This window comes from Rhinichthys klamathensis, unplaced genomic scaffold (assembly GCF_029890125.1).
Source record: "Rhinichthys klamathensis goyatoka isolate OS25496 unplaced genomic scaffold, OSU_Roscu_1.1 h1tg000077l_1, whole genome shotgun sequence".
Classification (NCBI taxonomy): Eukaryota; Metazoa; Chordata; class Actinopteri; order Cypriniformes; family Leuciscidae; genus Rhinichthys; species Rhinichthys klamathensis.
The window spans coordinates 48999-116454 of record NW_026606619.1 but is presented as its reverse complement, the minus strand read 5'-3'; the positions used below and the strand labels follow the sequence as shown (position 1 = coordinate 116454).

Sequence of the window (67456 nt, the reverse complement as noted above, 5' to 3'; positions counted from 1 at the left end):
TTATCATGATTTTGACAGTTTTTCAGTATGCTGCCCTGACTTGTAGTAAACATAAGTTTTTTTTTTTATATATATAAATGGCTTTGCTATTTTTACTATGTATAAATCAGTAGTGAATTCATTTTTTCACAAATCTGCATTACTAGTTGCCTTTTCTGCTCTCACCAGACTGACAATACAGCTGAAATTTTCGCTGTTTGATGCCCAAATATAGCCCCTCGATGGTCCTCTGCAGGTCATTTTGGATTGTTGCTTCTTTGTATGACAAAAAACAAATGAATGCCCATTTTAGTTTACAATCAGCCTCTTTAGATCCTCTGTACAAGAGCAGAGCCAATGATTCTTTAAAATATGCCATTAAATAATTTTTTCAAATTACCTGAGGTCCACCCCTGAACATCAGACACCCACTGCTGGACTGTGTCTTGCTGTAGAGATAACTCAGCTGTGAGTTTCTCTAGGTCCTTTGTTGCCTCTGCAATCCTTTGTACAGTCTGTCCAAAAGAAATGTCCATGTTGACAAATGCTGAGACAATTGGCTTTATGCACAGCTGCACTACTTCCTGAACTTAAGCCAGCTACTTGTTTCCTGCCTGCCATTATTGGACAAAATGATTGGTTCAGGTGTGCCTGACCTCAGTAGTCACGGCAACAATAATCAGACACACCTGAATTAATCAAGCTTGGCCAATAATGTCAGACAGGAAACAAGGAGCTGGCTTAAGTTCAGGAAGTAGTGCAGCTGTGCATAAAGCCAATTTAAAAAAAAAAAATGTTGTTATGCATATTTGCCTAGTAAGTACCTTGACGTATCTTTTGGCCAATGTCCGGTCAAGGTTTTCTGCCTTTCGCTTGTTCCAGCCACTTGCCTGGATTGTCAGCATGTCTGTGCGAACTTGACACACAATGAATGTGCAGTAATTTAGGTTCACAGTGAGGACCAAAGATCAGATACTACATTGATCATTCTCTAATATTGTCACATAAACCTGGAAATAATCATACACTTAATTGACGAATCAGAAGATAAATTATTATAAAGAGAATCCTGATCAGTGTCTGTAAGCTGACTAGACTTATTTTCTTGTTTTCACTTATGCATTTCACCTATGCATGGAACTCTAAAATGCAAAGGCCGAGCATCAGTGTTCAAACCCCTTGGTCTCAATTTGGACACAACTATACATGAAAAATGCTTACCGGCTTTTGACATGTACTTGGAACATATGGCTGCTCGGGAGAGGAAGCTGTTAACCTGTTCAACCTCCTCCCCGATTGTTGTTCCAGCTCCTTCTTGATTGCGTCCCCCCCATTTTAACTGTAACACATTTACATGAATGTAATCATTTGGAAAACAACAAGTAGGGGCAGAGTACAGACAATCATAACGTGTGGTACAAATGGTAAGAAATACATCTAATTGTCATGATTACCTCACACATCCATGAATGCGCTTTTGCATGCATGATGGAGAGAAATGGGCGCATATCCAGCAAGTCCTCCAACTCTGGACAGTGGTCCACAACTCTCTCCAGATATGGCCAATATTTGCAGACCACATCAGAGCAAAAGAACTGGACGTTCTGTGAAGCTAGCTGTTTCTGGAGATAAAATGGGTATGCAAAAATTTCTCCACGGAACATATTCAGTCCCTTCAGCAAAACCCCATGACGGCAGACAGCCAATTCAACACCTTCCTCATCTAGTTTGCTTGCAGACTTGTTGGCGGACTCTCGTGCTGCGGTCCACTGACCCGCACCACATCTCCCTTTTCCTGGATTCTTAAACAGATGAGGGCAAATACAGACATTTACACAGTTACATTTTATTCAGTAAGCTGTAAATCATGGTATTATGGCATTTGATGGAGTAATGCCGCTCTATCACTTAATTAAACTAAATATTGTTTAAATTTAGGGGGGGGGGGGGGGGGTAGCATTCATAAAAATGTGAAATTGTGGTGTTACACATGAAGAAATATAAATTTAGCTTACATGTCCAGTTTTTCCATGGATGTAATCAACAAAGGAGGACACCTCAGCATCACTGGCCAAAAAGACTCCATCAAAAAACCCATCAGGTCTTGGTCTATAGATGTAGATGTGGGTAAAATTTATTGTATAAAAGTAATTTGTACTTGATTTGTACTTTTGATTTTGATCCTTTTAATTTGTACTTGAATGTTACACACCCTGGTTGGCTTTTGAAACGATATAATTTGCGGTTCCCATCCACTGCAACTGCCAACATGGAGGGTGTGCATGCAGGGCACTGAAAATGCTGGACCTGAGACAGCTTGTCAACCTCAAATTTGGCATAGGCCCATTCGAGGAAGGCCCTCTGCATTGTGTCCCCACATATCTTACCACTCTGAGAACAAAAGTGGAAAAAAAAAGGTTGGCTTCCGACTATGGTCATGACGAAGAAAGGGCTCCATCAAGAAATATGTACTGAAACTTTGGGGATTGTAAGAACAAGTCCTAACAATGAATCAGTTATTTAAAACGTAATCCAAATAAGAAATGATGAGTCCACTCACTCGCCCAAAGAGTTTTGTACGACACTCGAGCATGCTGACAAAAGCTTGTCTTGACATCCCTGGGGCAGTGATTTTAAGATCTTCATACGTGGTGAACAAGTCCACCATGTACAAGGTCTCAAAATTGACAGTGGCTGGCCAGTAACCACTTTCAACCAGATCACTCATGGTTACTGGCAAGGTTTTTCCACAGGAGCAGTTTACTGATGGAAGGAAAAGGTTGTATCTTCCTGAAATTTCAAAGAAAAACAATTATCTATTGTTCACAAGAAACAAAAAACACAATATGAAGAAATAAAAAAGGTTACCGTTCATTCCAACTAAAATAACTGGCTTTCCCCTGGAAAAGCTTGTTTGCCCAGTGGAGCAGTCGCAGCAGGGAGGAACGATTGGTAACATGCAATCTAAAAAGCAGAATTAGTTTACATATTAGTGTAAATGAAACAGTAAGGGTGTTGTTTCTATCAAACAAAACTTCATCCAGCATGTTTGTTGGAGTAAACCAGGGTTCGTGTAAGATGTAAAATAGCCTACACTCACCTAAAGGATTATTAGGAACACCATACTAATACTGTGTTTGACCCCCTTTTGCCTTCAGAACTGCCTTAATTCTACGTGGCATTGATTCAACAAGGTGCTGAAAGCATTCTTTAGAAATGTTGGTCCATATTGATAGGATAACATCTTGCAGTTGATGGAGATTTGTGGGATGCAAATCCAGGGCACGAAGCTCCCGTTCCACCACATCCCAAAGATGCTCTATTGGGTTGAGATCTGGTGACTATGGGGGCCATTTTAGTACAGTGAACTCATTGTCATGTTCAAGAAAACAATTTGTAATGATTCGAGCTTTGTGACGTTGCATTATCCTGCTGGAAGTAGCCATCAGAGGATGGACATGGTGGCCATAAAGGGATGGATATGGTCAGAACTAATGCTCAGGTAGGCCGTGGCATTTAGACAATGCCCAATTGGCACTAAGGGGCCTAAAGTGTGCCAAGAAAACATCCCCCACACCATTACACCACCACCACCAGCCTGCACAGTGGTAACAAGGCATGATGGATCCATGTTCTCATTCTGTTTACGCCAAATTCTGACTCTACCATCTGAATGTCTCAACAGAAATCGAGACTCATCAGACCAGGCAACATTTTTCCAGTCTTCAACTGTCCAATTTTGGTGAGCTCTTGCAAATTGTAGCCTCTTTTTCCTATTTGTAGTGGAGATGAGTGGTACCCGGTTCTCCTCTGACCTCTATCATCAACAAGGCATTTTCGCCCACAGGACTGCCGCATACTGGATGTTTTCCCCTTTTCACACCATTCTTTGTAAACCCTAGAAATGGTTGTGTGTGAAAATCCCAGTAACTGAGCAGATTGTGAAATTCTCAGACCGGCCCATCTGGCACCAACAACCATGCCACGCTCAAAATTGCTTTTGGAGTTCAGGAGATTGTCTTGACCAGGACCACACCCCTAAATGCATTGAAGCAACTGCCATGTGATTGGTTGATTAGATAATTGCATTAAAGAGAAATTGAAGTGGTGTTTCTAATAATCCTTTAGGTGAGTGTATATAACCTGAGAATTAAAAAATACCTTTTTCATAATAGGAGAATTTCCCTCCTTCATCCTGCTGAACAAAAGTGGATGGCGGCAGGTGTCTGAAAAACCCCTCCACCATGGATGCTCTGTTATGAAGCACCAGGGCCTCATGTGTGGAAAGGTCACAGGCTGTGCAGTAGAGTGATCGTGGCAAACAGTCTCTACACATCACTACTGCAGCCTTGTGTCCACAATGATGGCAAACCCCCTCCTTCGGCTTCTCAGATGCTAACATATTGTTCACCATGAGGGGCCTTATTACTGTCCAGTTCTCCAGAGAGGAAGTTTGCCTGTCCCTCCAATGTGAGGGGAGAGGTTTTTCAGCACCACTTCCCAAGAGGTCTCTGACATCTTGAATGAGGGAGTCTGAAAATGAAAAGGGAAGAAGGCAATGGTAAATCTGGGCAATTAACACATAACAAATGAGGAAACAAGTATAAAGGGAAAAAAACCTAAATTTTTGATGGTCACAGTGTCTTGTAGTGTCTCAGTTGTGCTGGTAGATGGAGCACAGGAGGGAACGCTTGCTGAAGAAACTGAAAAAATATGAATATCAATTTAGAACTTGCTCAATGAATAATGAATGCAACTACTGATGAAAAAAAAACAAAAAACAACCAGTAACGTTAGCCGAATTTCGCTTTCGTCTCTCCCCAGCTCTACATCTTTTTGGCAGAGGTTGACCATTGTCCTCATCAAGCCAAACGCACAGCTTTGTGGATTGCTTTGACCCTCCTTCAGTGTGTCCATGCTGATCCACCTAAATAAACAATTGAGCCACAGAATAAACCTCCACCCACTAAGGTTATCGCTACCTACAATCCCATTATAAAACCAATGTTATAATAAATATTACATTGTAAAAATTCAGTCTAACGGTTGTGGTCCTGTACTGTACAGACAGATCTAGAAAACTTTTTCTACATAAAAAAAGAAGAAAAAAAGAAAGTGAAACGTTTTTACATAATATTTAATTAAACTCTCACTGGCTCTAACGTAGGAAATCAGCTCAGCACTATAGCTTGCATTTGAATAAAGACAATGAACCTGTATAGTTGCACTTTGCTTGGAGTGCTTTTTAATTTTGCACCTTCCCTGCAATACCTCAGTCAGAGTCTATTATGGTCTTAGACCTTGCAATTAGCATTAATTAGTATGCTTTTTCCACCACTGAGATAATGTTATTTACCTTGCACTCGTCCAGGAACGCATCAGCCAGGAATATGGCATCTTCTGGGTCAAGGTTATTCATTTTTTCAGCTTGGTCAAGTTATCCACGCTTCCTTTTCCTCCTTGTTAACGTTTACCTTTTCCTGCCTTCTTCTTCTTCTTCTTCTTCTTCTTCTTCTTCGCGGTTCGCATCGATTTCGCGCATTACCGCCACCTACTGTGAACTTGAACCAGAAACGTTTCAGTTTCACATTATTCTGGCGAGATCTTAAAAGTATTCGCAACAACGAGCAAGCGAGTGATTATGTACATTGACTGAGTGAATATTATGAAAATAAAATATATAGGCTATTTCTCGCTAGAAATGTAATCAAAACTTGTTTTATGCAGAAACTAAGTCAAAATATGCAGCGTCGATGTAATAGCAACCAAAACGTAACAGTTTCACTATTCTGGCGAGATCTGAAAAATATTCTCAATATAACGAGCAAACAGGTGATTATGTACACTCACTGAGTGGATATTATGAAAATAAAATATATATTTCTCGCTAGAAATGTAATCAAAACTTATTTTTATGCAGAAACTTAAGTCAAATAGCAGCGTCGATGTAATAGCAACCAAAACGTAACAGTTTCACATTATTCTGGCGAGATCTGAAAAATATTCTCAATAACGAGCAAACAGGTGATTATGTACACTCACTGAGTGGATATTATGAAAATAAAATATATATTTCTCGCTAGAAATGTAACCAAAACTTATTTTTATGCAGAAACTAAGTCAAAATATGCCAATAGTCCATGTTATAGCAACCAAACGTAACAGTTTCACATTATTCTGGCGAGATCTGAAAAATATTCTCAATAACGAGCAAACAGGTGATTATGTACACTCACTGAGTGGATATTATGAAAATTAAATTAAATTTCTCGCTAGAAATGTAATCAAAACTTATTTTTATGCAGAAACTTAAGTCAAATAGCAGCGTCGATGTAATAGCAACCAAAACGTAACAGTTTCACATTATTCTGGCGAGATCTGAAAAATATTCTCAATAACGAGCAAACAGGTGATTAAGTACACTCACTGAGTGGATATTATGAAAATAAAATATATATTTCTCGCTAGAAATGTAACCAAAACTTATTTTTATGCAGAAACTAACTCAAAATACAGTTTTTTTCACTAAACATGAAAGAAATGTCCGCCATGTTTTTGGTTCTCACAGCAGGAATCTTGAAAGTCACGTGACTCTGACGGAAAACAATAGGAGAAGACTAAGCCAAAAAAATGTAACAGTCATACAATTTAAGGGCCATTATTGTAACCCCTCTACATTTTGCACTTTGGACCAACGTAGTCAGGGTACATTTTTATATGAGACTGGGTTGAAATATGGTATAATGAGTGATTTATAAGCTATTTTTTATAGGCCGGTCATTTTTGACCGGGAACACCACAAGTGTGACTATGTGCCATATTTTTTACAAAACAAAAGTTTCAAAACAAAATTCCTGGTGAAACATTAGAGTAGACTAGTGTGATCAACAGTGTCCATTTTTTTCATTTTTTTTTTTTCATATTTCCAAATTTCCTCATAAATTATTTGTTTTTTACTCAAAAAATGAGATGCCCACTCACAGATAAATGAGGCCCCCGATTAATCAGATGCAAACAGAAATATAAAACCAGTCCTAATTGAAAGAGAACAAGTTGACAAAAAGATTGAATCCAAGATTGGGTGAAAATATGGTATAATGAGTGACTTATAAGCTATTTTTTATAGGCCGGTCATTTTTGACCGGGAACACCACAAGTGTAACAAGGTAACAAAACTCCCACAAAAAAATAAGAAAATTTTCAAAAAAACCCTGAGATTTAGTTAAACCGTTTGGGAACAAAGTCACTAAGTTGCAGTCCAAAGCGATAACATTAACTAGTATTTTCGGGAAAAAGAAAATCTTCTCCGGGTCAAATTGACCCGAACACCACATGAGGGTTAAATGTCCCCAACTAAGCAAGCCAAAATCCAAGGCAACAGTGGCAAGGAACCAAAACTCCATCAGGTGACAGAATGGAGAAAAAAACCTTGGGAGAAACCAGACTCAGTCGGGGGGCCAGTTCTCCTCTGGCCAACGGAAGAACAGTGCATGATTCGGGCAGCATTACAAGTCAGATTGGATCGGAACATTTAGAGTATTTTTTGGAAGTCCAAGTATGCACGCCGGTCTTAAGACGAGTTGTTGAGGATCAGTGCCGTCCACCATAGAGAGTCCATATCGCCCGTGTTGAGTCGTCACTTCATAGGCTTTGTGATTGGAGCATCTGAAGTCTCCGTGAGAGGCTGGATACAAACTGGAGCTGACGAACGCCATTTTCTCGGGACTCGCGTCCCGAGATAACAGCAGAAAAGCAAAGGGAAAATAATTAGCGTAGCTGCTGTTCATAATGATGATTTCCATAACACAGGCGTAAAAGACAAAACATGAAGACAGTGACTCTTGCGTCCCAAAATCACCCCCCTCCGTCCCCCACTCAACTCTGCCCAGCTTACTGACCTCTACATCCCTCCTGCTGCTGAGACCTAACCACAATCTCACAATCTCTCCGCAACCCAACCATACGCGCCAACCCGTTGACTAAGGCTGTCGAGCCCCACTGGTGCGTGAATAGGCAGTTTCAGTGGACAACGGTTCCGTATGGCATACTACCTACCGCAACACAATATCTGCCCAACCACCCGTCATTCACGCAATATACACAGGAACGTAATAACTGCAAATACTATGCAACCTATACAGATAACCTACAGTCTCTTCAAGTTTTATAGTATTAAATGCATTTGATCTGATTCAGCAGTATAATAAAAGGTAAGCATTATGTAAATGCTTGGCTAAAAAGATGCGTCTTTAATCTAGTTTTAAACTGGGACAGCGAGTCTGAGCCTCGAACAATATCAGGAAGGCTATTCCAGAGTTTAGGAGCTAAATGTGAGAACGCCCTCCCTCCTTTAGTGGACTTAGATATCCTAGGAATGACTAGAAGCCTCGAATTTAGTGATCTTAAAGAACGCGATGGATTGTAGGGCGATAGAAGGTCCATTAAATACACAGGAGCTAAACCATTTAGGGCTTTATAGGTCAGTAATAGTACTTTGTAATTGATACGGAACTTGATAGGTAACCAGTGCAGAGATGATAGAATCGGTGTTATATGATCATATTTTCTTGACCTAGTAAGAACTCTAGCGGCTGCATTTTGCACTAACTGTAGCTTGTTTATTGAGGATGCAGGACAACCGGCTAATAAAGCATTACAGTAATCTAGTCTCGAGGTCATGAATGCATGAACTAACTTTTCTGCATCGGAAACAGATAGCATGTTACGTAATTTAGCAATGTTTCTAAGATGGAAAAAGGCCGTTCTTGTAACATATGAAATATGATTTTCGAAAGACAAGTTGTGGTCTAGTATAACTCCCAGGTCTTTTACCGTAGAGGATAAAGTAACAGGACATCCTTCTATATTAAAGTTGTATTGTAAGTGGTTTTGTGGATAGTTTTTTGGACCAACAAGTAATACCTCGGTTTTATCTGGATTTAGTAGCAGGAAATTATGCGTCATCCAGCATTTTATATCTTTAAGACACTCTGTCAATTTTGATGAGTTAGTGTTTTCATCTGGCCGTGATGAAATATATAATTGAGTGTCATCAGCATAACAGTGGAAATTAATTCCATGTTTTCTTATAATATTACCAAGTGGCAGCATATATATTGAGAATAGCAGAGGGCCTAACACCGATCCTTGCGGCACTCCATAGTCTACTGACGTTATCTTCGATTTTTCCCCATTTAAACAAACAAAATGGTAACGGTCTGATAAATACGATCTGAACCAGCTTAATGCCTGTCCCTGAACACCAGTGTAGTTTTGTAGTCGATCCAAGAGTATTTTATGATCGATAGTGTCAAACGCAGCACTAAGATCGAGTAGAACTAGTATTGAGATACAGCCTTGGTCAGAAGCTAAAAGTAAATCATTTGTAATTTTAACTAGCGCAGTTTCTGTGCTATGATGCGGTCTGAATCCTGACTGAAATTTTTCATATATCTCATTTTCTTGCATGAAAGAGCACAATTGAGCGGACACAGTCTTTTCTAGTATTTTAGACATAAATGGAAGATTTGAAATCGGTCTGTAATTTGCTAAGTTATTTGGATCTAATTGCGGTTTCTTAATGAGAGGTTTTATTACTGCCAGCTTGAATATTTTTGGAACATGACCTAAAGATAAAGACGAGTTAATAATATTAAGAAGAGGCTCTTCCACTACAGGTAACACTTCTTTCAGAAATTTAGTTGGTATTGGATCTAATAAACATGTTGTTGGTTTAGATGCAATGATAAGTTTATTTAGCTCTTCCTGTCCTATAGTTGTAAAGCGGTGTAGTTGTTCTTGAGGGGCGATAATTGAGGCTGAATCATAAGACACCATAGAGGATTGTACATTTACAATTGTGTTTCGGATGCTTTTTATTTTCTCATTGAAGTAGTTCATAAAATCATTACAGCTATACTGTAACGGAATAATTTGCTCGGGTGATGTCTGTTTATTTGTTAGTCTAGCCACGGTGTTAAATAAAAACCTTGGATTATTTTGGTGATTTTCTATTAGTTTGCGGAGATGCTCAGCCCTGGCTGCTTTTAGAGCTTTTTTATAACGTGACATACTGTCTTTCCACGCGATTCTAAAGACCTCTAAATTAGTTTGTTTCCATTTACGCTCTAGGTTACGAGTTTCTCTCTTGATAGCATGCGTAGCACTGTTGTACCATGGTGCTTTAGTTTTCTCTCTAACCTTTTTTGATCTAATTGGTGCAACAATATCTAATGTACTAGAGAAAATGGTGCACAAACTGCTAGTCATTTCCTCTAGTTCATCTGTTTGTTTGGGTTCACTGAGCAGCTGAGATAGATCAGGTAAGCTATTTGAGAATCTATCTATAGTGGTCGGAAGGATTGTTCTGCCTGGTCTATAACGTGGCGCAACATGACAAATTTCAGCAGTGCGTATTATAGAAGTTACCATGTGATGATCAGTGAGATCGTCACTTTGCGGTATAATATCTATATCGGTTGGATCGGTTCCATATGATATAATTAAATCTAGTGTATGATTTAGACGATGAGTGGGACCACTGACATTCTGCTTGACCCCAAAGGAGTTTAATAAATCTGTAAACGCAGTCCCTAACGCATCGTTTGTGTTATCTACGTGTATGTTAAAATCTCCAACAATTATTGCTTTATCGGCATTGACCAATAGATCTGAGAGAAAGTCTGCAAACTCTTTTAGGAAATCAGCATATGGCCCTGGAGGTCTATATACAGTAGCCAAGGCTAGAGATAATAGGGATTTATTTCTTACATCTAAGAGCGCAACGTTTAGCACCAGTACTTCAAACGAATTAAACCTGTGACCTGTTTTCTGAGTTACATTAAGAATATCTCTATAGATTGTTGCAACACCGCCGCCACGACCGATCAGACGGGGCTCATGCTTATAACAGTATCCTGGCGGGGTAGACTCATTTAGACCGAAATACTCGTTTGGTTTAAGCCAGGTTTCAGTAAGGCAAAGTACATCGAAGCTATTATCTGTGACCATTTCATTTACAATAACCGCCTTAGGTGTGAGCGATCTAATGTTTAGAAGACCTAGTTTTAGAAATTGTTTTTGTTCACTGATATTTAGATTTTCAGGTTTAATTACAATAAGATTTTTCCTAGATCCTACAGTGGATTTATTATTTGGCCTCACTAAACGAGGAATAGACACAGTTTCTATATAATGTTCTACACTACTTATATCAATTAAATTGGCACAGCAAAGACTGTGATTTGGAATTTGATTTTCTAGTCATACGGTGTGTAACGTCTTGGAGATGTTGTCCGACAGAACAGCCGCTCCGATTCTGCTGGGGTGCAGAGCCTAGGTCGCTCCCAGAACAGATTCCAATTATTTACAAAGAGCAGTTTTTGTTCATTACACAATGACATTAACCATTCATTAAGTGCAAATAATCTACTGAACCTTTCCTGTCCTTGTCGGTACGTGGGAAGCGGTCCAGACACGATGATCGTTGCCTCAGGCGCTGTGCTGCGTACCGCCTCGATCAGGCTCCTGTAGTCCTTCTTCAGAACCTCCGTCTGCCGTAGCCTGATATCGTTTGTTCCAGCGTGCAGCACCACAGCTCCGACGCGCTCTTCACCGTTCAGGATCTGGGGAACCTGTGCGGCGACATCAAGAACACGAGCACCAGGAAGGCAGTGAGTGCGCACCTTACCCTTACCTGAGGTAGCACGGACATGACGGACCATGGAAGTGCCGATGATCACGGCGTCGTCGCGTTCCGACTCGCGAAGAGGGGAGAAGCGGTTCCGGGTGGAGATCTCGAAGACCGGGAGGGGCGGAGAGGTTCTTGCTCTGGTCCTGGCTCGTGTCTTCCGCTGTGGGATCACCCAGGGTCCATGGTGTTGGGTTGGTGCCGGAGTGAATGATGCCAGAGATGATCGCGTCCTCCTGGGCAGAGAAACGCACGGAGTGGACGAAGTCGGAGTCAAAAAGTTACTAACCACTGACTTGTGTGCATCGGCGCGTGACGTTTCAAGCGCTGATCGCCGATCCCGCAGCTCGGCTTGCCTCTCTAGCAGACCACGGATCTGTTTCTCCACCGATTCAAGCTCCAATCGTACCGAAATGAGTTCGAATGTGTCCTCACCTGCACTCAGAGGTAACGTTAGACACACATCTGATATGTTCGCCATAACAGATGAACAACAGTAGATTAGTAGTGATACTACCAATATCACTAGTAATTTAGGACTGAAATGCTGGATATAACCTGTATCCTTTCAGTGAAACGGGTGTAAAATCAGACGGTCAATAGGCGCGAGGCCACGCGTGAAATGCTAGCGGACTAAAGGCTAGTAGCCGAGATTCGCAAAGTTGGGTCTAAGTAGCGATATCAAAGCAATCCGATTGTTTTTTATAAGGAATAGTATCGAGGATAAGTTCCCATGATATAAAAATAGAAAGTGCTTGTTTATAAATGAGTGGTAAAAAAGAAAATCAAGGATTAATGAATTGATTCGACGGAGCTTTCAAACACAAACACAAACAACGTCCACTAACATACGGGCTGGGCAGCCACGAGAGGGGATTAACCGACCGTAGGTGGGAGACCCTGTTAGTTAACGTTACTCCCAATGGTCGAACAACAGGCAGGCCGCTTGCGTTCGGGACCGCCTTCCTAGGAAGGCATAAATTGAAAACCTCAACACGTAATCGTAACAAATCAAGGCCCGTGAGACCGTGTTAACAGTCTAGCGGGACGCTCCAGCCGTTCAGACTGGGCGGTGGTCCCAGCGTTTACCCGTCGTACATATTCCTATCCTGGTCGGTGGCGCTCTGTGGAGCTGGCCACACAATGTTGAGACGAACGGCCGCTCGCTCACAAACTTCCAGGAGGATGGACGGAGGCAAAGCCGCGTGAACGCTAGCCTAGGGAACGCTAAAAGGACCGCGTCATCCCCGTCGCCGGAACCGACCGGTTCGTCAACGAGAGTGAGGTTTTCCCGCGAAGATGTCCTCTTCAGGGAATGCGGATTGGGCTGATGTCAGCTCAAATATTTTAGAGAGGTGGCGCTCCGGGAGTCCCCCGGTAGCGCGTCATCATCACCCTGTCTCTCCTCCGAGTCAGAAAGGCCGAGCACGGCGCGCTGTGTCGTGCAACTAAAAGCCGGCTTAGTAAAAGCTACATGGGCAGCAATTACAATGACCGCAATTCCCCGGGTTCTCCAAAGCTTGAGCGTGTTAAGCCCAAGCAGACCGCGCAGAACGAGAGGGTCCTTATAGCGGTGATGAGAGCACCACACGCGGCCGGGCAGGCTCGTCGTGATAGGCTGTTCCCCGGGGGAAGCGGCTGTTTAGACGGTCACATAGCCATGGGTGGGCCAGCGGTGAAGAACTCGGAAAAATCCGTGGCGGGCAGCCATGTAAAGGAGGAGCAGGTGAAGGACAGCGAGAGCTCGGGCGGCTCCGGATGCAAAAAACACAGCGGATAGGCTGAAGAAACGACTGTCACTCACGTCTGGCGGAGGCTGATCTGGCGATATGTCCTCCTGAAGACTCGAAAGTGAGCAGCGTAACGTTAATCCAACCGAACTGTGTCAATACAGAGATCGCGAGAAGCGAATGTCAACTGAGGAATAGCAGCGCGTCCAGCTGTGATATGCCCGTAGGTAAGGGGGTGTGGCCTCACCTGGCATTGGCTGCGCGCTTCTGTCTGTTAGCCAGACTTGGTGCAATTGGATGCTTCTGCAGAGGTCAGGTACGGATGCCCTTCCAATAGGTGGATCTCGAAACGAGATGATGAAAGAGAACTCCTTTATTGTTCTACTGAAGAAAAAAGTCCCCTACATCTTGGATGGCCTGAGGGTAAATTAAATTAACAGCATTTTTTTTTTTTTAAGTGAACTATCACTTTTAAATTGTCCATTTTGATTGGGTGGTGATGACAATTTCAAATTTCTATGCTATTAAACAAGTATTTAACAATTAAATGTTACTGTTAAACAACAAACCGCTGGGTCGATACGTTCCACCTACGTCGCATGACCTTTCCAAAGTGATTACATAATGTGCATCGCAGAGCTAGTGCAAGACGAGCCTTTGTGGTTAAAAAGTATATACATTTTAATTTTCACTTTTTTTTTTTTAAAGACAGATTGTTTCACTAGACAGTTTAAAGTAGGCCTATAAATGACACTACATCCCTCGCTAAAGTAACAACGGCAAACATTGTTGTGGCAATGTTCAGGGAAGAAGGAGGCGGGAACCGGAGAACAATCAAATAAAACTTTATATAAATGAAATAAACAAACAAGTTCCCTCACGGAACTGCTGGCTACCGAAAATAAAATATAAATACCTGCCAGCAGCCCCTCACGGACGACTGCTGGCTACCAAAATAAAATATAACAAAATACAAACAAAAGCAGGCCTGTTCCTCTCTCCCTCATCCACTCCGTCGCTCCCCCTTTATGCTTCCGCTCCTCCGTGAGAGATGCAAGACCGGTGTGCTTCACAGGTGCTGCTCATTAGCAATCGCACCACCGGCCTCGCGACGTTCTCTCACGTCCCTCGGCCGTCCTGCTCACCACATACCCCCATCACCCCTCACAGGCCGGGGGGTACAGCCGAGACTGTGCCTACTCCCCCCCCTGTGCCTTGTATGTATATATAGGCTAATAACTTCTATCTGTGTATTGTATTAACCTATGTATTTATGTACATACATACATAGCATACACAGATAAAAGTTATTAGCCTATATATACACACACACACACACACATTATTGCAAATAACATGCAAAGATAAAGAACTTTGTGTGTGTATATATATATATATATATATAGGCTAATAACGTTTATCTGTGTATGGTATTAACATATGTATGTATATATGTACATACATAGGTTAATAACATACACAGATAAAAGTTATTAGCCTATATATATATATATATATATATACAAACATTTATATACACATCTGGGTCATCTTCATAGGGCTTGCATAATGCCTGAAATTAGGGCAGCCAGTCTGTCTCTTGTAGCATTCCCAGATGTTTCGTTGAATGCCATGGCTTCACAGGGAGGTTGAAAGTCGAAATGTTCCCTTGAAATGTCGTCATCTGGCTCGAGCATGTCCCCGTTGTCCAAACACACATTGTGCAAAAAGGCACAGGAAGCAATGACCTGGGGTGCAAATGTTGGTTTGACTTCCAAGGCTCTGAAAAGTGTAGACCTCCACCTTGTTTTCATGATACCAAAAGCCCTTTCAATTATGCTGCGGGCCCTGGATTGGTAGTAATTAAAGCGCCCCTGGACTTCTCCAATCACTGGCTCTTTGTAGGGTGTGATCAAGCAGAGTGGGGTATCTAAACAGGGATAGCCCCCATCACCTAGAATAATGTACCCTGTAGGGGGATAACGTTGTGCCCTATAAAATGAACTGTTTTTCAGTATGCGTGTGTCGTGAACTGACCCTGGATAGCCAATAAATACATCTAGGAATCGTCCACTGGAATCACATATTGCTTGCATGTAGATGGAATAAAAGCCCTTGTAGTTTAAATAATCTATTTGGTGCTGCCGCGGGGGTTTGATCCTGATGTGGGTGCCATCTATTGCACCAATAACGTTGGTAAATGCAGGAGTTCTGGATAGTTGGACAAATCCTTGCCCCACTGCCTGCAGCTCCTCTGCTTGTGGGAAAGAGATAGCTTTCTTCAGGTTTACCCATATGTTGTGTGCCACTCTGTGGATTACACGATGGACTGTTGCTTTTGGCACATTGAAAACACTGGACACTACTCGATATGATAGTCCATGAGCCAGCCAGTAAACATATATTAAAGTTTCCAGCTGATGACCCCAGCCATGGTCCTGTTCTCTTTGCAAGATCCTCTGCAAAGCATTCATTGCTCTTCTGCTCAGGCGGAAATCCTGCTTCAGCTCCAGCTCCACATCAAACCACAACCGCAAGATGGGCACATTATGGTTTAACCTGCAGTACGTTACTGGACGACCAGCCTGAAAAAAGAATTCACATCATCATTCTGCATTGGAAACACTTTCACTACATTGTACGTCTCCTCTTCCCCGAACAAAGCACACAAGCTATTGGTGCGTTCAAGTCATCTCCTAAAGATCGTATTTACGAGCTGAAGGCACATGAACGCCACACAATACAGTAAATACGAGTGGGAAGCTCAGGATTTTCTTTAAGAATTAAATTAAACTCAGACGAAAGTGACTTGAACACACCGGCCGTCCTAAACACAACAAATACAGCAATAGGCTATCACGTACGATTGAGTGGTTATCGAGTCGTATAAACCCTGTAAACATTTAACACAGTAAATAAATAAATAAATGGATAACATGGTGTTTATACAACACCATTTTACATGTAGCAACTTAGAGCTTCTAACGTTACAGAATTGTGGTTAACTAACTTTTCGTTAAAATTGCAACTAAACATCTGCAGTAATCATACATACCATAAACTGATCGACCAGCAAACTTAGGCGTCGAAGATATCGTCGTCTCCGTTGTTTTCGGCGAACTTCACAAGTCAAATTCAAGAAAATAGCTGTAACCCACGCGACTGAGATGACTGCAGCTGTCGACGGCATCTTGGAAGTTGTGATAAGAATCGGCGCATCTCCTGTGACGTAGGCGCTAGCGACGACTTATAATGACGTCTAACGGAGGCGTAGTGGTGTCCCATTTCTTAGGGGAATATTTTCACCCCTACGCCTTGCCACTCTGTTTCAAGGGTCAAGGGGAAGGCGAAGGGTTAGGGGTAGGGTAAGGGGTAGAATTGGGATTGGGCCTTAGAAAGCATTCAATATTGTTCACTCAAGTCAGCACAGCTTCAGCTCAGTTAGCACACAATTACCCAGGTGAAAACACTAAGAGTCAAAATTGAACACACGTCAGTCAGATCCTTCAATAGATGGATAAAAGGTTATACAATCTTTTATAAAAGATAAAAATCAGTTTACTGAGTTTTGGAACAATGGATCCACAAAGAAATTAAGCAATAGGTCGAGGAGGAGGAGGGAGAGGAAGAGGAGGAGGAAGAGGAATAGGAGGAGGAGGAGGAAGAGGAAAGGAGGAGGAGGAGGAGGAAGGGCAAGGGCAAGAAGACAAGCAGTCTCGGATGAAATTCAAGCCACTTTAGTTGGCCATGTCCTTGTCCATGGTATGACTATGAGGGAGGCTGGGCAACGAGTACAGCCACATTTGAGTCGCTTCACCATCGCCTCCATCATCAGAACCTTCAGGGAGGTGTGGTGGCAGACAGATTTCTATCACTGAATAAGAGACAAACATTTCCAATTGTCTTTGATGAGGTTTATGTTCTTGCAAGAAAAGGCCAGCAGTCGTACAGTCACACAGAGTGGCTGCAGAGTATGACAGTGAAGGGAGGGCATTCTTTCTCCTTTATAGTCTTGACTCCCAGAATGTTATCTTTCTAGGCCAATGATGGTATTTCAACCATATGTGGAACATTCTTAGACTTGTTCATCATATTGTATCCTTGAGTGGAGGCATGTACCAACACTCTTTACCATTCCAATACAATTCCATATTTGAATAAGGTTTGTGTGTGCTCTTTTACTGTCATATGATGCTCACACACATCTTACGTAAGAGTAGGAGAGAGTAAAAAAAAAAGATGGGGGGGGGGGGTGGTCTAAGGGGGACCACAAGCAACATGACTTACCAGTTTTGCAAATGTTGTTTTGAATTTATAGCACCAGTGTGTAAGACTATGTTGTAGTGTGTGTATTTTTGAGGGCTTGTGTGTCCTGTCTGAGGGCAAAGTTTGGTTTTTCAGCAAGAGTGAATGGTTTTGAGTGTAGAGCTTCATTTTGACCTGAAAATAGGATGTTTGGGGAATTGGGTGAGACGTTATGGATTTGTGTTTACTGTTTTGAGAATACGAGGCATAGTTTCAAGAAATGTGTTTAAGCAATCGAGAAAAACTGTAAAACAGGGTGCAAAATTATGTAGAATCAACATCAGAGTTCGATGTTGATTCAATGATTTAATGTTAACAACAGAATGTTGATTTAACAAAGTTTTACTTAATTTAATTTAATAAATAATTTAACTGTTATTTATTTATGGTATTTTACTCTTTTATCTTCTCAATGTGTTATTATCAGAAATTAACTCCAGCAGTTAAATATGTGTGAAATGTCAGAAAATGTTTTAAAATAGTTAGTAAGAAAATTATTTATTATATTGTAGTTAGTTGTTATATCATGTCTGACATAAACTATCTTTCGGTTTTTAGATCTACACCCTTTGTTTACATTTTACATTAAACACTCAACACATAATCTTTACGCGTTGTCATGTGAATAACTATGCTAGCAATGCAAGTTGTAAGATTTCTCATAGTAAATGTACTCACTCACAGTCGGATAAGATCTAGCGTTTAACTCCACTTTTATACCTGCTTGACACAGACATAAACCAGGGTTCTCACGCATTGGCCGTGAGACACACGCAATTCAACCAGTTCACACGCTCACACGCCACATCGTGTATTTCTCACGCTGAAAAGGCAATGCCAACCAAGTTGTCCTGCAAGCTTTATATAACGTTGTATACGAGGCGCAGGCACACAAAGTGAAGTTTCCTACCGCCAGCACGTATCTCTCGGCCAGATTGCGTTCGTTAGGCAACATAGACGCGCGCCCACACAGAAGTTGACGGAACATTCTCGGCCACCGTACGTTCGTTACTAGGTAACCAACTGAAGTTTCCTACCGCCAGCACGTATCTCTCGGCCAGATTGCGTTCGTTAGGCAACATAGACGCGCGCAAACACACAGAAGTTGACGGAACATTCTCGGCCACCGTACGTTCGTTACTAGGTAACCAACAACATCGCGCAAACGCGTCGTGAAAGAAAGCTCGTCTAACATTTTTAGGCTAGAACATTTAATATATAGCCCATCGTATACATTATTATTGATGCAGTCAAAAACTCTACAACTACTTTGCAACCAGGCCAGAAGCTTTGGCTCAGTTTGGCTAGCTTACATTACCTGAAACTATAAGGGAAATGTTAGTGGGTATGGGAAGGAATGAAAATGTATTTCTTCATTTTATTTTAAATTATATATTATACTGTATTAATACTAGGGGTGTAACGATATTTGAACCGAACCGAAAAACCGCGATACACCACCCACGATACGTATCGCGATACTCTCATGGCGAACCGAACACGCCCCGCCCCCTGCTGCCCCGCCCAGCCCCGGCTCATTACACCTCATGTGTTATGTGTACACAACGAATACAGGGCTGTTGCCTAACCACCATTAACCACATATAATCGCAATAAGCTCAGTGTTTTGTTACTTTTGATAATAAGCAAGGTGTATTCTTTCAAATTATGTCTATTTGATCACGAAATGCAAACAATAAATGCCGTTTTGGCGCTCTTAGATGTGGCGTGACGGATATCACTGTATGCATGCGGCAGCGCGGAGCGCGATCATCTCTTCCTCAGTTACAGAATAAACATGAATGGACACCCGAAGGTATGTTGAAAGAGACAGTATACTTACTGAAAGCCATCATAACTCGTGTAAACAGTGTTTCAACAGCGGAAATACGTCAATAACACGCTTAGTTTTTCACTTAGCTTTTATATTTACCTCAGGCAAGTCATTCAGTGTCCACAGCTTGCTGGTTTGCTAACTCTTTCACTAAATAAATGCTATATGTTAGCCTATATATTATATTTTACTTAACCTGTTTATGATATCTTGATTATTTAATGTATGTTTAAAATAGTAGTCATGAAAATAACAGCAACTGTGTAAATTATTATATAAAAATAACAAATTAGAGTAAAAACATGTTGCAAAAATTGCCTTATGTGCTGTTTTATATGTTTTCATACAATTTGTTATTTGAGTGTTGATTATTATTATATCATTTAGGCTAAAAGTAAGCTCTGTTGTTAAGCTTTAATGTTATAGTAATGTGCAAGTAAGGGCTGTAGTTTACAGCATTAGCAGATAATTTTGTTATCCTTGAGAAACGTTTACTTGTAATTGAATTAATTTAAAGACAAGGACACAATTTGTTCATTAAAGCACTGTTTAATAAAAAATAAAAGCAATTTTAGCTTTCTAACCCCCCCCACCCCACCGAAATGAACCGAACCGAACCGAACCGAGACCTCAAAACCGTGGGACGAACCGAACCGTCAGGTTTGTGTATCGTTACACCCCTAATTAATACCGTAAAACTTCAAATAATAGCCGAGTCCCAAATACACGCCTGGTGTGGCTGCAGGTTTGGGTAAATAAAGGCCGGTCTCAAATAGAGGCCGGGTCTGTTTTTTAGTTTCGGGTTGTATTTAATCCTCTAAAACCGCCAGATCGCCCGCTTTTTGGCGGCCGACAAAGCACATTTTTGTCCCTCCAAAGCCTTTTTTTGATCGATGAGTGATGTAGAATAGAATGACTGCTGCGCTTCACAGGGCGCGTTACGAGCAGAGATAGAGCGCGCCCCGACCGCGCGCACTCTCCCGTCTTCAAACAACGAGCGCTGTCTTGCTCTCTCTTCCTCGCGCATATTAATCAAAATCAATTGACGCGATAATAAAAGGTCGGAAGACTGCAGTTTAACGTGGAGCATTTGGAGATTTTTAGAGATTGGAGACAGGCCTATACACTCAATGAACGACATCTCAACACTAAATTATAAAGGCCTGTCTCATATAGACACCTGTCTCAAATACAAGCCGGTGCAGTTCGACGATTTGGGTAAATAAAAGCCCGGGCTACTATTTGAAGTTTTACGGTAGTCTTTCTAGTTACATTAAGGCTACATGTATTAAAGCAGAGTGCTCTGGGTAATATTTTATATCCTGTCAAAACATACATTAATCATTGCCATTGCATTTGTATTTTTCAAAGATGTCAGGGAAAAAGCAAAAAGATATTTGTGTACACACACACACACACACACACAAACACCTTAATACTCTAATATGTCCATTTGTTCACAATGTCCCACCACACAAATAAATCATTATACCATTTCGACACATTCAAAATGCAAAAAGATTTGTTTTTCCAAACTGTTTGGAGCAATTTGTTATATTTTTGTAATTTTTGTATATTTGTAATTTTGAAATATAACATTAAAGAGTAGGCTATATTTGATGTGACGAATTGCTCTGTCATTTATCAGATTTACCAATTGTTATAATTTCAATTTGTGCTGGTTAATTATGAACAATGGGTAAAATTCAAGCGGCAACATTCTAATCTGAAAAATGAAGCCTACCCGGAAGTGCGAAAAACTGCAATACATCGAAAATCCGCTAGAGGGAGGTCCCAAAAGGGAGCAAATATCCATAGACCGCATGTTAAAATGTCCGTTTTCACAGCATAAATGTATATGGTTACATGTTGGTCCCATGGACTTTTATTATATTTTTGGATAGGTCCCGAGTGCCTGACAACTGTGAGGGGGGTGAATTTTTTTCTAACTCGTTAGTTTAGATCGTATTTAGATATAAAATGTATGCCAAATAAGGCCGTGGTTAACTTTGATTGACAGCTTGATTGACAGCTGATAACGGGCTGCACCGAGTAGACAACACAACACATCATACCACCTCTGTATCCTTTTTGAATATTTGTATTGAAATATCGTACATAAAATGGGTTGCTCTGCTATAAACTGCACTAACCGACACTGTAGGGGAGGAGTTCACTCCATTTTTTTCCGGTAAGTGACTTTCCACTACTATTTCACGTAGTTAGCATTATTTAGCATCAATGTTTGTGGCCAGTGGCACTGTAACAGTTAGCATTAAATCGCCTCAGATAAGTTAGCGTCCGAGGTACTAGGGTTGCCAACCGTTCCGTATAATACAGTAACTTTTATAGTCATGCTGCTGACAAGGCACGTATAACACCTTCTTTGATTCATTATTTGGGTAGATGATAAGGAGTGTGCACATTTTTTGGTTCTTTAAACTAAAGGACAATTTCGTTATTTTACACTTAAAGCCCTGTTTTAAGATCGTTTCTGATGAAATAGAATGGTTAAGATTAAAATTTGGACACATGATACGTATAATACGGAATCGTCGCGTATTTGACACATACAAGTCTTGCTCCGTATTGAACTGATACGGAACGCACTTGGCAAAATGATCATGATAGCCTTTATATATCTATGTGGTTGTTCAGTCTTGTATATTGATTAGGCTAACTTTGCTATTCTATAAATATATAGGCCTAATACGTTGTATTATAATATGCTATAATGTATGATAGAATACAAAATTCCCCAAAAGTCATCATTTCAGGGGTTATTTTTAAGAACCCCTTTTGCGCACAGACATGGTTAACTTTCTACTAAACTAGGCCATAACATTTGCATTGTATTTATCAGTGTTTCTGTTTTCAGATCAGCCTAAGGTGTGGAACAGTTTGAAATTCTAACAGATTATTTTCAACATGACTTTTCATTAGATCAGTGCCATTCAGACACTCAGCAATGTTATTTAACTGGGACTGGGTAAACTCCATAAAGATCAGTGCCATTCCACAATACTGACTATTTACTTGCTTACAACATTTTGTGTTATTTACCTGTAATGCTCAAGACATATAAATAAAAATGCAAATTTACTTCCGCATCTTGGTCTTCACTTCAATCTTCAACTACTGATTGTTTTTGTTCCTGTACTGCAATTTAATTGTAAATGTTTGACAGCATAGACAAAACTGGTTTGATACAAGTTTTAATTAGTTAAATGTCCGTCACAGCTGATCAAAAAGTTCCATAAACATTTGTAAGTGTTTTAATTTTCAAGTTCAGTGCCATCAACAGTAAGGTAACGTAACAGACATTGGTTTGGCATAAGTAAAGGGAAGGGTGTAACATTCCATCAGTCCTAGACAAAAAAAGTGACATTTACAGTTTCAATGGGTTCAATATCATCATCATTTTTTAGAAAAGTTTTAGAGGTTAGAGCCCAGGGACCTCCTTGCCACCTCCTCTCCACGGCGAACATAGCTGTCCCCCATGATCCACACAGTGGGAACTGCAAAAATAGAAAGGTAAACATTTCAATACAGTGTAATGCAATACAACAGGATAGTGCCAATTAACAACACTTGTAAATCACCAGTAGTCACGATTGTGATTTTAACAGTAAAAATACATAGTGCAAACCATTACTCTAAAATGCTATTTAGTTTTACTCATTGCATAATCCATAACAAAACATCCCTTGTATGTAGATAATATACGTCCCTCATAACGAAAACTGCAGAAAAACAAAATGAATATTAACATTAAACAATTGGAAATGGTGACCAAGTATATCAAGATACTGCCGGCTCTTTAGTTAAAGTTAGACTGCCACTGACCACTCGAGCAAAATAGCGACAATGCTATTTGAAATGGGTCTTTATTTTTTACAGTCTATGGTCTTTAGTGACAAAGTATACCAACAGGCTATATAAAATAAAATGTCACAACCCTGTCTCTTTTTGTGAGACCAAAGATCGCCCGTTAGATATACACAAGACAAATTATATCTCATGATTGACAACTAGACTAGACATCAGAGCAAGCGGCAAACGTTAGCCGAGGTAAGCCTATTCCAGGCGGGGTACATGATCGCTCAGCGTCCGGTGAAAACATCAGATCAAATTTTTAAATAGGTGCGATCTTAATAAATAAACCACAGATTTGAGCTTTAAACAACTACATTGTCGACTGAAAAACTACATTTCGTGACATAATAACTAGTATTTTTAAATTTTGCGGCTTTTCAGTTAGCTGCTAACATTAGCTTATTTTACCTAGAAGTTGCAAACACAACTTGTAGAACTAACTTGTCACATGAGTTTACCCGGATAGTACCTTGCAGGATACATAACTATAAGGTGTCTGAAAATGCCTTTAAGAGACTTACATGACCTTCACGTTACAACTTACCAGCAAATTCAGATGGGTTGTAGGCTACACTTCAGCAGCTGAGGCTGCTTGGCTGAAGAGGCGCGTCCACCGGCCGGCTCAGTCTCACACAAAGCCCGCCCTTTTACCCATATATGGATTGGCCAGACGATGGGCGGGGCTAGGATTTCCCAAGATTTTCCAAGATGGCGCCGCCCATACCCCCCATAAACGGCTTCAAAACCGTTCTTCAGAGAGTCTATGGGTGACGTCACAGACGCTTTGTCCATATTTTTTACAGTCTATGGTAAAATTGGGGGGGGGGCAGGGATGGGCGGGGGCGGGGTTCCATTGGGGCTCCTCCCCTAACCGCATGTGATCTCACTCCAAGCTTTTGATAAAACTTGAGAACCCTGCATAAACAGAGAGAAGTAGCTCCAGTGTGGTCTTTTGGCCTTTGTGATTCCCTCCAGGAATCGGGTCTCCTTTGGGATCGTTTATCGTTTAAAATGCGTTAATGACTATTAATGTCTTTTAAATTACATGGTTCTTATAACTGAAGCTAGGTTGTGAAATTAAGCATTTCTCGTTCTTAGGCCTACTGGTTTTTAGTTAGCTTATGTTGCATAGCATACATCTACCTGATAGTCTGCTAGCTTAGCTTATATTATATTAGGTATGTTTTTTGGTTCCAAATATAATTCCCAATTGCATGTTCAAATTAATGTTGTTTGTGTGTACTTACTTTTAGCATGACAATAATTGTTTTTAAATGTATTATTATATTATATACCACATTACTATTAATGTAAATTTTACACAATAAATTACTTTTACAGAACATAGTTTGTTGCTACAATCCTTATCCTTATTAAAAAAAATACATGACTAGGAATGGTTGTTTGTTTTATTATGCAATAATTAAGCATTCATTTTATATTTCAAGCATGTGTTTTGTGCACTTAATTTAATAAACATCATACAATAGTTAAATAGGTTATACTTAGGCAAGACATTGCAAATAACTTTTTATCAGGCATTAGCCTAATTAGGAGACCCAATTCCTTCACTCAGTTTATCAGCCTGTAAGGACTGTGATTTAATTTTTATTGGGAGAAATCTAAATCAGGCAACTTGAATTAAGCTGCTTGGACAGAACTGATGTAAATCTTCATATCTCTTAACTAACTCTCACATTTTGCATTATAAAAATACTTGCCATCTAACTTAATTAAGTCAAAGTTTATATTAAAGTCAACATCAGTTCATGCTACAGTTTGGAGGAGTTCAGAAGACATACATTAGCAAACTCTGTAGCAGATATTTAAAGTTTCAATCTTTATCCGAAATCGAACATTTTTGGGAAGATAAATAGAGTTTGTATAATCTCATCCAAGATACAGATCTTATATTAGTTGTCTCTATCAATGAAGGTTATTTATGGAATTGGTTTCCGCAACGCAAGTAGAGGGCGCTCGTGCAAGCAATGAGACACATGCCGAGTGTAGGAGAAGAAGAGAAGTGATCGAGGAACAGCCCTTCATCCTTCTGTATAATCTGCTGTATTTTTCAGACTGTGAGTAGGCTACATTTATTTATTTTTACCATTTATTAGGAAAAATCTAAATCTAAACGAGTAAGTTAATTTAGCGAATCATTCAGAAATTAATCGAAATTAATCGACTGATGTTGGATTGTGAAACGTAAACTCGTTTCTGATCGACTGGTTTTTCACATTAAATTTGTAAAGATTATGAGTTGTGTTTTCATTTTATTTAATGAACAAAGGAAACGTGGTAAACAGTTAATGCATGTAAATAATATATCTAATGAAAGAGCAACATAAAAATCAGTAAGAGGAGTTGAATTGTTTCTAAACAATGAGAGTTTAAATGCTGGGAAATATTCACATCTTGACACAGGAGAAGAAGAAGCAAGCAGGAGAAACCTCTGACATACTATTGTAAAGATGGAGTTTGAGGAAGAACCCTGCAGAATAAAATATGAAGATACAGAGGAACAAATAGGTTGGTGTTTTCCTTCATTTTCTTTAATGACTGATGGGGAATATTAAGGGTGTACTCACACTGGGAACAATTGCACAATCCATGAAGTAAAATAATATATCAAATCATTGTATTAGCCTATAACTTTCTCAACATAGTTGAGAATCATTCATCTTTATACACAGTTTGGTTAAAATACACTGAAACCTAAAAATGTATTGGTAAATGAGGGAAAAAAACATAGTTTTTACCTAAACATGTCTTATCGTGCCATTTTATTTTCTTAAAGGGGAAATGAAGCAGTCAGTCAAGTTTACATAATTTACAAGATGGATTACCACTCTAATCAAAAATTATAAAAGAAACATGACAAATGTTAACATATAAAAGAAAAAAGAAACACTGTTATATCTTTCGAGCGGCAAGGGCGCCGCCATTGTGCAGTATTATAACTGGTGACGTCACGGGGTTGGTTGGCTCTGTGCTGAGTTCAGTAAAATACAGTGAAAGATGCATGTAAGCTGGTCGATCCAGCGAACAACTAACGTTAGGTACAGTCATTGTTAGCTAACAGCTGTAAGCATGAACTAGCCAATGATAACTTAGTGTTTAGCTAGTGAACTTTATTAGTACCAGACAAAAAGACGACGTCTAACGTTAACAAACTGCACATGGAAACATTGTTCGTGATGTCTGCAATCATATTCCTGTCTCTTGTCAACACCATGGTCAAGATCAGCGTCTTGACAGCAGATGGATCGTGCTATCGTGGCGTAATAATCTGTTTGGTTGTAAAATGTATTACCTGAATGAAATAAAATCGAATGTGTCGTCCTGTGGAATCATTCATTAATATAACGAGATTTGGGCCATTTGGGCTGTATCTTTTTTATGGGCACGAGCGATGCTCAATTTGCAAATGAATCACTCTTTTTTTTGGTCGATTCTGTTCAAAGACTTCATCAAACAAGTTGGCAGATCTGTCTAAATCGGTTCGCGAATCTGTTTGATCTGTTCAGTTTTCTGCACGCACTGAATCACTTAAGCGCTTTCAATTCACACTCGACTCGGAGTTGTAAGAGGAAGATTTAAGAACATCAAGAGCGTTGGATGAAGTGGCCGTGGACCTACAGTACAGTCTAGTGAAAGCAAATCGGCAAATCTATCATATTGTTTGCCAGCGATGAAGAAGTTATTAGTTGAACATCTTCGTATGCTGTCTGTGAATGAATGATTCCACAGGACGACACATTCGATTTCATTTCATTCAGGTAATACATTTTACAACCAAACAGATTATTACGCCACGATAGCACGATCCATCTGCTGTCAAGACGCTGATCTTGACCATGGTGTTGACAAGAGACAGGAATATGATTGCAGACATCACGAACAATGTTTCCATGTGCAGTTTGTTAACGTTAGACGACGTCTTTTTGTCTGGTACTAATAAAGTTCACTAGCTAAACACTAAGTTATCATTGGCTAGTTTATGCTTACAGCTGTTAGCTAACAATGACTGTACCTAACGTTAGTTGTTCGCTGGATCGACCAGCTTACATGCATCTTTCACTGTATTTTACTGAACTCAGCACAGAGCCAACCAACCCCGTGACGTCACCAGTTATAATACTGCACAATGGCGGCGCCCTTGCCGCTCGAAAGATATAACGGTGTTTCTTTTTTCTTTTATATGTTAACATTTGTCATGTTTCTTATATAATTTTTGATTATAGTGGTAATCCATCTTGTAAATTATGTAAACTTGACTGACTGCTTCATTTCCCCTTTAATAACTAGCCTAAGTCCTAGTGTCCTATACAGAGGACATAGCATAAAATATTAACATTTTTTGTTTTTTGTTTCTTATGCTCCAAATAATGTAATGACATTTAACATAAACTAGTTCTGGTTCTCAGGAGAATAAACAATACATCTCAAACTAGATACTAGTAGACTCAGTTGTCAACTAGAATTGTGCTAAATTTAGAATGAACTTTATTTCTTTGTTTCTCATTTGTCCTTTTTTAATTGAATTTTGGGAATTGCATATGTTGATTTTAGACCTGATGGAAGTGAATGAAGGCATACACCATTATTTCACAAATGAAGATGTAAAACTGACATATAAAAATGAAGACAAACTACATCTGTTTCAAAAACCTCATCATTTCAAAAATGAAGACGAAAATACAGCTGTTTTAAAGAACGAAGAGGATTTCACACAAAATCAAGCTGGACAATCTGGAGTCAAAGCATCTTTCACCTGCTCTGAGTGTGGAAAGAGTTACAGACATAAAGGACACCTAAAGGATCATGTGAGAATTCACAATGGAGGAAAACCGTTCATATGCACTCAGTGTGGAAAGAGTTTCATACATAAAGGACACTTAAAGGATCATATGAGAATTCACAATGGAGAAAAACCGTTCACATGCACTCAGTGTGGAAAGAGTTTCACATCCAAAAGTTCTCTCAACACTCATCTGCGCCGTCACTCTGGAGTGAGATCATTCAGCTGTGATCAGTGTGACAAAACATTTGTTGTAGCATCAAATTTAAGAGAACACCTTAAAGTTCATACTGGTGTGAAGCCTCACTTTTGTTCTTCATGTGGAAAGAGATTTACACATCTGCACTCTTTAAAAGAGCATGAGCGTTTGCATACTGGTGTGAGCCCTCATATGTGCTTTGACTGTGGGAAGAGTTTTACTACATCAGGCAACTTAAAAACACACCAGATAATTCATACTGGAGAGAAACCGTACAAGTGCTCACACTGTGGAAAGAGTTTTTCTTACTCAACATCCTTGAAAAGACACAAGAGAGTTCATACTGGAGAGAAGCCGCACCAGTGCTCTTCATGTGGGAAGAGTTTCACCCAATTATCTAATCTACGGACTCATGAGAAAAAGTGTTGCCCGAAGTTGCCTAACATAAGCAAAGTTCATGCTCAGATCCATCACTTTCAAATTAATAGTTTGATATTCTTATAAATCAAAAGATGGGATTTCTTGTGACCCCATCTGAGAGAATTCTAGGGAGAATGTTAAGGAGTAAGTATAGTGAACCTAATTGTCTTCATACATATTCTTTACAAATTAATTTTGTTACCCTGGCTGTTGTTGTCATTCATTATATATATATATATATATATAGTGTGCAAGTATGCATTGCATGTAGAATGTGTTACAAGAATAAAGGAACAACTTTTTGAACAAAGTCATGAAAAAAAGGTTCAACATTGTATTAAATCATTCTTTTAAAATAACAGATATGCCAGTTGTTTCATGTCAAGTCAAGTCATCTTCATTTATATAGCGCTTTTAACAATGGAGATTGTTTCAAAGCAGCTTTACAGAGATAAACATACAATTTACGGTAACAGAGATTGTTTTGGCTTTATAGCGATTTTGAATAATGTTATTTCCGGCTAAAGTTGGTTTTGATTGATTCACTTCCAGCAAAATTATCATTTGTTATTACATTAGGGGCCACTAAGACGACGGCGTTCTCTCTAAACAGACTTTAAACGCGAACCTGTGACTGGATGGCGTTCACATGCGCATTAAAAATTGATTCTATAGTTATATTCGTTTGAATATGTGTGTGCAGGTTTGTAATTTCCCTACCAACCATGCCTAAACAAACTACTTGTCTTGCCTATAAATTTGATACAGAATTTTATTTTATCACTTCGGGGTACGCGAACCGGATTTTCAACAACGCTTTATCTGTAGAGTGGGAAAGGGATCCTCCATAGGGAAAGCCTGCAGGAAAACCTCGGGATAAACGAAGACACTAAAGTTAGCGTAGATGCCATTCTTCTTATAATGTAACGAGTACATCTGGATTTAAGGGAAGTGTTCCTAGTTCCGGCTGACCTAATCTATGCAGCCTAACATTGAATTATAGAAGTCTATAGTGTGTTATGTGTATGCTAGGCCAAAGAGATGTGTTTTTAGTCTAGCTTTGAACTGACAGAGTGTGTCTGCTTCCCGGACAATGGTAGGAAGACTGTTCCAAAGTTTTGGTGCTAAATAGGAAAAGGATCTCCCGCCAGCAGTCGATTTTGATATTCTAGGTATTATCAACTGGCCGGAATTTTGAGATCGCAATAGACGTGAAGGACTATAATGCTTTAAAAGCTCGCTCAAGTACTGCGGAGCTAAACCATTTATTGCTTTGTAAGTAATCAACAATATTTTAAAATTTATAGGGATGCACGATATAGGATTTTGGCCGATATTCGATATGCCGATATTTTCAAACTAATTTTGCCCGATGCCGATGCCGATACCGATATATTTGTATTTTTTTTTTAAGCGCAAAAAAAGCTTATTAAAGCTTCTATTAATGTTCTCAGTCAAGAGCAGTGAGTGATTTCCTCTGTGTTTTGTTGTTTTATTAACATTAACGGGATAGTTCTCCCAAAAATTTTAATTGTCATAATTTACTCTCTCAAGTTTCTTTCTTCTGTTGAAATTATAAAAGTTATTTGGAAGAATCTGGCTAACCAAACAGTTGCTGTACTCCAGTGACTTCCATAGTATATTTAAGCACAAGAAAGAAATGAATCTAGGTTTGAAACAACATTAGATAGACAGAATTTTTATTTCTGGGTGCAGTATCTCTTTAAAGACAAGCGGCAGAATATTATTGCCGCTTGTAAGAACTGCACGCGAGTAACGCGACGCGTCTAATATACACGCATTTGACAAGCAGATTTTCTCTGTTTGCTTTCACTTTAGACATAACCAACTTTGTTTATGTAAACCTTGTGTGTATTTGACAGTATCAGCGCAATAAGACTCGAAAGATTAGTCTAGTATGCAGGCGCTGTGACAGGCTTTTAGTTCCTGTGAGCGTCGGGTGTAACGCGCTCAGAAAAGCGGATGTTAGAACAGCGCATCAGCACGTGAATGACATGTTTACCTAGCAAGACTTTGACGCACATGCAAACAATGAACTTTTGTGAATTGCGGTGTCCCGTGAGTGTAACTCTACCTCTGCGTTTACATGTGATGTGAATGTGCGTCGCGTTGTACAGTATGTTGAGATGAAGGCGCCAGAATTGAACTGATAGAATGCACTATACTATGATTTTTCTTCAAAAGCAGATCGTGGAGACATTTAAATCATCCACGATCCAAAACCGTGAGACGCACGGCACACCCCTAGTTGGAAGTTTAAGTTGTGGGCGCTCATGCTTCGTTCACGGTCGTCACGTGCGCATAGGAAACACGCCACCCTATCGGCAAGACTCATCGGCAGAAATATTCATATCGGCCGATGCCGATGATGGTCATTTTAAGCTTTTATCGGCCGATACCGATGTTGTCCCGATATCATCGTGCATCCCTAAAAATGTATACGATGTTTAATAGGCAGCCAATGCAGTGTTGACAGAACCGGGCTAATATGGTCATATTTCCTGGTTCTGGTAAGAACTCGAGCTGCTGCGTTTTGAACTAGCTGTAGTTTATTTATTAAGCGTGCAGGGCAACCACCCAGTAGAGCATTACAATAATCTAGCCTTGATGTCATGAACGCATGAACTAATTGTTCTGCATTTTGTTAGTGAGAGCATATGGCGTGATTTAGATATGTTTTTAAGATGGAAAAATGCGGTTTTACAGATACTAACCACGTGACTTTCAAATGAGAGATTGGTATCAAAGAGCACACCCAGGTTCCTACCCGACGACGAGGACTTAACAGAGCAGCCATCAAGTGTTAGACAGTATTCTAGGTTATTACGTGTGGAAGTTTTTTGTCCAATTATTACAATCTCTGTTTTTTCAGAATTTTGTAGTAGGAAATTTCTAGTCATCCAATTTTTTATATCGGCTATGCATTCCGTTAATTTTGTGAATTGGTAAGTTTCGTCGGGGCGTGAAGAAATATACAGCTGGATATCATCGGCATAACAGTGAAAACTAATTCCATGTTCCCTAATGATATCTCCTAATGGTAGCATGTACAGAGTGAACAGCAGCGGTCCTAGTACTGAGCCTTGTGGTACGCCATACTGAACTTGTGATCGATAAGACATCTCTTCATTTATTGCTACAAACTGATAACGGTCAGTTAAGTATGATTTAAACCATGCTAGTGCAACTCCACTAATGCCAACATAATTTTCGAGTCTATTTAAAAGAATGTTGTGGTCAATAGTATCAAATGCAGCATTAAGATCAAGTAACACTAATAGAGAGATACAACCACGATCGGATGATAAGAGCAAATCATTTGTGACTCTGATGAGAGCTGTCTCGGTACTATGGTACGGTCTGAATCCTGACTGAAAATCCTCGCAGATATCATTTCTTTCTAGAAAGGAACACAGTTGTGAGGATACTGCTTTTTCTAATATCTTTGATAGAAAAGGCAGATTCGAGATCGGCCTGTAATTGACTAATTTTGTATGATCAAGTTGCGGTTTTTTAACAAGCGGTTTTATCATAGCCAGCTTAAAGGTTTTTGGTACGTATTCTAGAGACAAAGACGAATTAATGATAGTAAGAAGAGGATCTATGACCTCTGGAAGCATCTCTTTCAGTAGTTTAGTCGGTATAGGGTCTAACATACATGTTGTCGATTTAGATGATTGAACAAGTTTAGAAAATTCGTCCTCTCCTATGGCAATAAATTAATCAAATTTTTCCTCATGGAGACTACAATACACTGCCTGATGCGATACTGTGGTAGACGGTTGCATAGTTATAATTTTGTCCCTAATATTATCGATCTTATAAGTGAAGAAGTTCATAAAGTCATTACTGCTGTGTTGCTTGGACACTTCTGAGCTTGAAGCTTTCTTTTTCGTTAGTTTAGCTACTGTTTCAAATAAATACCTAGGATTATGTTTATTTTCTTCTAATAGGGTTGAAAAATAAGCAGATCTAGCAGCTTTTAAAGCCTCTCTGTAAGCAATCGAGCTCTCTTTCCATGAAATCCGAAATACCTCTAGTTTTGTTTTCTTCCAGTTGCGCTCCATTTTTCTGGCTGCTCTCTTAAGGGCCTGGGTGTGCTCGTTGTACCACGGAGTTGGACTATTTTCTTTAATCTTCTTTAAGCGCAATGGAGCAACTGCGTCTAAAGTGCTGGAAAAGAGAGAGTTAAAAGTTTCTGTTGCAATATCGAGTTCACACTACATGAGTTCACACTACATGATTTTAAGCCCGATTTAAGCCCGATTTGCAAATCGTTGAGCTCGCCGACAGGTCAGGGTGTTATCGCGTGCAAATCGCGGGGGATTAGCGGGCGATGAACGATCGCCAATCTGTTAGTATGAAAGAGCCAACAACGCATCAAAGACGCTCGCAGACGCGTCGCCGAGCCCAGGAAAATATCTAGCATGCTAGATATCCAGAGCTGTCGCACGACTCAAGCTCACGTGATGTCATGAGCTACACCCAATCAGAGCAAGGCATGGGTTGAGGTCATGATGTCATGAGCTACAGCCAATCAGAGCAACGCATGGGTTGAGGTCACCGGGTAAAGACGCGGGTAAATACGCGATTTTCAAAGAAACACGGAAGACGAGTTTACAGAAAGATTAGCAACATGTCGTCAAGAAAGCAATGGACTCAGGATTTGGAGCAAAATTTAATCGAACTGTGGCAGGAGCATGAATGCCTTTATGATGTTGGACATGAGATGTACCACAACCGCTCCGAGAAAGAGAAAAGGTGGACGGAAATTACAAACGCTCTCAAACAGCCAGGTGAGCAAAATGTTATTTTTACATTATCTAAATGTTGTATGTTGAAATGTAAATTACATCTTTTTACTGTAATTCTGTTTATTGTGATATATATTATTGTGTAGTAAGAGGATATTCAGTTTAAGTTTAATACCAATCTGCCTTTTGTACCAGTCGAGAGACACTTTAAACCAGGGAAGGATTAAATTGTCATTTTTAGTTTGAAACAGACAAATAAAATAAATGAATTTGTGGTGGTGCATAACTGAGAATAATGCATTTTCTTTATTAATTGTAGAGTTTACTGTTGAGGACATTAAGATCAGGGTAGTATCCCTGCGAACGCAGTACTGTCGTTTGCAGAAACCCAAACCAAGTGGGAGTGGCTGCAAACCCTTGACTCCTAGGCAAAGGTGGCTTCTCAGAGTGATGGATTTCATCAAAACATATATTGTCCACCGGCCATGCGAAACAACAGTAAGTTAAACGGTCAACAGAAGCAAGACATGTATTTGTAATAGCATCCATTTGTAACACTCATACACCAACACATACATATTAAAATGAACAAGGCCCGTTAGCGGTCTTGACGCGTTTTTGTTTACAAACTATTAAAAAATTACAAACTATTAAAAGTTTACAATTGTTCTGCACACACACACACCCTGCACACACACACACATGCCACACACGCACGCCACACACACGCACACCCCACACACGCACGCCACACACCCCACACACACGCATGCCACACACCCACACACCCCACTCACACGCATCCCACACACCCACACACACGCATGCCACACACCCACACACGCACGCCACACACCCCACACACGCACGCCACACACACCCCACACATGCACTCCACACACATGTTTGGATATTTTTGGGATTAAATGGGTTAATAGTGCCAGATTTGGCATATACAAAAACATGCACACTCGCTCAGTCACTGACTGAAAAAATCACTGAAAAATACAATACCACACACATACACACGCTGTCTCACACATGCTACAGTAAACAGTAATACTTTATTCTGCTCTCTTGACTCAAATCTTACACTGTGCTGAACTGGGTAATGTAAGTGCATGTTGTTGAAGCAGCTCTTTCTTAATCCTATCACCGTCTTCTCTGTTCCAGCTTGGTGCATCATTCAGTGGGCAGAGTGATGCAGAGGATATGGACCTCTCAGACCTAAGGCCTGATACACCATCTGTGGACAGCTCCCCACGTACTGCGTCCACCCCAATTTCGTCAAATCAAGAAGCCTTTACATTGTCGGAGGAAACTGCTTCAACTGCCTCAAGTGATAGCGGTAAACAGCCACGTTTGAGCAACAATCCCCAAAAAAGAAAGAGGGTGTCCGAGGATGTTGTAGAGCTGCAGAAGCTGGATTTGTTGAAACAGATGGTTGCTCAAGTGGACTCACAAACACCTCGGGATACATTAACTTCTTTTGGGAACCAGGTGGCTTTGGAATTGAGGGATATTCAAGACCCAGTTCTGTTATCACGAGTAAAAAGAAGCATAATGATTATGATATACAACGCCCAGGAGAATGACAGAAGCGGGTCATTGTCGTCACCTGGACAACCTACCCCATATCAACCTGTCAATTCAGGTCTACCAACGGCCCAGTCTCATTCCCAGCAGCCTTATTATGCCTCAGGTCATGGGTTTCATAGATCACTTTTGGAGACACAACCCGAACATGCCTATGACTAGACATTCTAATGAACCTGTGGATTGTGAATTGTGGATTTTTACTATCTTAAACAATATTGTTCTATTACATTTTGTTTTATTATAGTAGTGCACTACTTGCCGTTTAAACTTGTTTGTATAGTGTTACTTTTTTCTTTAATGTAAACATACTTTAATAAATAAAAACAAATTCTAAAACAGGCTGTCTGTCCAGTTCTCAAAGCTTTTACATTCTAAAGTGAAGTGACCTAATTGACTGTTCAATGCTCAAATTGTTGATGATTGAATTACAGAGTATCCTTCACATCGTTCACATTATAATATATTTAAATTAAAACCTTACAAGTAATAAAAGGAATAACTATTTACAACGTGAAGACCAATTGTTTTTTATTATGTACACTCTTATGGGGAACGGTATATATATATATTTAACGTATATGTATATTTTAGCTTATTGTTACAACACATATTGCTGTGCACCACAAACACAATCATTGAGAAGCTGCCTATTTAGAGTGCTGGGCGATACACAAAGTATCATAATATAATAGTGTGGGATTGGCTGTTAGATCAATCCATATCGAGTAAAAATGCCCAGTGCTTATCGTAATCGACAATTATCACGATCAGCTATGTTATTATTTATCACCCCAGCCCTAGTATAGGCATATTAATAATGTTCTGTGAATAATGAATGTGGATTAATAAATAAAGGTAGTATAAGGTACTTAATTGCAACATATAGATTGCCTTTAATTGTTACATACCTGCACCGTTGGATTTGTATGCAATTGAAATAACAAATTGAATAACAACACTACAAACTGATAATCACAAAACAATATTCTTTATTAATACTGGATTTTTGAACACACAAGAAAATAAAATTTCCTAAACTGACTTTAACCTGCTGTTTGCTGGGATAACTCTACATCAGTTCCTTTTTAAATGTGTTGATCCTGCCAAGAAACACTTCCTGCTGGTGAGACAAAGTAGTCCCGCATCAGATTGCGTTGCATTTTGGCTGTCGCTGTATAATTGCGATGTGAGGTGTTCTCCATCGGTTGGAAAGCACCCATGCCATCATTCCTCCATTGCCCATCAACCATGTTGTGGTCAGCAGTCTCCCAGTCTGCAAAAACTGGAGGGGCTTATGCTTCTGACCTGCGCTCGCAGAGGAAGTTGTGGATGCACAGGGAAGCCATTGTTATTTTCACCACCTTGTCTGGCTCCAAGCAAATGGTCGACCTGAACACTCTCAACCGGTTGGCAAGAATGCCAAATGCATTCTCTACCACCCTTCGTGCCCTAGACAAACGATAGTTAAAAACCCTCTGACTGTGCTCCATCTGCCTGAATGGATATGGCTTCATTAGGTCATGCCTTAATGGATATGCATCATCTCCCACAAACATGTAGGGCATCACTGTGTCAGAATCGGGCAAGAGCTCAGTCTGCCCTCGTCCATTGCTTTGCGCAGGTCAGAGTGAGCAAACAGTCCGGCATCTGAAACTCGACCTTGGGTACCCACACTTGCGTAGATGAACTTGTAGTTCGCATCTACTGCAGCTATCATAAGCACAGAGAACCTGCCCTTGTAATTGTGGTAAAAACTTCCACTTTTTCTTGGAGGCTGTATGTAAATGTGCTTTCCATCCAGTGCCCCAAGGCAATGTGGAAACTGCCACTTCCTTTCGAAATCCATGGCTATTGTATGCCACTCTCCCTCCGTTGATGGTGTCTAAAATAATAGGACACACCAAAAGTCAGTGACTGAATTATTAGAATACAGTTATATGTAGAACAAAATTGGATAGTCATACTTTTGTGAGTCAAACTCCTTCTCACTTAATCCATATAAATATGTATATAAAGATAAACTAGAGAATAAACATACAAGTATGTGTAGACATAAAAATATAATTACTTATGCTTTTTCGGAAGTATATCCCTGTTTGTAATCATAGGTTTTACTAAAATACTTTTAGCAAAAAGGAAAGTCAACTGTATATTGCCGATGTCCACAATGTTGATGTTCTGGGTGTTCTTTTTTAAAATTAAGTTGTAGAGTGTATATCTTTACATTTTGTAATGACTCCCTACCTTCAAGAAATCCTCCTTCATAACCTGGTACAGAGCTGTACAGGTTTCCATCACTATTTGTGAGATGGTGCTGGTCCCCATCCTGTACTGGAACCTGAGGGACTTGAAAGCTTCACCTGCATGACACCAAACAAAGTCAGAAACATAACTTACCCAGACAGACAAAAACGTTATCACTACATGCAGTTTAAAATGAAATCACACAAACCTGTTGCCAAGAACCGCAGGGTCAAAGACAGACGCTCTCTGGGTGGTATTGCACGTCTCATCTTGGTGTCCTGCTTTGTTATAAGATGTTGGACTCTATCCAGCAAAAAATCAAACTCCTCTGCCGTCATTCGCAGCAACTCCCTGAAGCCTGTCCTATCATTATTCTATTACAACGATAAATAAATCAAGAAACACAGCTTTTTAGCACAGTACACAACACGTTGATATTTTAACATTTTAAATGCGTCCGGCCAAACATAAACATGCAGCTACATCTCCGATATAAACATGCTGTACTCACCTCCAACTCTCTCTGTAGCACAGACAATCCCTGCTGTTCGCGTATGCGGATCCACTCTTTCGCCCATACTCTCTTATTTTTTTTTTTTTATTTTTTTTTTTTCTCAGAGCAAATTATCGCGCAAACAGTTTGCAGCACCAGTTTCTGTTTGACGTCCATAATCGCGTGTTGTCTTCTTCTTCGTCTTCTTTGTATTGGCGCGCGTGCTGTTTCGTGTCATTTCCGGTTCGTTTTATCCCGTGATATTTCGTGACAAAACGTGGTTTGTAGACCAGATAGAATCGTTGGGCGAAAGAGTTGTTGTCAACTCGTGTAGTGCGTTACCTCCTGTTGCGGATCAATCACGTTGTGTCGTGTGGTGTGAACAGCTCAACAACTTGAACACTCCTGATTTCACAGAGAGCAAGTCATGTAGTGTGAACCGCACAGTTCAGCCCAACGTTTTAAAATCATGTATTGTGAACTAGGCTTAAGCTATCTGGGATGCTGAGATGATGAAACTGATTAGGAAGATTATTGATAAAGCAATCTTTAGTGGCAGAAGTTATAGGTCTAACGTATTTATAACACGGAGTCGGCTTTGCAGCCTTGGCTAAATGTAATTTACATGAGACTAGATAATGATCTGAGATGTCATCGCTCTGCTGCAGAATTTCAACGGCATCAATATCTATTCCACGTGATAGTATTAGATCTAGAGTATGATTACAACAATGAGTAGGTCTTGACACGTGTTGTCTAACTCCAATTGAGTTTACAATATCTTTAAATGCCAATCCCAATGCATCTTTTTCATTATCTACATGCATATTAAAATCACCAACAATTAGTACTTTATCTGCAGCCAATACTAATTCTGATAAATTCAGCAAATTCTTTGATAAAATCTTTATGGTGCCCTGGTGGCCTGTATACAGTAGCCAGCAGAATTCTCAAATGTGATTTATTGTTTACACTATATATTTTTACATTAAGAACCAACACTTCAAAAGAAGTATATTTAAAACTAGATTTCTTAGTGGTTTTGAAAATATTACTATAAATTACAGCAACACCTCCCCTTTTGCCTTTCAGACGAGGTTCATGTTTATAACTGTAATCTTGTGGGGTTGACTCATTTATAGTAATATAATCATTTGGTTTTAACCAGGTTTCTGTCAAACACAGCACATCTAGATTATAATCTGAAATCATATCATTAACTATGAGTGATTTTGGAGTAAGGGATCGAATATTCAGCAACCCAAGCTTTATCATTTGCTCATCTGTATTATATCTGTTTTTTATTTGTTGAACATCAATTACATTTTTAACCTGACGTTTTTTGGATTTCCAAATTCGGGGAACAGACACAGTCTCTATATGATGATATCTAGGTGAAAGAGGCTCTATGTGATGGGATTTATCTGACCTTGGTGACGTGAGGCCGCTAGCAGACGGTCGGTTTAGCCAGTCTGTCTGCTTCCTGACCTGAGCCCCAGATTGTCATGTTTTCATGTGCAAGAGCAGCACCATCCCAGGAGGGATGAATACCATCTCTTTTCAACAGGTCAGGCTTGCCCCAAAAACTTTTCCAATTGTCTATGAATTCTATATTATTTTGCGGACACCACTCAGACAGCCAGCGATTCAGTGAGGCCAATCTACTAATTATCTCATCACTCCTGCGAACAGGAATTGGGCCAGAGCAAATTACAGTGCCTGACATCATACTTGCGAGTTCACACACCTCTTTAATATTAATTTTGGTGATCTCCGACTGGCGGAGTCGAACATCATTAGTGCCGACATGAATAATGATCTTAGAGAATTTACGATTAGCATTAGCCAGCACTTTTAAATTTGCTTTGATGTCAGGCGCTCTGGCTCCCGGCAAACATGTGACTATGGTGGCTGGGGTCTCTATTTTCACGTTCCGTGTGATCGAATCACCAATTACCAGGGCACAATCAACAGAATTCTCAGTGGGTGTTTCACTGAGTGGGGCAAATCGATTTGTTATGGGAATCGGAACGGAAGAGTGGTTCTTTGATCCGCGACTAGAGCGGTGATCTCTCACAGTCACCCATCTGCCCTGCTGCACGGGCTCTACTTCAGCCGGAACCGAATCATGTAAAGAGTTCACTATGCTAGGCGCATCCAAAACACTATCTAAAGATCTAGCATTCTTACCATCCTCAATTAAAGTTTGGATGCGTGTCTCTAGTTCTGAAATCTTCTCCGTCAGCCTGACTGTCTCCTTGCATTTATCACATATAAATCCTATATTGCCATCGGAGAAGACTATACTAAACATATGACACGTGACACAGGTGACAATAACAGGACAAGAAGACATTGCTCACCGTGTTTGTTGAATGATTCTTCCTTACCTGGACTTATGAACTCAAAGGCGCGGGCGCGCGAGAGAAAATAATTAAATAAATCGCACGGGTGGCGCGTTAACAGGCTAACGTTAGCGAGTTAGCATGCTGTTTGCTGTGTTAACAATAACGGAAGCTAGAGATGTAAGGTTAATCTCAGATGTTGGGTAAGCTGTATTTAGTAGTATAAACAACTAGAAATGATAGTAAAAGATAAATGATGGCTCAAAACAGAAAGAAATACGAGGCTCAGGCGGAGCTTACAACCTCGAAGCAAACAAACACACAGCAGGCAGCGAGGCAGACAGGAGCAATCGATCAGCGATCCAGACAGGAGCAATCCAAGTCCCATTTCTTTATATAAGGGTTGAGACTACAAACACTAGCTCATCATTTATCCAGGGTGCGGGACCCACTCACGCTACAGACCTATTACAGATCAGTGGGTGGGACTTCACTTGCATACAGAAAGCAATATCAGCCATCTTGTTTGGAAGCTAAGCTAACAAGCGCTGTGGAGATAGGAAGTTACGACAATGACGGAAGAAACAAAACATGATATGTAAGAAGAGGATTTTGAAATTATGCTGCACGAATCCGATGTTCGTGGCTATCTTTACGAGCCGCAATATAGTGAAGAGCAGCTGAGGCTGATGGAGGAACAGGAGGCGGCTGCTGCGGCTTCTGCAGCTGAGGCAAGACCTGCCTGTCACGGACGAGGAGCCCGGACTGGCTCGAGCTGGGCGAACTGCTGGTGCCGCATATGTTCTGACTAAACAACCAGGTATCATGCAATAATTCACCATATAGAAAGAAATACAAACGAGGAGTGATTCACTAATGGGTTTTCCAATGTAACTGGGTTCGTTGTTGTGGGAAGAATGAGGCGGGAACCGGCAAACATTTAAACATTTTAATAGTAAAATAAACAAATACAAAACAAAAGTATAAGCCAGCAGCCACACACAACAGAAACAAAACACACCATAAAACCAGGCCTGTTCCTCTTTCGATCTGCCCTGTTGTCGCTCCTCCTTTTATGCTTCCGCTCCTCGGTGAGAGACGCGAGACCGGTGCGTCTCACAGGTGACAGGTGTCGTTCATTATCACTCACGCCACCGGCCTCGCGCCGTCCTCTCACCTCCCTCGCCCTCATCCTGCTCGCCACAGCCAACTAACTAGAAATTTTGTGTGAAATGAATTTCTAACTCTGGTGGCAGCTAACATTAGCCTTGTAGACGAAAGAGTGATTTCTCTGATGTTTGCACTGTTCTGGATTAGTGGGGGTGGCTTGCGGAGCTGTGCAATGTGGTGCATTGTGGGAGTTGTTGTCTTACATACAAATGCACCCTAAAGTTATTTTCTGTCTTTTCTCGGTCAAGAGGGCACCAAATTCAAAAATTATTTTACATTGCGACTACAAATATGACCCACTTTCAATAAAGATTAATGTTGAAATGGGTGAAGTGCTCCTTTAAATAAAAAGTAAAAGATGATCGATTTACTTGAACTGAGGCGCTAGGGATCTGTCACAATAGACAGAACCTGAGAGTTGATTTTTTTTTTTTTCATATCAAAAGTAACCTGCTCTGTCTAGTCTGTCGGTGTCAGTGTTATCTTTGCTCCGCGATTTTTCTCTGCGTGAGAGCGTGTGAAAAGTTTCAATTGCATAAAGCGCCTTTCAGACAGGACGCGGAATGCGCGGCGCTGGTCGCTGGGTTCAACGTTGCCCTTCAGAAACAACGCTATTTACTATTTTGCAAATAAAAAGTTGAACTATTTTGAACTTTGACCACGGCGTGCATTCCGCGTCCTGTCTGAAAAGCGCTTGAGTCTCAAGCTGAATGCGTGAGAGTTGGCAGCCCTGCGGGGGATAAATCGTTGGCAGCGTTCCTCCTTCCGCCATGCTTTTCCATGTGAAGATTGTTTACATTAGACTAGAGTGCGCACTGCGCCGCATACACACTGTGGGGATTGTTGCATACATATTTATACATGTGGGGATTGTTAACATCAGAGTGCGCACGTGGTTTGCGCAGCATATACACAGTGTTTTTTAAGCGGTTGATGCAAAATAAGCTAATGCGCGTTCTAAAAATCTAAATTCGGATCTATTATTTTTCATGGTATTTTGTAGGGCTGTAACGATATGCGATATGAAATCAAAATCGCGATACGCAGGTCCACGATCCTGTATCGCGATGTGAGAAGGCACAATCGCGATCGACACACCCCTTCCAACTCCCAGATTTATCCTTCCTGTCCAGATCCAATGCTACCACATCTTTAAATTACTATTAGTATTATTTGACGTTAACATTATAAAATACGTAGACCTACACCATAAAACTAATTGAGGATAAATTAAAAATTTATAAATTTAATTTTATCTGTAAGCGTCCTCCAGTTACGTGTGCTACCTTAAGCTTTCATGTGATGCGCGGCGTCACGCGAGCTAGTTGAAGAACGTGAGGAAACATGGCAACCAACCCAGAGATCGCGGACCCTCCTAATACTTTTAAAGGGTTAGTTCGCCCATTTAAGACATGAAGTTGTATGCAATCCTTACCAGCACCTTACCAGCACTACACTGACCCACTCTGTTGTCACCTCCCTGGTCAGAGTTCTGGCCGCTGGAAGTTTTTCAATAACGTACTCCCGGTTATTTTCCGGGGCCACAAAACTGTGCGTTTTTACGTGAAAAAATGATTTGCGTTTCAAAGCTTGATTTTTTTTTTACCACACAAAAAACACGCCGGTCAAAATTCATACCTCAGTTTTAATCGCCACTATTTTCTATCCATTTCTATCAATCCGCGCTGCTGTCAACGTCAACTGTGTGCACGTTCCGATCAGCTGTTCCATAGTGTTTACACAATCGATTGACAACGACGTAAAACGTATTAACCCTCTATGGTACGGTGTTGTCTCCAGGCAACATAGTCTATTTTAGCTTTTTTTAAATAAAAACTAATAAAATGTTATTGGTCAATGCTCTCTAAGGGGAGGGGAACTCAAATACTAACCAATGAAAATGCAAAAGAGTGGTAACATGACCCACAGGGGTCCATTTTGTTCCCTCTTTCAGCACACAAGCACATGTCACATCGCTCCATATTTTCTCCACTGAAAAGGGAGAATTTTTCATTTTTCACTCATTTTTGTCCAGATAATCAGCTACAAAAAATCTGAGTCACCTTCACTGGTAAGTAAAGAAGTATTTTCAAAAACTTTACATTATGTATCATCAAATGTATAATAGGAAATTACATAAAACTGCATGTTGCCTCGAGGCAACATTGTACCATAATGGAATCACATAAGGCCATACCAGGCATACTAGGTTTACATACAAGTAGGGGTGTCCCCGACTAAGGATTTTCATAGTCGAATCAGATTCGTCAGGTCCTGCCTATAGTCGACTAATAGTCGAATCATGTGTGTGGTGTTTGGGAGGGGGCGGGGCTTTAACATTTTAAAGCCGCGATGTACAGAACATCACACAAAGATATAGAATAAAATGTATAAAAACATTTTGGATCAATAAAACTAAGAAATAACATAAATAACCTCAGAAAGGCCACACTGCGGATAGGATTTGCATTTCACATGCAAATCAAATTAAATCGGCTGAATTGCCTGAATTGCCACATGCACTGAAAAATAATCAACAATTAAGAACACAATATAGGCCTACATTTATAATAAAAAAAATACAAAACGAAATAAGTCAGAATTAAGTCACAGGAAGCAGAACAAATGTGTGCAAATGCCTAAAGTGCAGGAGAACAAATATTCAAAACACAAGTCACAAATAGTTAAATTAGATCACCCTGAGTGATCAATTAATAAAATTAAAATAAAGAAATGATTAAAATAACGAAAGTATGGCCAGGATTGTCAACTTTGTCTTTTTAACTGCAGAAACAACAATAAACGCTAAACTGGAGCGGGAGTCTTTTTAGCTAAACGTGTTCACAGTCACAGTATCCAAAAATCAAATTAGAACCGGCTGAAATGTTTTGAAATCACTTGTAGGCTACCCATACCTGATCGAAAAAAACAAAATCCAGTCTTTCACTCGGCCTGTGTCCGTTTGAGTCTTTTCACATTGTGTGCGCGGATAAAATAGGCCTACATTCTAAAACGCTTAACGTGAAAAACGCTTAACGGCTTTGTCCTAAAACTGTTATATTAAAAGATCAAATTCTGTACACACCTTATTAATAAAGCGCCTACTATATAGCCTACAGAAAAGCAGATGAGCCCAGAATATGAACGCAACGCGTTTTATTATAGGCTACGTTAAGCATTTTCCCCCCATAGAAAACCGTTAAAGAAAAAGCTTTACGTGACTTTCTATAGGAGAAACGCGTTGCGTTCATATTCTGGGGTCATCTGCTTATCTCTACATAGAATGGTTTCTTAAGGTGTGTAGCCTACTGTACATACATTAAGCACGTAAAAGTGCCATTTAAGCGTTTTAAAAGCTTTTTTCACGTTAAAGCGTTTTAGATCGTCCCGAGGAAAACCGACCTGTTAACGTTAGCCAGCAGAAGTGCGATCATGGTTTTCCTGATGCTAAATCCAGCCTTGGAGAATATCCTTCTGATGGTGTGCATCTTTAGATTTTCTTATCCCAGACATTTTTAAAGATTTAAATCCCTGCCGACAAGACGCTCCTCTGTCGGTCACAGATCGAAAGTGAAACTTAAATCTGTCACGGGGTGTTTGGATTTATTCACGCTGCACGCACGTTAAAAAATATTTATTAAAAGCTTCTTTCTTTGCACATTTTTATTGACAGCATTATCATAATAGGCTGTATATTAACGTATTGACAGAAAACCAGTAGTTCTATGTGAAATCAGACATTGAGCACACTCATATAGCCAAAATGACATAATCCTCGTTTAATAACACATCTGCGAAGATTCGACCGTGAGATTGGTAGTCGAATCAGGCTCCTCCTATCGAAGCATCGAATCTTCGACTATTCGGGGTCACCCCTACATACAAGTAGGGATGCAACGATTACAGATTTTGTAAGTACGATTATTGTCTGAGAAATAATCACGATTTAACGATTATCACGATTATTATGCATCACTTAATTTCACAACACTACTAATGTATAATATCACATGAACACTCAACACTAGATTTTAATGTGTTATTTATTGCTGCCACAACACAGTAAAAAATTATAAAATGACAAACAATAATCAATCTCTTCCTTTGGAATTAAAGAGAAGTGCTTTGTAAACATCCAGCATTTTTCTTTTAAAAATAACAAATTAAGTCAAAGGCTGCAGGGCTCTTTGATTGAAATAGATCACAAAATTATTAAGTGTTTAGTTTGTTCTAAATTTATTTTCAACCCGAGGTAGAAAACTTGAAAACATGAAAACAATATCTTATTGGTATTTGACATAAAAACATAAATAATACTATAAAGGGATAATAAATCCCAATGAAAATAAGAATAAACAAAGTATTTGGCTCTATTGAATTAAATGCAAGCTAAATATTAGGCCTATGTATTTCTTTTAAAAGAAAACAAATATAGTCCAAATGTTATCCACCAATATTATTGTACTTATTTTTAATACTCTTTTTTAATTATTAATCCAAATTTTACATGTGCCTTTAGGAAATCATCTATTATAATCTCATTATTTTGGTTTGTTTGTTTGAAGTTTGAGTACAAATTATAGAAAGAAACTGAGAACATCTCTCATGCAGTGTTATTAATAACTGAAATGCAGTTAATGGTAGTCCTAGAAGTCTACACGGCCCTGATCTTATGTTAGTGTTTTACACCGGGCATATTAAAAATACAAAGCCTAACATTTACTCAACACAGACAGGAGAAAGCAATAGGATATTAAGTTAAATGTTCACTGACTGAAACTCTTGAGAGCACGTCACATTCGGTTTTCCACAGACTTGCGTAACCAAAACATTCCGCTGTTTTTTGTTGTTGTTTTTTTTACGTTGCACTGGAAGCTGAAAGTTGCACGCCGCGATCTCCTTTTTCCAAAGCGCTAGGGCGGTTGCGCTCCGGAGGCGTCTGTCGTTGCTCTGTTAGTTCTTGTCACTTGACCCACGGTGCGCTTGCGGCAGTATGAAAAGTTGAGATTGTTTTTATCTCGATGCAGCGCGGACGCGCTTGGAAAAAACGAGCGCGTCGCTTCCATTATGAGCGCGGATACCGTCCGTGCGCCTACATTTGAAATGAACTTGAGCGCGCAAAAGACGCGATCTGTGAACAGGCCCTTAAGGCGTTTTTTCGGTGGAAATACAGCGTCGCTGCTCAGTGGTTGACGAGCACGACACTTTAAGCTGGTGCACCGCTGGTGTAACTTTGTTTTCGTTTTGTGTTAGGTGCAAAAGTTCCGTTCCGTGCCGTCCGCGGTGTAGCATAGTCTTTACGATTAATTAACCGTTACGTTTTAAAGCGCGGTTAATTGTGAAATCCGGTAATCGCTGCATCCCTACATACAAGTATATGTTATTTGTAAGGAAAAGAGTTTGAATTATCTAAATGTATTTGCATTTTTGCATGATTTTGAAATTCATTTATAAGAAAGGTAATTAACATACTATATATGCACATATTATGATTTAATGCAGGAGATGAATCCGCACATTTTCTATGGCACTTCAAAAAGGTTGAAAGCACAGGTAGCACTGCCAGTTGATGAGAGTGAGGATGAGGTGACATGTAGTGATGAGGAAGATGAGGTGACAGTTCGGTAGGGAGAGAGCGAGAGTGAGGATGGAGATGAGGATGAGGATGAAGACGGAACTACCATAATGGTAGAAAATCAACAGAAAGAAGTTCAGATTGAGAATGAGGAACCTGGTGATGGTGACAATGGAGGTACAGTAGCAGGCTTGATTAGAGTAGGATGATTGGTAAATTTGGTCAAAAATAAACCATTTGCATGTCATTTTTATTTTATTTGTTTTTATTATTATTTTTTACAGAGGCTTTCCAGCAGCAATACACACGAGCTAAGAATTTAGAGTGGAAAAAATGCAGGACAATCCTTCCAGTACCACAATGGAGAGGCGGATTGCCAAAGGCAACAGAGGTGAAACATCCTGCTGAATACTTTAGAGGCCTCCTCACTAGCAGCTGTATTGACAATATAGTAGAACAAACCATCCTCTATGCCATACAGCGTGATCCTAGCAAACCACTCAAAGTCACAGCTGAGGAGATTGAGCAATTCATTGGCATTTGTTTCTTTATGTCAATCTTTGGACTTCCAGGATGCCGAATGTACTGGCAGTCAGCAACAAGGATCGACTGTGTTGCAAACACCATGGCCTTGCATCGCTGGGAGGCGATCAAACGCAATCTACACTTTGCTGACAACTTAAAGCAAGCTCCTATTGGAGAACCAGCTTATGACAAGCTGTATAAGGTGCGCCCACTGCTGACATCCCTCTTGGAGCAGTTTCAAGCAATCCCAATTGATGAAAATCTTTGTGTGGATGAACAAATTGTCCCATTCAAGGGAAAACACCCCATGAAACAGTACAATCCCAAGAAGCCAAAACGCTGGGGATATAAAGTTTTTGTTCTTGCTGATAGCGGTGGCATGGTCCACAACTTTGAGGTGTACACTGGGTGTATCTCTCCTTGCAATGGGCAGCCTGACATAGGCGCTAGTGGTAACATAGTGCTTACCCTTTCAAGCATCATTCCAGACAACACCTCCCACAAGTTGTACTTCGACAACTGGTTCTCCAGTGTTGACCTGCAGATGCTGTTGGAAAAGAGGAAGATCCACTGCATTGGCACAGTCGACAACCAATCGTCTGGCTGGATGCTGTCTCCCAACAGATCAAGACATGAAAAGGAAAGGAAGGGGCGCTTTTGAGGAAAAGGAGACCATTTATAATGGGGTTACTCTTAGGGCTGTGAAGTGGCATGATAATCGAGCAGTCACTCTCCTCTCCACCTTTGCCTCAGCAAATCCAGCAACCACTGTGACAAGATGGGACAAAAAAAAGAAGACAACAGTACAGGTGAAATGCCCAAGCATTGTCACCAAGTACAACAAAATGATGGGAGGGGTTGATCTACTAGACTCCCTCATTGCCCTCTACAGAACAAAGATTCGATCCAAAAAAGTGGTATCACCGAGTGGTCTTTCACATGTTTGATCTTACCGTTGTTGAGGCCTGGCTCCTCTACCGGAGAGACAGCAGAGACTGTGGCATCCCCCCAAAAGATGTGAGCAGCCTTGCAAATTTCAAAGCTGAAGTTGCAGGATGTCTCTGTATGGAGAGGAAGGCCTTGAAGAGAAGAGGGAGACCATCACAGCACATTGAGGAAGAACAGCCTGAGAAGCGTCCAAAAACCCCTGTAGAACCACGACCATCAACGCTGGTTCGCTTTGATCAGACCGGTCATTGGCCCGTTTGGGTTGAAAGAAAGGGGAGATGCAAATACCCAGGTTGTTCAGGCATTGTAAAAGTGCAGTGCACAAAATGTGTTACATACCTGTGTTTTTCTGTTGAGAGGAATTGCTTCCTCAACTTTCACAAGCAGTGAAGTGCAATTGGTGAGGAAGGAGATTTTGTGCGTATGTGCTTGTGTACATGCAGGTCCTTGTGTGTGTATATGCATGCTTGTTAGGATAAGGTTCATATTAGGATAAGGTCATGGTGTTTGTTAATGTTTTACCTTGAAACAACACCGATTGTAATGTTATGATATGATAACTTAATAATATGATGGTTTGTAGTACTTGTGTTCCACAATGGTACAATGTTGCCTGAGGGCAACAGCTGGATAATAAATGTTACTTTTTATTAAATATGAAATGTGTAAATCATTTTGATACATCTGTTTGTTCAAGTGTTTAGTTAAAGAAACTGATGTTTTCAATAAATATATAAATTTTTTCTTCATGAAAATGTCAAATCTTTCATTTTGTCCATTGTGGTACAATGTTGCCTTGAGGCAACAAACTTATAATTAATAAATTAATTAAAAAATTATGATAATGTTTATTGATATTGTTATAGTGTTCAATGTTAAGCAGGAAAAACATAACAAATAATTTTTTTCTCACTAGTATCATATTGCGTACCATAGAGGGTTAAATTAACAATGGTGCGAACTTGTAAATTCCCAGGCTGTGACCACAAGGATGTGCCGGGATCAAAGTTCAGATTCCATCGTTTTCCTGTTTCGAATATAACTATGAGACAGCTTTGGCTGGTTGCCATCGGCTACTCTGCGGGAGCTAAAATATCCAGAATAAAGGATTTTCGTGTGTGTAGTGCTCACTTCAACGAAGACGATTACATCCCCAACCAGGGGCGGAGTGGGACCAAAAAATCTACCGGGAAATTTTGTAGACCACCGGCCCTCGTCGCCGGCAGGGCCAGATTAAGAGTTCAGAGGCCCCTGGGCACAATGTCTTGTAGGCCCCCTCTTAGGCAGGCAGGCCAAATGTATATTTTGTACATTTTAATATGGCATTTACAGTTTTAATGACTTAAAAGACACCAATGTGTCCCTGAGCAAGACACTTAACCCTTAGTTGCTCCAGAGGCGTGCGACCTCTGACATGTATAGCAATTGTAAGGGCTGTTAAAGCAGATATAAATTAGAAGTAAATTCAGGTGAAAGCCAGGACAAGCAGTCACTCGGCGAGAACGTCAAGAGCGCGTAAGTTGTTTTTTCTTAATATCCAGTTCTCCTGTTGCTCTGTTTACCATTTGTCAAGTAAGTAGGGCTATTTTCGATTCTTTGCTTCTTTGTAATTTTTATCTTCACTAAATATCTTTATTTTAATTAGACGCGTTCCTATTTTGCCGTCTTAAGGGTTGTAGTCTGTTTGTTATTTTAGCACTTAAGTATTGCTGTTCATAACAGCTAGTTTCGATTTGGGCCATTGTCGGGATATTTGCTTTCGCTGTGCTAATTGCAAGGGCTGTTAAAGCAGATATAAATTAGAAGTAAATTCAGGTGAAAGCCAGGACAAGCAGTCACTCGGCGAGAACGTCAAGAGCGCGTAAGTTGTTTTTTCTTAATATCCAGTTCTCCTGTTGCTCTGTTTACCATTTGTCAAGTAGGGCTATTTTCGATTCTTTGCTTCTTTGTAATTTTTATCTTCACTAAATATCTTTATTTTAATTAGACGCGTTCCTATTTTGAATATCTGCCGTCTTAAGGGTTGTAGTCTGTTTGTTATTTTAGCACTTAAGTATTGCTGTTCATAACAGCTAGTTTCGATTTGGGCCATTGTCGGGATATTTGCTTTCGCTGTGCTAATTGCAAGGACTACCACAGCTGTCCTCACTCAGACGATTGATAGCATTATTTCTATGTAGTGTGCGCGCTGTCGCGGAAGCGTCAGCGGAAGCATTCAGCTCTCGTGTTCAGCTCTCGTGTTCAGCCTCCTCATGTGAAGACCGACTCGGGTAAAGACCTGCGACTCTACCTGCGAGACTCCACCGAGCAAGGACACCTGCAAGGCACTTAAAGTATCTTCTTCACCCTTTCCTTTCCTACCTTTATCTTATTTCCCATTATCATTATGTGCTTTCAACACATTCCTGTTGTCTCTCGACAACGCTCTCTCACCACGCACAGAAGGCAGCGCAATACTGCTTATCTGCGCCCTTTTCTCTCATCCTCACACTCACCTCTCACTCTTTCTATGGGTCTATGGAATTGTCAATCAGCAGTCAATAAAGCTGACTTCATTCCAGCCTTTGCATCTCATTCTACTCTTAATATCTTGGGCTTGACTGAGACCTGGATCCGTCCAGAAGACTCAGCAACCCCTGCTGCTCTCTCTAACAACTTCTCTTTCTCTCACACCCCTCGCCAGTCGGGGAGGGGTGGGGGCACTGGTCTTCTCATTTCTAACAATTGGAAATATTCACCTCTCTCTTTTCTATGCAATAACAACTCGTTTGAATATCATGCTATTACACTTACAACTCCCATGAAGATCCATATTGTAGTTATTTATCGCCCCCCAGGTCAACTGGGAAGCTTTGTAGAAGAGCTGGATGTGTTGCTGTCCTCTTTCCCTCAGGATGGCATCCCACTTGTAGTCTTTGGCGATTTCAACATTCACCTAGCGAAGCCGTATGCAACAGACTTCATCTCTCTCCTAGCCTCTTTCGATCTCAAACGGCTCATCACCACCGGTACTCACAAGTCAGGCAACCAACTGGACCTGGTTTACACACGCAACTGTATCTCAGACAACATTTTGGTGAAACCTCTCCAAGTTTCAGATCATTTCCTCATTACTTTCAATTTACAACTCACTACCCATGCTCCACCAACCTCCCCACCATTTACTTTCAGACGAAACCTGCGCTCACTTTCTCCATCCCATCTTTCCTCTGCTGTGTCATCTTCTCTTCCCTCACCCTCACATTTCTCATCTCTGGATGTGAATACTGCAACGGATACTTTATGCTCCATCCTAACCTCTTCTTTAGACAATATCTGCCCTCTCTCCTCTAGGCCAGCACGCACCACTCCCTCTAACCCCTGGTTATCTGAGGTTCTTCGTGAACACCGGACCAAGCTCAGGGCAGCGGAGAGGAAATGGCGCAAATCAAAAGACACATCTGACCTCAGTAGGTATCAATCTCTGCTCTCTGCCTTCTCTGTTGATGTTCACGCCGCAAAATCTTCATATTTCCACAACAAGATCAACAGCGCCTCTAACACACGTTCACTGTTCAAGACATTCAATTCTCTCCTCTGTCCACCTCCACCACCACCCACCTCCTCTTTAACTGCTGATGATTTTGCTAACTTCTTCACTAACAAAACTACAACTATCAGCAGTCAGTTCTCAGCACAGGAACCCAGACTAACCTCTCCCACAGCCAATAACCTTCTCTCCTCCTTCACTCCACTAACCGAGGAAGAAGTATCTAAACTTCTCCTCTCCAGTCATCCTACCACCTGCCCTCTAGACCCCATCCCCTCACACCTTCTACAAGCCATCTCTCCCACACTTCTACCAGCTCTCACACACATTATCAACTCATCCCTCCACACTGGCATTTTCGCTACAGCATTTAAGCAGGCTCGGGTAACTCCTCTGCTTAAAAAATCAACATTAAACACCTCTTCAACATTAAACAAACACTTCTAGAGAACTACAGACCTGTCTCTCTCCTACCATTCATTGCGAAAACACTTGAATGAGTTGCTTTTAACCAAGTATCATCCTTCCTGTCTCTGAACAACCAGCTGGATGTCAACCAATCTGGCTTCAAGAAAGGACATTCAACTGAGACTGCATTGCTGTCAGTCACGGAAGCCCTGCGGATCGCAAAAGCTGCTTCCAAATCATCAGTTCTCATTCTACTGGACCTGTCTGCTGCCTTCGACACTGTGAATCATCAGATCCTCTTGTCCGCCGTCTCATCACTGGGCATCACTGGAACCTCCTTCAACTGGTTTGAGTCCTATCTCACAGGTAGGTCCTTCAAGGTCACATGGAGAGGTGAGGTATCCAAAGCACATCAACTGACCACAGGCGTTCCTCAGGGTTCAGTTCTCGGACCGCTCCTCTTCTCCATTTACACCACATCACTGGGACCTATCATACAGGCACATGGTTTCTCTTACCATTGCTATGCTGATGACACCCAGCTCTACCTCTCATTTCAACCAGATGATCCCACAGTAGCTGTACGGATCTCAAGCTGTCTGGCGGACATCTCGGCATGGATGAAGGAACATCACCTGTAGCTCAACCTGGCAAAGACTGAGCTTCTCGTCCTCCCTGCCAATCCGTCTCTACAGCACGACCTCACTATCCAGCTAGATTCATCCTCAATCACCCCATCAAGGTCGGTCAGAAATCTTGGAGTAATCTTTGATGATCAGCTGACCTTCACAGACCACATTACAAAGACAGCTCGATCATGCAGGTTTGCTATGCACAACATCAGGAAGATCAGGCCTTTCCTAACTGAGCATGCAACACAACTTCTCGTCCAGGCCCTGGTGATTTCTAGGCTTGATTACTGCAATGCTCTTCTGGCTGGACTTCCATCATGTGCAACTAAACCTCTACAAATGATCCAGAATGCTGCAGCTCGTCTTGTCTTCAACGAGCCCAAAAGGGCCCACGTCACTCCTCTGCTCATCTCTCTGCACTGGCTACCACTCGCTGCTCGCATCAAGTTCAAGGCTTTGACGCTTGCTTACAGATTGACCACAGGTTCAGCTCCCTCCTACTTCCACTCACTACTACAAGTCTACATCCCTACCAGAAGCCTACGATCGGTCAATGAGCGACGGCTCGTGGTACCATCACAGCGGGGCACAAAATCACTCTCCAGAACATTCTCATTCACGGTTCCATGCTGGTGGAATGATCTCCCCACCCTCATCCGGAATGCAGAATCCCTGACAACATTCAAAAGACAACTGAAAACTCATCTCTTCCGGGAGCACTTAACATAAAAAAATAAAATAAAATAAAAATAAAATCCTTTCCTCTAAATCCTCGCTTGCCTGGCTTATGCTACTCCGAGCTATGTCTGAACTTTGTATTTTGAGCACTTCTTGCGTTGCTTTTGCCTCTTCACGATGACTCGCTTGGTTTAGTCCTCAGTTGTAAGTCGCTTTGGATAAAAGCGTCTGCTAAATGACTAAATGTAAATGACTAAATGTAAGTCGCTTTGGATAAAAGCGTCAGCTAAAGGAATAAATGTAAATGTAAAAGGAACTTTATTGTACTATGCTAGAGTAAAGTTCATAAATGGTTGTTCTTTTACATAGGATTTTGTAAAACTATGTTGGGTGGACCTCTGTGCCTCTAGGGGGGTTGGGGGGCATGCTCCCCCGCAAGAAAAATTTGTACATTTTAAGGTTAAATGCATCAATCTCGTGCTCTTTGAGAGATCAAAATTAAGAGCTTCAACCCATGAACTGCTCATTGAACAAAGAAAAAGCATTGATTTGTACCTGGACATTAAAGAGGGCTCAAACATCTTTTTAGTTATGAGAGTCTCAGTCTACATTGCATTATCAATGGTGTTTTAGGATGCCAAACAATTATTATAATAATGTAATAATGATTTATATAATTATTCCTATGACGTAAAATCCATATAGCCTATAAACGTAGCCTACTGTATAAATGAAAATGAATATTTCCAAAGTGTATTTTAGCCTACATTACACTATAGTATAGGAAAATTAAAATACTTTTGTCCTAATTTCTTCACTGGCAAGAAATAAACCCTTGAGCTTTTATAGGAGAAAACACCAGATCACCATGCTGATCGCGTGAGCAAAGAGCGCACGTTTCTTTCAATCACTCAGCACAAACAGTATATAGGCTACTTAATTAAAGTCTTGTGCTGTTTGTCGGGGGAAACTCCCGACGCTCCCGATTGCCACTCCGCCCCTGTCCCCAACCAAGGAGGAAAAGGAAAATTAAAGAGTTTTGCTGTACCAGTACCACGGGTAAGCTCTATTTACTAACTTTATGATCCCATGTCTAAACTGTACGGTAAACAAGCTGATGTTTAGACTCCATTATAAAACACATGAAAAGATGTCTAATATAAAAACAGCATATAGGGATATTGGTACAATTTGCTGAGAAAACTATTTGATTGAACACACACACAATTGAGGTTTTGTGTTGCAATCAATAACATTGTCGTTGTGCTAAAATTACTTTCATCATCTGATCCGTCTGACATTGTGCTAAAATTGGTTTCATCATCAGAAGTTTCGCAGTCAGACGTTGTCAGCGAGTCGCGCTATCAACAGCTGATCAGAACGTGCGCACTGTTGACGTTTACAGCAGCGCAGATTGATAGAAATGGATAGAAAATAGTGCTGATTAAAACTGAGGTATGAATTTTGACCGGCGTGTTTTTTGTGTGGTAAATTAATCAAGCTTTGAAACGCAAATCATTTTTTCACGTAAAAACTCACAGTTTTGTGGCCCCGGAAAATAACCGGGAGTACTTTATTGAAAAACTTCCAGCGGCCAGAACTCTGACCAGGGAGGTGACAACAGAGTGGGTCAGTGTGTATGCACTATAGTGCTGGTAAGGATTGCATACAACTTCATGTTTTAAATGGGCGAACTAACCCTTTAAGTCAGCAGTATGGCAACATTTCGGCTACCCGGTGGAGAACAAGGATGGCAATCGTGTAGTCGACAAGACCCACACAATTTGCCGTAAGTGTTTCAAGAAGCTTCCCCAACCGGCCGGCAACACAACCAACATGCAGATGCATATCTTAAGGCACCATCCCGACATCAGTTTAGCTCGTGCACAGAAAACAACCCAACAGCAGCGGCCTACACTGCCTAGTTTATTCCAAGCAATGTTTCTAGCAAATTCAGATCGAGCACAAAAAATTACTGATGCAATTGGAATTTTTATGTCACTGGATATGCGCCCCTTTTCGGTTGTTGAAAACGAGGGATTCAAGTATTTACTTAGTGTGCTCGAGCCCCGTTATGCATTACCAAGCCAGGCGCATTTCTCTCAAAATGTGCTACCAAAACTTCTGGAGAAAACAAAGGCTAATGTAACGGGTAAAAGAAATTTGTCAAGTCATCTTCATTTATATAGCGCTTTTAACAATGGATTGTTTCAAAGCAGCTTTACAGAGATACACATAATTTAAGGTAACAGAGATTGTTTTGGTTTTATAGCGGTTCTTGAATAATGTTATTTCCAGCTAAAGTTAATTTTGATTGATTCACCTCCGTCGAAATGATCAGACTTTAAACGCGAACCTGTGATTAACGCTGACGGCGTTCACATGCACATTCAGAATTGATTCTATAGTTATGTGCTTTTGAAAATATGTGCGCAGGTTTGTAATTCCATTCAACCCATGCCTAAACAAACTACTTGTCTTGCCTATAAATTTTATACAGAATTTTGTTTTATTTTATCACTTCGGGGTACGCGAACCGAATTCACAACGCTTTATCTGTAGAGTGGGAAAGGGATCCTCCATAGGGAGAGGATAGTTGACACGGAACTAGCTGTAGTTTATTTATTAAGCGTGCAGGGCAACCACCCAGTAGAGCATTACAATAGTCTAGCCTTGAGGTCATGAACGCATGAACTAATGTTCCGCATTTCCCAATGAGAGCATATGGCGTATTTTAGATATATTTTTAAGATGGAAAAATGCAGTTTTACAGATACTAGACACGTGGCTTTCAAAAGAAAGGTTGGTATCAACGAGGACACCCAGGTTCCTAACCGACGACGAAGACTTAAAAGAGCAGCCATCAAGTGTTAGACAGTATTCTAGGTTATTACGTTTGGAAGTTTCTTTTCCAATAATTAGAATCTCTGTCTTTTCAGAATTTAGTAGTAGGAAATTACTAGTCATCCAATTTTTTATATCAGCTATGCATTCCGTTAATTTTGTGAATTGGTAAGTTTCGTTAGGTTTTGAAGAAATATACAGCTGAGTATCATCGGCATAACAGTGAAAGCTAACTCCATGTTTCCTAATGAAATCTCCTAATGGTAGCATGTACAGAGTAAACAGCAACGGTCCTAGTACTGAGCCTTGTGGTACGCCATACTGAACTTGTGATCGATAAGACATCTCTTCATTTACTGCTACAAACTGATAACGGTCAGTTAAGTATGATTTAAAACATGCTAGTACAATTCCACTAATGCCAACATAGTTTTCTAGTCTATTTAAAAGAATGTTGTGGTCAATAGTGTCAAATGCAGCACTAAGATCGAGTAACACTAATAGAGAGATACAACCACGATCGGATGATAAGAGCAAATCATTTGTGACTCTAATGAGAGCAGTCTCAGTGCTATGGTACGGTCTAAATCCTGACTGAAAATCCTCGCAGATATCATTTCTTTCTAGAAAGGAACACAGTTGTGAGGATACTGCTTTTTCTAATATCTTTGACAGAAAAGGCAGATTCGAGATCAGCCTGTAATTGACTAATTCTGTAGGATCAAGTTGTGTTTTTTTAACAAGCGGTTTTATCATAGCCAGTTTAAAGGTTTTTGGTACGTATCCTAGAGACAAAGATGAATTAATGATATTAAGAAGAGGATATATGACCTCTGGAAACATCTCTTTCAGTAGCTTAGTCGGTATAGGATCTAACATACAAGTTGTCGATTTAGATGAATTAACGAGTTTGCAGAATTCTTCCTCTCCTATAGCAACAAATGAAACAAATTTTTCCTCAGGGAGACTACAATGCACTCCCTGATGCGGTACTGTGGTAGACGGTTGCATAGTTATAATTTTGTCCCTGATATTATCAATCTTATAAGTGAAGAAGTTCATAAAGTCATCACTGCTGTGTTGCTTGGACACTTCTGAGCTTGAAGCTTTCTTTTTCGTTAGTTTAGCCACTGTTTCAAATAAATACCTTGGATTATGTTTATTTTCTCCTAATAGGGTTGAAAAATAAGCAGATCTAACAGCTTTTAAAGTCTCTCTGTAAGCAATCGAGCTCTCTTTCCATGAAATCCGAAATACCTCTAGTTTAGTTTTCTTCCAGTTGCGCTCCATTTTTCTGGCTGCTCTCTTAAGGACCTGAGTGTGCTTGTTGTACCACGGCGTTGGACTATTTTCTTTAATCTTCTTTAAGCGCAACGGAGCAACTGCGTCTAAAGTGCTGGAAAAGAGAGTGTTTAAAGTTTCTGTTGCAATATCAAGTTCTTCTAAGCTATCCGGGATGCTGAAATTATTAGGAACTGATTAGGAAGATTATTTATAAAGCAATCTTTAGTGGCAGAAGTTATAGGTCTAACATATTTATAACACGGAGTCGGCTTTGCAGCCTTGGCTAAATGTAATTTACATGAGACTAGATAATGATCTGAGATGTCATCGCTCTGCTGCAGAATTTCAACGGCATCAACATCTATTCCATGTGATAATATTAGATCTAGAGTATGATTACGACAATGAGTAGGTCCTGACACGTGTTGTCTAATTGAGTTTACAATGTCTTATCCTAGTGAATCTTTTTCATTATCTACATGTATATTAAAATCACCAACAATTAGTACTTTATCTGCAGCCAATACTAATTCTGATAGAAAGTCCGCAAATTCTTTGATAAAATCTTTATGATGGCCTGTATACAGTAGCCAGCATAATTCTCAAATGTGATTTATCGTTTACACTATATATTTTTACATTAAGCACCAATAGTTCAAAAGAAGTATATTTAAAACTAGATTTCTTAGTGGTTTTGAAAATATTACTATAAATTACAGCAACACCTCCCCCTTTGCCTTTCAGACGAGGTTCATGTTTATAACTGTAATCTTGTGGGGTTGACTCATTTAAAATAATGTAATCGTTTGGTTTTAGCCAGGTTTCTGTCAAACACAGCACATCTAGATTGTAATCTGAAATCATATCATTAACTATGAGAGATTTTGAAGTAAGGGATCGAATATTCAGCAACCCAAGCTTTATCATTTGCTCATCTGTATTATATCTGTTTTTTATTTGTTGAACATCAATACAATTTTTAACCTGACGTTTTTTGGATTTCCAATTTCGGGGAACAGACACAGTCTCTATATGATGATATCTAGGTGAAAGAGGCTCTATGTGATGGGATTTATCTGACCTTGGTGACGTGAGGCCGCTAGCAGACGGTCGGTTTAGCCAGTCTGTCTGCTTCCATACCTGAGCCCCAGATTGTCATGTTTTATCTCTAAGACTATGAGCCAAATTACTAGAGAGTAGAGCAGCACCAGCCCAGGAGGGATGGATACCATCTCTTTTCAACAGGTCAGGCTTGCCCCAAAAACTTTTCCAATTGTCTATGAATTCTATATTATTCTGCGGACACCACTTCGACAGCCAACCATTAAGTGAGGCCAATCTGCTAACTATCTCATCACTCCTGCGTACAGGAAGGGGGGGCCAGAGCAAATTACAGTGCCTGACATCGTACTTGCGAGTTCACACACCTCTTTGATATTAATTTTGGTGATCTCCGACAGGCGGAGTCGAACATCATTAGTGCCGACATGAATAATGATCTTAGAGAATTTACGACTTTTAAAGCACTTTTAAATTTGCTTTGATGTCAGGCGCTCTGGCTCCCGGCAAACATGTGACTGGTAGCTGGTGGCTCTATTTTCACGTTCCGTGTGATCGAATCACCAATTACCAGGGCACAATCAACAGAATTCTCAGTGGATGTTTCACTGATTGGGGCAAATCGGTTTGTTATGGGAATCGGAACGGAAGAGTGGTTCTTTGATCCGCGACTAGAACGATCTCTCACTGTCACCCATCTGCCCTGCTGCACGGGCTCTACTTCAGCCGGAACCGTATCATGTAAAGAGTTCACTATGCTAGGCGCATCCAAAACAGTATCTAAATATCTAGCATTCTTACCATCCTCAATTAAAGTTTGGATGCGTGTCTCTAGTTCTGAAATCTTCTCCGTCAGCCTGACCGTCTCCTTGCATGTATCACATATAAACCCTATATTGCCATCGGAGAAGGCTAGGGTTGGGCGGTATGACCAAAATTCTATTTCACGGTATGACTAATTTTATTTCACGGTAACGATATATTTCACGATATAGTTATTTATATATGTAGTTATTCTCGAAAAATCGACAAAAAGGGCTTTGTATAATAAATAAACCCAAATACTTTAGAAATGAAAAGTACTTCACATTGTTTTCTGTTTCTCTTATTTGGTAAATTATTTCTTTGGTAAACTATTTAGATAGCTAAATATAAACAAAACACACTCATCAACTTTTAGATGAACTACCCCCAACTGATTGATATTAAATACAACTCATAGGTGCAATTAAACTTTAAATAAAGTGTTTCTGAATAAATTTTCAATCTCATGTTATGCTTTACTTCATCAATCAGTTTATAATATCTGAATATTTTATATTGAACTATTCTATTCATGATAAATTAGTTATCTCCTTTTAATTTTGTAGGATAGTAATACTAGTTATGTTTAAATGTGTTCACCGGTACATTTGTGCCATGTCTGCTTAGGCTACACTGGGTTTTTAAGGGGCTTGTTTTGCTCTTTTTGTGATATCTGGCTGCTGGCATCCCGTCACCCTGCGCTTTAATCAATAGAAGTTCAGAAGTGACTAGAAGGAGAGCAGCAGTTTGAAAACCGAACAGCAGCTACTGTTAGTGTTGACAAAGTAGCCTAGTTTAAATTATACACACCTTGTAACTGCGTCATTATTTGACCATAGCCCGGTGAACACCGCGCTCTCTCAGTGCGTGTGCACGCGCGCGTCTTCTGCATCAGTAAAATGCGATCGGTTAATTTGAGTGTCAAGTTGTAATCACTTATCGAATCAAATTTTATCAGCTGGTTCGGTGGCCAATTGTTTGGAGTTAGAAATATATAACTCGCGATGCATATTTAGTAATTTTGCCTCAGATAGGCTACAGGATACATTCACTTTAACAAGCAGGTTGTTCATTACCACGGGCGGCAAACTGTTTGCGTGTTTAAAAACTATACATAAGAGACGGAAAGATGCAGATAACTATACATTTAAGGTTATTTCTATTCGTTATGATATTGATATATGAACTGTTGTTGTCCAGCTTTCCCCGTTGCGAGCGTGCACTCCTCTAATCTGTCGCCTGGGTGCTGCACTGCTCTATAGTTAACTACCGCGCCTTTCCCCCCGAAAATATCACGTTAACAACAACAACAACCCTTTAGGAAATGTAATTCCTTTGTGGATCATCTTGATCTGCTTTCTCCGTGTTTCTTTTTACAATTCGCATGTTGTCTGTGCAGACTAAAACACGGTGGCCTCTGAGGTTCGACAGTAATGCCTTCAGGGCCAACCCAACTGCTTTCATCTCCAGACAGTTGATATGTAAGCTCTGCTCCGTGCTCGACCAGAGACCGGATGCAGGCATGCCCTTGTGCAGCGCTCCCCAACCCAGGTTGGACGCATCTGTAAGAACCACTTTCCTCCTGGAAATTGTTCCCATTGTCACCCCCTTGTGGTACCAGTTCTGAGCCCGCCAGGGAATCAGGGTTCTTAAACAACCGTGATTCACCATAATACGCAAGCTGCCTGACTGCCATGCGTGAGTTGTCACACGGCGTTTCAGCCAATGCTGCAGCAGGCGCATGCGCAGTAATCCCAAGTGGAGTACTGGTGATGCTGCTGCCATGAGACCAAGCAGTTTCTGAAACCTCTTCAGTGGCGCACGCTCACGCGCTCTGAAAGTGCCTGCAAGCGCTCGCACTGAGAGCGCGCGCTCTGGTGTGAGTCGCGCCGTCATAGCTCTCAAGTCTAAAACTGTGCCCAGAAAGATTATGCTCTGGCTGGGGGTTAGTTTGCTTTTTGAAACATTGATTGTGAAATCAAGGCATTTTAGATGGCCGAGAATCAAATCCCTGTGAGCTAATAGCTCGGTTCTCGACTGTGCCAGCACCAGCCAGTCGTCGAGATAATTTAACACGCGCACTCCCTGATGTCTCAGAGGAGAAAGCGCTGCATCCACACACTTCGTGAATGTGCGGGGTGCCAGAGATAGACCGAACGGCAGAACGGTGTATTGATAAGCCTGGCCCTCGAAGGCGAATCTCGGGGTGCTGATCTCCCTCGAACAGGACCGGAGATGAAGGAGCTGGAGAGATTGAGGCACGCGGGGACGTGGCCAGCGTGCGTTCACTAACATCCATGCTCTCCGGTTGCCGTTGGCTGCGGCGCTTCTTCTTCGGCTGAAGTAGGGCCGGAGAGGGAAGCGCAGTCGAGGCGGCGTCGCCATCCCGGGATAGGGCTAGCCGAGTTCGCAGCACGGAGATGGGCATGCTCTCGCAGGCCGCACATCCGCCGGCAGACAGTGCATTCTCCGCGTGGTGAAGTCCCAGGCAAGGAATGCAGTCAGCGTGTTCGTCCGCCTCGTGCAGCTTGCATCCGCACGTGGCGCAGGTCTTGACACGAGGCATTTGAAACAATGCTCGTACAGATAAAAACACACAAGAAATGCAATAATAATGAAAGGATATCGACGGATAGCCACAGGAGAGACGGCGTCAGGAGAAACACGGTTGAATGTGTCGTCTGCTGAACTGTAGCTCGCTCAGGCTGAAGGCTTGTTCGAGGGCGAAGGCTCAATAAATGGTCAGAGACGTGAAGTTTGTCGCTGAAGGAGTAAAATCTGCTATAATGGTGAATTCGGGGACTAATATAGTCTGAGGATACGCCCCCTAGGCGGGCTCTGACGTGCGACCAATGAGATCACTCTGCGTCATACACGTCAGAGCCCGCCTAGGGGGCGTGTCCTCAGACTATATTAGTCTGCGCCATTGGATATGCAGTTGCCGCAGCGCAGCCTATGAGCGAGCCAGACGCTCATGTTCTGCTGTGCAGCTGCAAATGCGCTTTACATAAAGGCTTCAGTAAATCGAGGAAAAGGAGTTTCCCCCACTGCGTATAGCTACGCAATACGAAGTGACCGTTCGAAAGGGAACTGAGCTTTTAATTACGAAAAAACGTGATTTATTGTTTGTTGAATTGATGAAAGAGTTTTATGCGAGCTATTGAGGATGTTACATGACCGGATGAGCTGTATTTCATGTCTGTGTGGTGTCATTTCACATATTCCCAGTAACACATGATGGGTGTTAAATCGTCTTGACTTCGTCACTGTGTGGTCCTTTCCGGGAGGGTCGAAAGAACAAACCAGTGAAGGGGGTTACACTAAGGTGGAGGAAGGGTTGAGTACTGCTGAATCCATCTTGGCTACTAGGTGGAACTCAAGCCACGACATGCTCGAACGCTACCTTGAGCAGCAGGCTGCTGTTTTCTCTGCATTAACAGACAAGAGTGTCAAGAAGAACATTAAAGACATCGTCACTCTGTCTGATGATGATGTGAAACTAGCTTAGGATGTGGTCCAGGTTCTTAAACCTTTGAAAACCGTGACTACCCTCATGAGCACTGAGCAGATGCCAACTATTTCAATGAGCGTGCCATTGACTTCTTTCCAATGGAACAGGCATCGTCATCATCCAAGCCTTCGTCTGCAGTGGTGGATGAGGAGGTGCAGCATTACAGAGCAGTGAAGAGCCTCTCATTGGAGTCAAATCCACTTATGTGGTGGAAGGACAACCAGAACCAGTTCCCCCATTTAACCAAGTTGGCTAAAATGTACCTTGGAATCCCAGCCACATCTGTCCCCAGTGAGAGAGAGTTTTCCACTGCAGGGGACATTGTCACTGCACAGAGAGCAGGCCTCTCACCAGACAATGTGGACATGATGGTGTTTCTGAAGAAGAATTTTCAACTCCCTTAAATCAAATCCACAACGAGTTTGGTTTTCTTAAGAGAAAGAAGTTGTTTATTTGTTTAATGTTTACTTACTTGATTTGTGGTTTACAGCACAGACAGTAAGCCTCAGTTACCTCAGTGTGAAAAAACAGTAACCATTTAATTTTCTTTGCAAATGTAAGGTTGATTGAAGAAGAATTTTCAACATGCTTGAATCATCTCCACTATGGACTTTAGTTCTGTTTGTTTTTCAACAGTATTTTGTTACAAAGAAAACAGAAGTGTTATAGCTTTGGCTATATAATTTATTTTACTTAGGTATATTGTTAATAATTTGCATAGTTAATAATGTTATTTGGTGTTCAGTTTATACAGGTTTTTCAAATATTATTTAATAAAAATATATTTTTTCCCTCAAAATATCTTTTGAACTGTTTTGCCCCCGCCATCCCATATCGAGGTTTGTATCGTATCGTGGGTCAAAAATCGTGATACGAACCAAATCGTGGGTTTGGTGTATCGTTACAGCCCTAGTATTTTGAAGTGCCCGCGATAACAATATCGTGCATATACATTACCGCGATTTATTGCATTACCGAATACCGGCACATGTCTAATTATGATTCAGGCAGCATTATAGGTCAAAAGTCAGATTGGATTGGAACAATCAGAATATTATCCAGTTCCATCTGGTTGAAGTCATCACGTGGGTATGGAGACGGGTTTGTTGAGGATCAGTGTCGATGGCTCAGTCTAGTTGACACAACCTCTGCTGACACTTCAGGGATGCGTTGTGGTCGTGTCTAGGCGCAGGTCCACCATCTGATCTGGATACGGCCCGGATCCGGCTGATTACAGTAAACCTCGGAATAAGCAGAAAGACTAACATTAGCGTAGGTGCCATTCTTCTTATGATGTAACGAGTACATCGGGTGTTAAAGGAAGTGTTCCCGGTTACGGCTGACCTAATTTATGCAGCCTAATAATTATTTAAACTGATTCAAAGTCTAGATTTAAACTGACAGTGTGTCTGCTTCCTGGACAATGTTACAATGTTGGGGAGACTGTTCCAGAGTTTAGGTGTTAATAGGAAAAAGCTCTACCGCCAGCAGTCGATTTTGATATTCTAGGTAATATCAACTTGCCCGAATTTTGAGATCGCAATCGACGTGAAGGACTATAATGCGTTAAGAGCTCGTTCAAGGACTGGGGAACTAAACCATTTAGTGCTTTGTTAGTAATCAGCAACATTTTAAAATGTATACAATGTTCAATAGGGAGCCAATGCAGTGTTGACAGAACCGGGCTAATATGGTCATACTTCCTGGTTCTAGTAAGAACTCTAGCTGCTATATTTAGATCAGCTGTAGTTTGTTTATTATGCGTGCTGGGCAACCACCCAAAAGAGCATTATAATAATCTTGCCTTGTGGTCATGAACGCATGAACTAACTGTTCTGCATTTTTCATTGAAAGTATGTCAATATTTAGATATATTTTTAAGATGGAAGAATGCGGTTTTACAGATGCTAGAAATGTGGCTTTCAAATTAAATATTGGTATCAAAGAGCACACCCAGGTTCCTAACCAACGACGGAGACTTCAGAGAGCAGCCATCAATTGTTAGACCGTATTCTAGGTTAGTACGTGCAGAGGTTTTTGTTTCAATCATTAGAAACTCTGTTTTTTCAGAATTAAGTAATAGGAAATTACTAGTCATCTAAATTTTTTAATCAGCTATGCATTCCGTTAATTTATTGAATTGGCAAGTTTCGTCGGGTGCGAAGAGATCTAGAGCTGAGTATCATCGGCATAACAGCATAACAGTGAAAACTAATCCCATGCTTCCTAATATCTCCCAAGGGTAGCATGTACACAGTGAACAGCACGTGTTGTCTAACTCCAATAGAGTTCAGAATGTCTCTAAATGCCAATTCCAATGCATCTTTTTCGTTATGTACATGTAAAATAAAATCACCAAAAATTAGGACTTTATCTGCAGCCAGTACTAACTCTATCAAAGAATTTGCTGATTTTTTTTTATCAAAGTCTGTATGGTGCCCTGGTGGCCTGTATACAGTAGCTAGCACAAATCTCAAACGTGATTTATCATTTACACTAGATAGTGTTACATTAAGCACCAACACTTCAAAATAATTATATTTGAAACTAGACTTCTCAGTAATTCTGAAGATATTACTGTAGATTACAGCAACACCTCCCCCTTTTACTTTCAGATGTGGCTCGTTTTTATAACCGTAATCTTTGGGGGTGGACTCATTTAAAGTAATGTAATTGTCTGGTTTTAGCCAGGCTTCTGTCAAACGTAACACGTCTCGGTTATAATCTGTAATCATATAATTAACAATAAGTGCTTTTTAACTAAGGGCTCAAATATTTAGCAACCCGAGCTTTATCATTTGTTCATCTGTATTATATAGGGGTGTAACGATTCATTCGTTTTCTCGATGCATCGATTACAAATCCTGACGATGCATATGCATCGATCTTGAAACATGTATTTCGAATCGTGAATCGTTTATTTCGGTCAATATTCGATTTAAAATGCTAAGAATCGAATAATTTGCGATTCTATATCGATTCAGTGCTTTAAAACATATAAACATTAAATGACTACATGCGCGAATTAATGAGGCGTTGTGCGGCGTCATTTCGCGTCCTCACAGCTCTCACATACTCGCTGCACTCTTACCATCTTTCACTGGATTTCGCTCGCGCTCCGTCTCATATAGCTCTCATCTACAGATTTTTGAGCAGTCCATGTTTGAGCTCTCCTCAGGACAGCCATTGGTGTTCACATGAGCAGATGACAGCTCTCTATCGAGAAAGCAAGCCATCGATAAAGCTGTCATTGCGCGGTCACTGCTTTGAAACAACGCGTTCGTTGCGTGGAAACGTCACCGTTATTTTCTTTAAGATAAGATAGGCTACTGAAGTTTTACGGAAATGGGTCATACCCGTCCTGAGCAGTTAAAGTAAAACCCCACTTATTCAAGGGTGCGCATTTATTACATGGAAAGAGAAAACGTATAATAGGTGTCTAAAATGCACACGCTTCCAATTAATCATGAATGATGAATGAAATGTAACTTAATGTCGTTAAACTGAACTGATGAAATAACTGCAACATTAATTACACTGAAATAAGAGCGCGTGGTTTATCCATCAATCAGATGCGCATTAAAGTTGCATTCGTAATCGTTAATATAGCACAAGTAGACAGCCGGCGCGTTTTCTTTCAGAATCACAAGGACAATCAGTCGAGTAGCTATTCCATGAGGAAACGTTAGTTAAGGTTTAGTTGGGATGGGAAAGTTCATGGTATTTTTAGTCTCACAATGGAGGATGTTTAATGTACCAGGAACACTTTAAGGTTGTGTATCCATTCCTACAAAATAGTTTGCATGATGAACTAACTATACTTTTAAAGCCTTTTTAAATCTTGGTTTACATTTTTACAAATGCTAATTTATAGGCTTTGGAAATATTTTTTATAATAATAGATTCATTAAAAACTAACATGGACTAACGTTAACAATTACAAAATGTCGTTTTTTTTTTTTTTTTTCACTCTCTGACCCCCGAAGGCAGCTGTATAATTCACACCCTGACTAAGACCCATAGGGGGAAGCATTTAAATAATCCTATGAATGCATATACAAAATTAAGAATCGAATCGAATTAATCGAATCGCATCGAATTTTAATGTGAATCGCATTGAATCGAATCTTTCTGAATTTGCAAAAATCGTTCTTGAATCGAATCGAAAACCTATGAATCGTGAATCGAATCGATTCGCTG

At 40.5% G+C, this 67456-nt stretch overlaps 4 protein-coding genes across 5 annotated transcripts; 2 read left to right on the top strand and 2 right to left on the bottom strand.

Annotated features, from left to right (window-relative positions):
• Positions 1-89: 89 nt before the first annotated feature.
• On the bottom strand, positions 90-2747 carry LOC130085410 (uncharacterized). The gene is made up of 8 exons (XM_056251156.1): positions 2540-2747; positions 2192-2370; positions 1995-2088; positions 1434-1781; positions 1201-1318; positions 804-895; positions 380-494; positions 90-255 (listed from the first exon to the last, which is right to left on the bottom strand). Exons 1-8 carry the CDS (start codon positions 2705-2707, stop codon positions 143-145), a joined length of 1227 nt encoding a protein of 408 aa, XP_056107131.1. The 5' UTR covers positions 2708-2747; the 3' UTR covers positions 90-142.
• Positions 2740-5458, bottom strand: LOC130085406 (uncharacterized). Its single transcript, XM_056251152.1, has 6 exons — positions 5336-5458; positions 4765-4906; positions 4599-4682; positions 4141-4512; positions 2848-2943; positions 2740-2795 (listed from the first exon to the last, which is right to left on the bottom strand). The coding sequence occupies exons 1-6, from the start codon at positions 5396-5398 to the stop codon at positions 2740-2742; spliced, it is 813 nt and encodes a 270-aa protein (XP_056107127.1). The 5' UTR covers positions 5399-5458.
• Positions 5459-25447: 19989 nt separating this feature from the next.
• Positions 25448-28941, top strand: LOC130085408 (gastrula zinc finger protein XlCGF7.1-like). Of its 2 annotated transcripts, none has more exons than XM_056251155.1 (3): positions 25448-25491; positions 25857-25942; positions 27986-28941. In XM_056251155.1, the coding sequence occupies exons 2-3, from the start codon at positions 25885-25887 to the stop codon at positions 28915-28917; spliced, it is 990 nt and encodes a 329-aa protein (XP_056107130.1). In that variant the 5' UTR covers positions 25448-25491; positions 25857-25884; the 3' UTR covers positions 28918-28941. The 2 variants fall into 2 exon arrangements, with proteins under 2 accessions (XP_056107130.1, XP_056107129.1); XM_056251154.1 differs by having other exon boundaries at positions 25452-25491; positions 25844-25942.
• Positions 28942-33501: 4560 nt separating this feature from the next.
• LOC130085407 (uncharacterized) lies at positions 33502-35377 on the top strand. Its single transcript, XM_056251153.1, has 3 exons — positions 33502-33650; positions 33928-34106; positions 34782-35377. The coding sequence occupies exons 1-3, from the start codon at positions 33584-33586 to the stop codon at positions 35364-35366; spliced, it is 831 nt and encodes a 276-aa protein (XP_056107128.1). The 5' UTR covers positions 33502-33583; the 3' UTR covers positions 35367-35377.
• The last annotated feature ends 32079 nt before the right edge of the window (positions 35378-67456 follow it).

Excerpts from the sequence above, each read along its gene's own strand:
- LOC130085406 (XM_056251152.1), bottom strand. The coding sequence starts at position 5,398 with ATGAATAACCTTGACCCAGAAGATGCCATATTCCTGGCTGATGCGTTC. Across the intron at positions 4,907-5,335 it reads CGTTCCTGGACGAGTGCAAG|GTGGATCAGCATGGACACAC; the intron begins GTAAATAACATT and ends TTGTTTATTTAG. Across the intron at positions 4,683-4,764 it reads AAATTCGGCTAACGTTACTG|TTTCTTCAGCAAGCGTTCCC; the intron begins GTTGTTTTTTGT and ends ATATTTTTTCAG.
- LOC130085408 (XM_056251155.1), top strand. The coding sequence starts at position 25,885 with ATGGAGTTTGAGGAAGAACCCTGCAGAATAAAATATGAAGATACAGAG. Across the intron at positions 25,943-27,985 it reads AGATACAGAGGAACAAATAG|ACCTGATGGAAGTGAATGAA; the intron begins GTTGGTGTTTTC and ends TGTTGATTTTAG.
- LOC130085410 (XM_056251156.1), bottom strand. The coding sequence starts at position 2,707 with ATGAGTGATCTGGTTGAAAGTGGTTACTGGCCAGCCACTGTCAATTTT. Across the intron at positions 1,319-1,433 it reads CGCATTCATGGATGTGTGAG|TTAAAATGGGGGGGACGCAA; the intron begins GTAATCATGACA and ends AATGTGTTACAG. Across the intron at positions 495-803 it reads TGGCCAAAAGATACGTCAAG|ACTGTACAAAGGATTGCAGA; the intron begins GTACTTACTAGG and ends TCTTTTGGACAG.
- LOC130085407 (XM_056251153.1), top strand. The coding sequence starts at position 33,584 with ATGTACCACAACCGCTCCGAGAAAGAGAAAAGGTGGACGGAAATTACA. Across the intron at positions 33,651-33,927 it reads AAACGCTCTCAAACAGCCAG|AGTTTACTGTTGAGGACATT; the intron begins GTGAGCAAAATG and ends TATTAATTGTAG. Across the intron at positions 34,107-34,781 it reads ACCGGCCATGCGAAACAACA|CTTGGTGCATCATTCAGTGG; the intron begins GTAAGTTAAACG and ends TCTCTGTTCCAG.